At 37.2% G+C, this 72089-nt stretch overlaps 1 protein-coding gene across 1 annotated transcript; it reads right to left on the reverse strand.

Annotated features, from left to right (window-relative positions):
* Positions 1-12005: 12005 nt before the first annotated feature.
* Positions 12006-25270, reverse strand: LOC105033598 (adenylosuccinate synthetase, chloroplastic). The gene is made up of 4 exons (XM_010908463.4): positions 24700-25270; positions 13576-14268; positions 13173-13484; positions 12006-12392 (listed from the first exon to the last, which is right to left on the reverse strand). Exons 1-4 carry the CDS (start codon positions 25075-25077, stop codon positions 12222-12224), a joined length of 1554 nt encoding a protein of 517 aa, XP_010906765.1. The 5' UTR covers positions 25078-25270; the 3' UTR covers positions 12006-12221.
* Positions 25271-72089: the final 46819 nt, after the last annotated feature.

The following is a 72089-nucleotide window of genomic DNA, read 5'->3' on the forward strand; positions in this document are numbered from 1 at the left end:
CCATGGATCAGATAGACAGAGAAAGAGAGAGAGTAGCGAGAGAGAAATTCTAGAGAGAGTGACATATAAGAAAGAGAGGAGAGATAATTTCTCTCTCTTCTTTTCTTTTTTTTTTTCTTCCCTTCTTTGGCTGAACGAGGGAGTAAGGAACGTGCTGTCTAGAGGTCGAAGGATCGATCGCGAGCAGCAGGGTGTAGGTAGCTGAAGGTAGAGGAGCAAGGGATGGCCGATAGTGAGGACCGACCGGCAAAAATTATCAAAAATAGGGCCAAACTATGGCCCTTTTCTTGGTCATTTTTGGGTCCTAACCCACTCGTCGGTGGTTGAGGCCCTAGCGTTGGCCATGGGTCGATGCAAGAGGAAGGCCGAAGCTCTCGGTGATGGTCGCCAATGTTGGAGGCAGTTGGAGAAGGGAGAAAAAAAATAAATAATAGTGACAATAGGAAAAAGCATTCGTGATGGAAATCCGATGGGATTTTAACAAATCCAATGGCTGATAAGGCTGCCTAATGTCATGGGGAGGAGGGTAAGAGAGAGGAGAGGTGAGGTCGAGCCCATACCTTGGCTTCGGTGAGCCCTCGACTTCAATTTTCAACAAGCATGGGTCTTAGAAGATCAATAAAAATAGAGAAAAAGAGAGAGGGGAGGCATACTCATGATGGAGGTCAAGGTGGAGGGGAGCTTCCAATATATAGCGGAGACCTAGGGTTTTGGTGGTCCCAGGTCTTTGATTCCTACATGGATTCCCTAAAGAAGAGGACTCTCAAATTAAAGATTTTCTGGAGAAGAAGACTCCCAAGACTCCCAACTCTTTCTTTTCTTTTTTTTTTTTTGGGCCATTTGAGTAGGATTTTGTGCTAACCTAGTGATGGGCTGGTCTGAGGGATAAGGCCTTCACATTCTATGCTCTTTAAAAGAATTTCATCCTCGAAACTTAACTTATATTTTTTTATTATCTAAATAAATAGGATTACTTAATGTTCATCTAATACTCCACCACATATCCACTGTACAATTCTAATCTACATCAATTCTTTTATACTCTTCGTTTGCCTAACCCTACGATTCATATTCCTAAGTTTAAGTTCTATCTATAATAAACATATTGCTCTGACACCATAAAATATCATGTCCCAAAATCTAGAACATAATACAGCCATGCTACTAAGGGATGCTACCCTTGATAACACAAAGCAAATCAATCATAGTTTGCCAAAATCCTTCACAAATAAAATATAATAAAAAATTTAATTCCATCATTCATCAAGTATTTAAATTAAGATTGGTTCAAAGCATCTAAATCCAAAATTAAATACCAAACTCATATCTCAAAATTCATAAAAATTGACCACGAGTCCATAATTATCTAATAAACTACGTTCAGCTATAAAATTCTCATTCTTGCCGTGTAGATTCTTAAGTTTGGATCCTTTATCATTTTTAACCTTATTCCTTTGTAAAAAAAATAAAAAGAAATAATCTATACTAGCTCAGTAAGTAAAATTTGTACTCTTTTATTGGATCAAAAATAATTTTTTTTCATAATAATATAATATTTATAAAATAATAAATATTAAAAAATTAAGTATTTCATAGAGCATATAATAAAATAAGTTATAAAGATAATCATACATGCATAAATAATGAATATTTTATAAACATAATTCATAAATCATTCTTATTAGATATTCATGTCATATTTCAAAATATTGCTCATAGATATTCATGCTAATATCATTTTATACCCATGACTGGGCCATATTTCTTAATTGATCAAATTTTTATTTTATATACCAAGTTTATGCTTGTTGGTGGGGCCATATTTCTTAGAATGCTGGTTCTAGATGTTGACTTTTCTAATTTTAAAAATTCATTCATAGCTATCTGAGAGCCTTTGAAATCTTTATATCTTTTTCTTAAAACATATATATATATAGATAAAAAAATAATAAAATTTATGCTTTATAAATATACTATTTTTATAAAGTATATTCATGAAATCAATGATCATAATAAAATATATCTTTTTATATTATATATGCTGATCTTTATTTTACGAAAATATGATTTCATCAATAACATATTATTTGCATGCAAAATATAGAAAACATACTTTGTTCGTTGTAGATCTTTAGACTTCATTAGATGAATCAGATAATTTTATTTAAAATATTAAATTATAATTAATTTTTTTAATTAATTAAATAATAATAAAAAAAGATTGTTGACTAGATGATCAGTCCAATAGACCATTAGAGCATCAAAGTGATTCGGGATCATCTTGTCGGAGTCAACTTTGGTCCCTAGAGCAGGAAGATGAGACTCTATCTTAAGATGCTGATCTTTCTAGAGAGAGTAAGTAGAGAGAGAAAGTGGATAGAGAGTCTTCGTATGCCTCAAAAGAAAAATCTATGATCAAGATATTAGAGGTTATGTCAAGATGATTCAATAGGAATTAACGATGACCAGATTCTTTGAATATCTAATAAAGGTCGGATTGAGATCAACATACTGCATGGATATCAAAGAAATTCTGGGCCTGCTTTCTAAAATAATTTCTTGATCCATAGCAGGGGAGCACAACAATAGACATTGGGGTCCATGGATTAGATAGAGAGAGAAAGGGAGAGTAGAGACACAAATCCTAAAGAAAGTGACATACAAGAGAGAGAGGAGAGAGATAATTTCTCTCTCTTCTTTTCTTTTTTCTTGCTTTCCTTCTTTGGCCAAATAGGGGAGGAAGAGATGTGGTGTCTAGAGGTCAAAGGATCGATGGTGGGCAGTAGGGTGCAGGCACTGATGGCAGAGGAGTAAGAGATGGTCGGCGGTAAGGATCGATCGACAAAAATTATCAAAAATAGGGCCAAACTATGGCCCTTTTCTTGGTCATCCTCGGGTCCTAACCTACTCACCGACAGTTGGGGCCCTGGTGTTGGTCATGGATTGGTGCAAGGGAGAGGTCGAAGCCCTCGATGATGGTCATCGGTGGTCGAGGAAGTAGAAGAAAGGAGAAAAGAAATAAAAAATAGTAGAAATAGAGAAAGGCATTCGTGATGGAATCCAATAGGATTTTAATGAATCCAATAACTAACGGGACTGCCTAAGGTCGTGGAGAGGAGGGTAAGAGAGAGGGAAGGTGAGGCCGAGCCCATACATGGGTCTTAGAAGATCGATAAAAATAGAGAAAAATAGAGAGAAAGGGGAGGCATACTGATGATGGAGGTCAAGGTAGAGTGGAGGTTCCAATATATAAAGGAAACCTAGGATTTTGGTGGCCCTGCGTCTTTGATTTCTATATGGATTCATCGGAGAAGAAGACTCCCATAGGAGTCTTCTTCCAATTCTTTCTTTTTTTTTCTTTTTTTTTTTAATGGGCTGTTTGGGTGGGGTTTTGCGCTAACCTAGTGATGGACTGGTCCAATGGACTAGGCCATCACATAGTAGATTTTAATCTATCCTGTCTAACCCATATTTAGTCCAACTCAGCTCAATTGCCACCCATAAGAGAGAATTAGAAGACTGATGGGTGGCGGACTCTTTTAAGCAGTAAAAGCCTCCTTTGCAGCGAGAAGTATCAAAAGTACAAATTAAATCCAATATTAAGTATCTTAAGTTGCCTTATGATAAGAAATGGTGGATGCAACAAGATCCTCAAGGGAATGTCTAGACTCAATGATTTCTTGCACAAGAGCAAGGTATACCAATAATTTCAGGCCTTCCAACAAATACTTGTGAGCATATATGTAATCTTATGGATAACACACAAGTTTTATGTGGTCATGGGTAGGCAATATAACAAGAGCCATTATGGAAAAAAAAAATAGAGACCAGCCAACCATAAATGAGATAATCTAACTATGAATAAATATCAAGATTTGCATGGTTTGGCCATATTAAAAACCTAAGACCAAGGATAGAATAGAAAAATATAGTTTCTTTCACTATAAGAAAAGATTTACAAGGATTCAACAACTGATTTTACCTCAAATTTGAATATGAAGATAAATACACGCTCCTTAGCTCTCCATATAAGTTTAGCGAAAACAAGGTAAGACAATACTTCCTTCTTGAACTAGCTATTTGCTATATGCTTCAAGAGAATTGTGGAAGATGTTTGGCCTCTTTATTCAACTCTCTCTCTCTCTCTCTCTCACACACACACACACTCTATCTCATACAATTGGGATGCATGCATTCCATTTTGACTCTCTTTAGGACTTGTTTGGATGATTGAGCTAAAAATTCTATAGAATTTGTGAGCTAGACTAGTACAACTAGCAAAATTATAGGATTATGAGCTGATCCAGCCCACTATAAAGTTATTCATAAATATTTATGAATATGAATCTAGCCCGACTCATAAATTTATCATAGTCATATTTTATTCAGTTCAGTAAGAGTCACATGATCTTTATCTATTTTGACTCCATCAAACCTAATCCAAATGGTGCGTATTCTTGGTTGCCATCTGGATTGCTAATATTGGTGTAAACATTATTACATTTTGATTCATGGCTTAACAAATATTTACATTTACATTGAGTTGTTATATGTTGACCATATCTTTGTACAGAAATTTTGTTCACCAATTAACCAATCAAAATTAACTAGTTCTTGAACATTGTTCAATCTAACAAATTCGTTAACTTGTATTCTCGTACCATATCAAGACAGTCCAAATAAAATATGTGCTCACCTGGAGGTTGACAGGTGACATCACACAAAAGGATATTTGGAAGTATTGACCACCTATTTATGCAGGAATTTTGTTAACTAATTGACCAATTAAAGTTAAGCAGTTCTTTTGTCTCATAGAGTCTGATATACTTGTAACTCATATTATGATCATATGGCTTATTGAAGGCAAACAAGTGGCACCTTGCTAATTAAAAAAAAAATAGAAGCATTATCTCTTAGAGATAACCCACTATTGCAAGAAACACCTACGAATAAATAGTTTTCTCTAGAAATAACTACACAAAGGTAGTCTTTCACACAAGAAACCACCTAAATTTCTCTCCATAAATGTTGGACATGATCAGACTGAAGGGATCTCTACACATGACATCAAACTCCAGAAATTATTTAGTTTTCTATTTCAGATAGGCTTTTATGCTTTCTTTTTCTTGTAATTTTTATATTTTTTTGATAGCTTGTATGTTGTTGAAATTTTTTTGATTTTACATTTAGATTCTTTTATACTCATCTTGCAATTATTTGAAGTATGTTTAAATTATGATGCAACATTTATGAGAACATGACAGTGGATCATAAGTCAATTCATGACAAGCTTCAAGAATCAAATCACCACTATGCTAAGATTGTAATTGTTGATCACATGATCAATTTTAAGTCTTCACAAATGAGGCAAATAGAAAGACTCATCAACACTAATATTAATGAGTGGCAAATAGCACACCAATGATCAAGAATAAGTCAAATTCATCAATAAGAAGCAATTTCTTTTAGAAAGAATCTACAATTGCTTGACATAACTATCCAAAAGATAGTCTTTGCTAGAAGTAACTACTCAGAATGAGTTATTTATGAAGAAAATCACCATGACTTCTCTCTATAAGCACCAGAGTAGGCTATTAGATGAAGGAATGTTTATGAAATTTTAGTATTTTATGTTTTCTTTATCAATTTGTAAGTTTTATTATTATCCTGTAGTCTTCTTTTATCTATTGTATCTCCAGATTCTTCTATATCATTTTAGGTGTAATCTCTTGATCCTTTAACAGGTATATTTATTGATTTTCAAACAAGTTATAATTATTTGGGACCATCATGAGAAAGAATTATTTTCTAGAGGCAGCAACAACCCACGAGGAGGGTGAATTGTGTTTCTTAAAATTTAAAATCCAACTTTAAAATTATTTGTGCCCAAAATAATTCAGATTGTGTAGATAAAGTGATAACCAAAAAATTAAAGCTGCAACAATAATAATAAAGAAGATAAAGTAGTTACAATCACAAACACAATAATTTTATAATGGTTTGGTGCTAAACTCAGTATTTACATCTACTTCTCAAGCAAATCTATTTGAAAATTTCAACTATAATTTTTTTTAAGATTACAGTCTGATTATTTTTCTAAGTTTATAATCCAATACATTTAGTTTTCACTGGCTCACTAACTAAAATCTTACACATGATTTTATTCTTTCGAGCTCAAAATCTGGCTCACTAACTAAAATCTTATACATGATTTTATTCTTTCAAGCTCAAAATCAACCCCAATTAATTTTTTTAGAGATACCAATCAAAATAAAAAACATTCAATTTTTAGGCTTGGACCAACTCCAATTTTTTACACCTCAGAAACTTGTTACAAACAAATAATAAAAAGAATATAGAAAATAGAGTTAAGAACAATAAAAATTCTTTTTGGATTTGAAGAAGTCAAGCTAGTTGAGCTTTCAATGCTTGGACTTTTTTCTTGAATGCTTGAAAGGTTGAGGTAGCTGTTAATATTTTTTCTCAATGATAGCTAGTTAAAATTTAACTACTCTTTATCTCTTTTAATCTAATTGAATATAGAAAGAACTAAATTTATGACACTCCTAAATTTTTTTCTGTTTCTCTTTTTGGTTCGTCATTTATTCTCTCAATATTTACTCAATGAACTCCTCCTTTCAAAAGTTTTCAACAAACTTAAAAACTTGATTTCCTTCATAAACCCTTCACATTTATTGGCTCAAAAATATCTTTATTTAATGCTCCAGCCATTGAAAATAAGAAAATAGCTATTGGGATGAGATTTGTCATATTTTAAAAATTCAAAAAAATTAGCTATTATTCTATCTAAATTCATTGAGTCAGCTCACCAAAACTCTAAGTTGCCTAACCTTTAGCTTTGGGTTGGCTAAGTGAAACTCTAAATTGGCTCAATAGTAGATGCCAAAAATGTAATATTTTGTTCTACTCTATCTATTTGAGATTAGGTTAGCTCAGATCCTATCTTAATCGGTTCAGTTGAATGCTGGGTCAGCTCATAGATTTTTTAGATCAGCTCAAAAGATTTGCTGATTTATAAGACTTTCTGTGTTCATCTTCTTCTAAGATTGAGTTAGCTCTCCTCTTTACTAAGTTGGCTAAGCTCCAGACTTGATCAACTATGTTGATTATCGAATCAGCTCAGAAAATTATTCTAAGTTATCAAGGCTTCCGTCTTTCCTGTCTATTGATATTGGATTGGTTCAGCTATGTGCCAAGCATACTACAAGGAGTTTCAGATAGCTTTCCTTGAATTAATTTATTTTTAGACTAGACTTATCTTCTCAAACATAATTTATGCTTATTGAGAGGTGTATTTAGACTAGATTTTTCTTTCAAATCTTTTAATTTTTTACTTAAGTCTGAAAATTTATTTTTTTTTTAAAATATAATCCTTTGAGTAAAATGATTAAGTACATTGAGAAAACCTATAATCACTCTCAAGCACTTCATTAGTAAATATAATTTGTAATCAAACACCTTTAATATCATCAAAATCAATTCTAGAGCTAATAATCTCCCCCTTTTGATGATACCAAAATCTTTGAGTACCACCTTTCAAGTATTGAAAGAATTTAAAATTTCAGTATATATGAACTTTAAATATTCAATAAAGTTTCCCTTTCTAATGTAGAAAGGACATGATAGAATGATCAAAACTCCCCTTTCTTAAATTATTGACTAAATCTTTAAAATAAGTATATCTTAACTTTTTACTAATAAAATTTTAAGTTACTCACAAAACTTCAACATAAGCATATCTCATTATTTCTCCTCCTTTGTTATTCAATTCATCTTAACTTCAATTTTTTAATTTTTGCTTAATTCTAACGTTATTTCTTCCCCTTTGTTATTCAATTCATCTTACCTTCAAGTTTTCAACTTTTGCTTCATTTTGACATTATATGAATTTTCTTTGACTTAATTACTTTTATCTTTATCTCAATCTCTATCTCCTTCTTTTTATCATTATGAAAAAGTAGGGGCACTCTGTCAACATATCCAAGGTATTATTCAATCACATTTAATTTAACATTCAATCATATTCAATGTACCATATGTAATATATCATACAATCACATATCACATTCAAACATGATAATTCACAACATAAGGATAGATATTCATTAGAAGACAAACAGAGTATAACTTAAAAGTTTTACATCATTAAAAGTGCCTGTTCTTTACAAAAAGAGACAAAGTAGGATCAGATAGAGTAAACAAAAGATCATCCCAAAAACATGATGATGTGATGATAGTCTAAAAGAAACCAGCACTATGGGACTTGGAGGATCTGTCTACAAATTCGATGGATGGGCTTCTTCTAGACCTAAAGCTTTGGAGATAAGGATGGCGAGTGGAATATTGTCTCTTAATAGCTCTGGCATGAGTGGGTCTAAAGGAGGAGGGTGCTCTTGGTTGGATCTTTTATCTCTTGGATAGTAGTCATCGTGACCTCCTAGTTCTTTATGAATGATTTGAGAATTATACGCACCAATTCACTGTTAGTATAGTCTTTACCAAGACTCTTTAAACTATTAATAATATCAGTGACTCTAGTAAACATATCAGTGATATTTTCACTATGTTCTATCTTAAAAAATTTATATTTATTTATAAATATATTTATCTTAGATTCTTTGACTTGATTGGTGCCCTTATGGGCAACTTCAAGTTGATCCCATATTTTCTTAACAGAAGAACAAGCAGATATATGATTAAATTCATGTGCATCTAAAGTACAGTACAAAAAATATTCATAGCTTTAAGATTCAATTGAGCTAATCTTTTATCTTATTTATCCCAATCTTTTTTTGGTTTGGGAGCACATTTACCATCAATTAAAATAATAGGTATGTGAGGACCTTTGACTATGATATTTCATATATCATAATTTTGTGCTTGAATAAAGATTTTCATACGTGCTTTCCAGCAAGTGTTATTTGTGCCATTAAAAAGTGGAGGTCTGTTGGTTAATAGTCCTTCAATCAAGGGATGTATTAATTGGGACTATCGTTAATCTTTAACTCTTGATTGTTAGATCAATTGGACTGAATACTTACACTGATACCACTTATCTCCCAGAGATAGCAACCCAAGAAGGAGGGATGAATTGTATTTTTTAAAATTTAAAATCTAACTTTGAAATAATTTGTGTCCAAAATAATTTAGATTATGTAAGCGAAGTGATAAGCAAAAAATTAAAATTATAGTGAAAATAATAAGGAAGATAAAACAATTATAATTATAAAGATCATAATTTTATATTAGTTCGATGTTAAACTCAATACCTACAGCCATTCTCTAAACAAATCCGCTTGAGAATTCCAACTATAATTTTTTCAAGATTACAGTCAGATTATTTTTTCAGATTTACAATCCAATCCAGTTGGTTTTCACTAGTTCACCAACCAAAACTTTATACATGATTATTTTCTTTTAGGCTCACAATCAACCCCGATTGATTTTTTCAGAAATACCAATTGAAACCAAACAACATCCAATTTTTAGGCTTGGACCAACCTCAAATTTCTATACCCGAGAAACTTGTTGCAAATAAATAGCAAAAAAAATATTAGAAATAGAGTTAAAAATAATAAAAACTATTTTTGGATATAAAGAAGTCGAGATAGTTGAGCTTTCAATGCTTAAACTTCTTATTTGAATGCTTGAGAGATTGAAGCAGCCTTTAATACTTTTCTTAATGGTAGCTGGCTGGAATTTAACTATTTTTCCTCTCTTTTAATCTAATTGTATATAGGAAGGAATTAAATGTATGATACTCTCAAATTCCTTTCTATTTCTCTTTTTGGTTCCTCACACTATCCTTTTCAATATTCACTCAATAAACTCTTCTCCTTTCAAAAGTTTTCAATGAACTCAAAAATTTAGTTTCCTTTATAAATCCTTCACATTTATTGGCTAAAAAATATCTTCATTTAATGCTCTAGCCATTGAAAAAAAAAAATAGCTGTTGGGATGAGATTTGCCACATTTTAAAAATTTTGAAGAACTAGTCATTATTCTATCAGAATTCATTGAGTCGGCTCATCGAAATTTTGAATCGGCTAACCTTCAACTTTGGATCAACTAAGTGAAACTCTGAGTCGGTTCAGTAGTGGATGCCAAAAATCTAACATTTTGTCTTACTTTGTTTGCTTGAGATTGGGTAAGCTTAGATTCTGTCTTAATTGGTTTACTTGAATGCTGAATCGGCTCACTAATTTTCTATATCGGCTCAGAAGATTTATTGATTTACAAAATTTTTTGTGTTCATCTTCCTTTTCACTGAGTTAGCTCTCTTTTTCACTGAGTCAGCTAAGCTCTAGACTTGGTTGGTTATGTTGATTACTGAATCGACTGAGAAAATTATTCTGAGTTATCAAGACTTCTATTTTTTCTATCTACTGATACTCGGTTGGCTCAGCTTTAGATTGAATCGGCTCATCTGCATGCCAAACGTGCCACAAGGAGTTTCAGATAGCTTTCTATGGTCCAATTTGTTTCTAGATTAGACTTGTGTTTTCAAACATAATTTGTACTTGCTAAATAGTGCACCTAGACTGGATTTTACTGTGAAATCTTTAACTTCTTTGCTTCAAATCTTGAAGGTCTTTAAGTCTTAGAATTTAATTTTTTTTAAAAATACAATCAGAGTAAAATAATTAAGCATATTGAGAAAGCCTACAATCACTATCAAACACATCATTAGTAAGCATAATTTGCTATCAAATACCTTTGACATCATCCAAATTAATTTTAGAACTAATAAGAATTTATGGAAAGATAACAATCGATGATGGATCAATTGTAGAAAGCCTCAAGAATCAACTTAAAGCTAGTATCATAGGTGCAATCTGACCATATGACAAATTTTAAATCCTCTTCAATTAGGCAAATTGAAGAACCAATTGATAAAACTTTAACCAGTAACTCTCTGTCACTAGTAAACAGAAAGTCTTGCTATCTGAATCAGTAGTCCAAAAGTATTTAGAAAAGTATTTTCTATTATTTTTAATGTTATTTTATTACTTTTTAGGTAAATTATATCTTGCAATTTTAGGAAACCATTCATAAAAAATATCCTCCTCAATGTACTATGCTTTCATTAGTGAACTGTAGAAATCAACAACGCTTTTCCTCTGCGATTCTTCTCAAGTTTTGTATGGTCAGTGGCTGCTCAGGTATCTGTCAACATGGTGGCTTGAGAGGATATACTTGTGAGAGGCTGGAAGTTTTCTACCAAGACCAAAACTAAATACGCAAGGCTAAAGATCCAGCAAGAAAGGAAGGTGCAAAGTCTTATAATTATTCCATAGTTTTAGATTAATTGGTTCTTTTGCTTCTCACTCTATATTACTTTTCTTGACCTTCATACTGTCAAGGAAGGCATTGCACAACAAGAGCTGGGGCAGCTAGCTAGATCGATGTTGATAAGAAACCTCGCCGAAGAGCTCAACGTCCAAGAGAGGCATGGGGAGGAAGGAGATGGAGGGGCAGCACAACCAAGAGTAGCGAGCATATCAAAGAGAAAAGGAGAGAGGAGAAAGTGGATCCAACGTCAGATTCTGTCTCAAGTTTGATTTCTCTGAGAAAAATAAAAAAAGAAAAAAGAAAAGAAAAACTCTAATGTGCCCAGAATAACCTAAACTATTAATTTTGGACGGCCGCGTTAAAAAAATCAAATGAAATCCCATAACCATGAAGGCTCGCGTGATGAAACTGTGATTCTATTGAAAAAAAGTGAATCCTAATAGTCCTTTACCGAGAACAAAGACACAGATTGACTTGAAAACTGTGATCAGTCTCTTGTCTCAAGTCTAATGCAATTATGTAAGCTGCAATTTGCCTTCAAATCTAGTCCAACTTGCCAACAACCAAATTCACAGCAGTGCGTCTGGTTTTCAGGTCTTAGATAAAGATGCAGAAAATACCAACATCAACCAACTACAGATTAATTACAGGTTCTGCACACCCGACAGAACCCGTGGCAGCACAAAATAATATTTAGTAGATTTCAAAAGAAAGAAGCATTTTACCACCAAAATTTTATTCTACAGATTTAGGATATTAAAATGACAAAACAATTTCAAAGACGTTCTACATTAACTGTAAAGCTCTTCCAACCTTGTAAAATTTTTTTGTAAAAGTTCTTACACAGATTAAGATATTAAAATTTTTTTGGAATTCAGATGGTAACCGTTCTTATGAAGAAGCTTGAATTATTTGTATATGAGGGCATCGCGACCTGGTCCAACACCAATGTAATGAATGGGTACACCAACAATCTCTTCTATCCTCTCCACATATTGACGAGCAGCTTGGGGGAGATCTTTGTACTTTCTGATGGAAGAAATGTCACTCTGCCAACCAGGCAGCACTTCATAGTCAACCTTGAACACAAAACAACAGGCACGTCAGAATCTAGAAGTGCAGAGAGGAGTTTGAAAGGAAAAAAAAATCAGCCTCCAATCTCAATCAGGAACCAATTTGTGAGACTTCCATGCAGTCCTAATCCATCCTAGCTGCATTTAGGATAAGAAAATGTGCAAGATCCTTTTTATCTCCAGGTTCAACAATTGAGAAAATCTCAGAAGCATATGGTTATTTACTAGTTCATCAACTTGCATGCTTTTATCAAATGTTGGTATCCAAAATCTACAGGTATAAAATATGCTAAAAATTGTTTAAGAAAGTGATATAATAAGGAAAAAATCTAAATCAAATACAAAAGCACACATCAATGAAAGATATAAATAGGGCTAAAAGAAAAGGAAAAAGAAGCAGGACCACAATATTAAACTTGAAAAAGAAAAGCATCAGACAATTAAAAGCTTTACAGAAACCTAAAGATATAAAATTTATCCTTATATATATATATATTTTAAAAAAACTCAGGTAGAAACTGTTTAGATGGAAATCTTGCATGCAGGATGACCAAGGAGTTTCAGCCAAATATTTTTTTCATGCAGTGATCCAACCATAGCTCTGCAAATTAACCATGTATTTTGAGATAAATATAAGCCATAATACCATGAGAAACAAAAAATAGGACAGGAATTTGTTTTCATGAAAGCCAATCCACCACCCGAATACAAGAACGAAATGTTTAACATACATTCCAAATAACACAATAGTTTAACAGACAACCCCAATATTTATCACAAACCTACCTGTATTTGCTCCAGAACTTGAAGATCTGCAGGGAATGATTCCACTCTTTTACCACCAAGTTGCTTGTAAGAAACACCCAGTTTAACTTCTGGAAGCTCGGACAAGACATCAAGCTTGGTCAGATTGAGAGCTGAAAACCCATTAATCTGGCAGCAATATTTAAGCGCAACTATATCAAGCCAACCACAACGTCGAGGACGACCTGTAGTTGTTCCAAACTCCATTCCAGCAGCCCTAAGGAGATCACCACCTTTACCTAAGATTTCAGTTGGGAAAGGACCGGAGCCAACTCTAGTTGTGTAAGCTTTTACCTGCACAAAAGGGAGGAAGAGGAGATTTAATATGAAAACGTCATAAAACTCAAGAGAAAGGATTTGGGAAGAAAAGGCTGATTTTTCTTACCACTCCTACAAGATCACCAACACATCTTGGAGCAATCCCAAGGCCTGTGCAAATCCCACCAGCTGAAGGACTTGAAGAAGTTACGAATGGGTAAGTTCCAAAATCAATGTCTAACATAGTTGCCTGACCACCTTCAACCAATATTTTCTTGTTCTGCAAGATAGATTCATTGATGAAGTGCACGGTATCAGCAATAAAGGGTTCCAACCGTTCAGCAAACCTCTTGTACCTCTCAACCTCTTCTTTGAGCATGTCAGCATTATACTTAAATCCCTTGAACCGTGAAGCTGCATCTCTTAATAAAATATCAAGTTTCTGACGAAAAGTGTCCATATGCCTGAGATCACCAACTCTTAATCCATTCCTTATTGCCTTGCTAGAATAGCATGGTCCAATTCCTCTCTTAGTTGTCCCAATAAAGGAATTGGCAAGCTCTGCTTCTCTGAGCCCGTCTACAACTTGATGGAAATCAAACAACAAATGTGCACGATCAGATACTAATAATCTTCCCTTGCAAGAAACTCCATTGGACTCCAAACCATCCATTTCTTCAAATAATCCAGGAAGATGCACTACAGCTCCATTACCAATAACACACAGAGTTTCCTCATTAAGGATTCCTGATGGAACAAGATGGAGAGCAAACTTTTTGCCCTCAGCATTATAGATGGTATGTCCAGCATTTGCTCCACCCTAATACCAACAGAAATAAAGCTTTAGGATAAGCAGCCAAAAAAGGAAAAAAAAAAAAGAACGGCCATAATTGAGGATCAATCACTGAGAAACTTTATTACCACATTTCACAATTTTTTTGAGTTAAATGAATTATGTAGACAACAAGGTTAGTTTTCTCAGTACAATAAATGTCTCTTATAGTGAAGCAATTAACCTTATTCAGCAGGATTAACAAACATCTTGACTTCCCTTAAAATATTCTCACTGAAGAAAGCAGCCAACATTCTCAACCTATTACTTCCAAGTTCCATCGATTAAGTCAATTATCTTATACTTGATTTTGGTCAATATTTAGAGCCAATTACTGTACATTCTTTGGCATGTAAATTTTTTATATTAAAACAGCAGTTTGATCCATGAATGCTCAGATGAATATAAGTTAGGAACATAGTGAAAATTTTGCAGGACAAGGGTCCAAGAGAATTTGCAAAACTAAAACAAAGTACCTCAGTTGCAAAGGAAAATTGAGGTTCCATTAATACTTGATGGCTAAGAAATAAACCAATGTGATCATTTAGCTAATTAGATTTCTTTATATAAAGGAATAGAGATAGGTGAAGACATTTAACAGAATTTGGGGGCAATGACGATGCCACAGGAAAGTTAGGCAAGAATCAGATGCACATGGAACTAACATAAAAATTTTATGAGACAATTATAATGCACACAGATATTTACAGATTAAAACATGGCATGGCAGAGGAGTTTCAGGCATAAGCATTGGAGAGATTAGAATTTTGGGTGTGATATGTATGTGGCAAAAATCAGCTACTAAATTTAGAAAAAGTGAAAGTTGAATCAATCAGCCTTAAAACCATAGCGAGATGATGCAAGCATGAGTAGCAAGAATCTGAGATTTCACTAATATAGGAGGTGACCAAATTTGCCTTCAAGGATCAAGGAGAAGGAACAATCCTGTGGTAGCATGGACATAAGTTGTATGGTGAGATTTGGAGAAGCTGGCAATGTTGAAATGCATAGCTGTTAAAAGAGTTGAATCTTGAAGGATTCAGGAAGCCTTTGTTCTATTGTAACAGATTTGATGGATGAACGTCAGCTCATGAGTTTGTATCGCAAGTAGTATGTATATATCAATGTGTTGATTAAAAATTTGACAGCTATACTAGAATTGATGGTTTTGCACTTAGTTTAAAAGTTCAATAAAAGTAAACATAACAAAATCCATAACTGAACAAACATTTCTCTAATTAACCAAACAGGGAGGTGGATGTATCTTAGCAGGAAAGCAAGAGATATCAAGAAAGTAGAGTCAGAAAAATGAAGTTGGACCAAGATGTCCAAACTCTAAAGCATCTACAGCAGCCAAAAAACTTAGAAACAGCACAAATGCAAAAGCATGATCCATCTCCAGCACCATCATATGAAGAATGCATCACCCACAAGTAGGGGTGCAAGTGGTTTTCCCACTTCCAATACTGAAATGATCCAAATTAATCCAGTCCAACTTGAACTGAAGTTCTTTTGATGCTGCTTAGGTTCAGAAAAGAGACCCATTTTAGAAATATGGATTGGATTTGGACTACTAGATTTCTAAACCGCAATGAACCAACCCTAACGAATCCAAAACAAGTATAATATATACTTCAAATCCCCCATTGCACGAAAGAAATTTGTTCTCTTTCTGTCATGTAGTTAGTCAGTAATATATGCTGTTACCTATAACCATAGTTCAAAAACCCAAAAACTCCATGAGAAAGTCAGCCAAGTTGAGCTGACTCAAAGACTCCATCATGTACCTAATGAGCCTAAAACATCAGGACTTGATAATAAATTAATAACCAAAAAAGATATTATACTGTTATAAAATACTTTAATAGCATATATAATGACGTGCATATATAGATACGTGTAAATTAAAGAACCATAGAAGTAACCATATGCTGCATTTAATCACCATATTTTAAAGCATAAAATGATTAAAAACTCTCAATAATACACAAAAAGAAAAAACAATACATCATTTTAAGTTGGTCTTTTGCATAAAGTTATACTCTAATTTGGCATGAAGTTATACTCTAATAGTAGATGCAATATAGCATAGAGGATTTTCAGAAATAACATGGTGGATGGTTTATTCAGGTCCTAATGAAGCCAACGTCTAAACCCTAGCCAAATTGGCGAAAGAACCCAAATTGTGAAGAGGAAACTATAGCATGAGAGAAGGGAAAGAAACATGTAAACAAATTTAAACTTGTTGTAGATGGTAGATTGGTAGATGTGCTTAGGGCTTCAGATAATGCAACAGCTAGTCAAGGAGGAGCCACTTGGTGGTTGCCAGCGGATGACACTTGTGAAGAGCAGGAGAGCGGCTTCATGGTGGCTGTTGGGTGGCACCTGCGAGGAGCAAGAGGGGAAGGGGAAGCATTGTAGTGATGCTAGTCACTATTCACATCCAGCAAAACCCCCCAACGGCCACCTCAACCTGAAGAGGGCATGTGGGATAGGGAGGAACTGGGATCATTGAAACAGCCATCCACTCTCTGTTATGGTGATACCCTAATTATACTCAGTTACACCTGCATATCACTTGAAAGGAGTAGGACTTTTGAAAAATCAATAAGAAAGTGGGTATATGCATCATCTAAGACTAGGTCTAATCCAGGTTTGAATAACTCGACAAGTTTACCAAGTGAAATTCAATCCAAAGACTGTGTTTTACACAAGTCGCTACAGCTGAGTCAACAGAAAATCTACTGAATTGAGTTGACTTGGTTTCAAATTGACACGGTGAGTTTTAAAAGTATGTTATAACTATAGGTGGTTATCAATCAAATCTTGCATAGAGTATGTTTTCGCTAATATCTACATTTATTTTATTATCTCATGTTTACAATGTAATTAGATACTCAATTTAGTATGCTTATTTATGGTTTGTGTTAGGATTATTGTTGACCCAATTTAACCTGAAACTCTGATGGATTGACAGAATTAACATTATATCTGATTCAATCCAACTTGAATAGAACTGGATTAGGTTTGGCATCAATTTTTTGACCTAATTCAAACATGGATTGGATCAAATTGTGCCCTACCTGATCCAACCTGACAGACTTGCAGCCTTACCAACAAATAGCTTTATTAGTTAATCAATCAACCATTATTTGGGTGCAAGCTTCTTTCACCCCGAGACACAAATAATGCATATGTTCCAACTTTATTTGGGCCAACTATATCAAAAACTCTAGAAGATACAAATCACATATTCTGTTTATGCATCCAGTTCATCTGGTGATCATGTGATGCATGTGTAATGACACTCCAGAACACCTTATATTTTGCTCTTAGGCATTATGATGTTGTATACCATGATGAACAGCGTAAATCATCTATTTGTCTCATCATTAATTTCAAGTACAAGGAATAACTAAGGTAGCTTTTGGCATCACTACCAATTTTCAATTTTTGTGAAAAATAAATCCGATTTCTTTGTGTTTGAAAACCAAAAACCCAAACTTGTGTGGTAGTCACTTGATTGTGTTTGGTGGCGGTGGTGACGTTGGCAGCTGGCAATTGGTAGTGGTGGCTGGTTGCTGCTGGCTGGTGGTCAACAGCAAATGGTGATAGTTTTGGTTTTCAAAAAAAAAAAAATTGAAGACCAGACTTTTTTAGTTTCCACAATTTTTAGAAGCTGGGAGAAGGTTTTAAAAAAGTTAAAAATGGAAACTGGATTACAAAATGCCTTTTCTGCCTCTATTTATGTGTTTTTGAAAACAAAACCTAGAATCTAGAAAATGGAGGTGATACCAAACAGGGCCTAAGTTGGTCATGCACTCATGCGCTGTGAATGTTGAAGTCCTTACCTTCCTCAATATAAGCCAATCACAAGGTTGTTTCCTCCATTTCTCATTTTGTTTCTGGTTTTTATTTGATGTGTCATACAGTTAAGTGCTATAGTGCATAAACCTTGGTTAAGGCTCTTAAAGTCTTTGAACTATCCTATGGTGGTATTTGGGGAAATGTTTCCAAGTTGTAACTTGTATTTAAGTCTTACCTGGCTGTGGCTTCATAAACAAATAGACCTATAATTACCTTGCCCCTGCTTGGCTTTTTATGTTATTCTTGACATATATAGTTGGCGTCTTTGAACTAGAGGAATGGTTCTCTAAGGATGTAGATTTCATTAAGGGTCCGTTCTTTTGTGGATAAATATCATAGAAAACTTGGTCAACCTTCTAATTGACTAACTTACGCAATGTTCTCATGCTTTTTAAGATAGATAAGTTACTTTTTATTAGTAACATTTACCCATAAAATGGAGAAAAAATCTTATCTACATAGGGGATGGTTAAATCATTTTTCCATCAATCAGTAAAGTAAAGTGGGTATTTAATTTTATTCCTAAAATACCCCATCCTCATTTCCAATGCCTCCATCATTCAATGCCAAATAACTCAATCATCCACTTTCTCCAAACCTAAAAAGCATAAAGGATATTATAGAAAACATGAATAAATTTTAGCAACTTACTCAGAAAAGTAATAATATAAAAGAACATGGGTAATAGATTTCGAAGCCACTTTTCCATGTTTAAAAAAATATGGATAAATTATTTTTCTATCTAAATGTTGTCTAAAAAATATGTACCTAGAAAAATATATATTCCCAGATAAATTTTTTATCCACAAAAAAAAAAAGACCCTAAGGGCCCGTTCTTTTAAGGATAAAAAATTTATCCAGAAATCTGTATTTTTCTGGATAAGTATTTCTTGAGCAACATTTAGATAGAAAAATAATTTATCCATATTCTTTTATGCATTAAAAAATAGCTCGAGAATTTGTTATCCATGTTCTTTTGCATCACTAGTTTCATAGATAAGTTGCTAAGATCTATCCATATTTTTCATAATATTCTTTATTATATAAATATTATTATATATAATAGTATAATATAATATATCATATAATATAATATATTATTATATTATAGTATTATATTATTATACTATATTATAATAAAATAGTATAGTATATTATATTATAATAATTTATTATAATATTATAATATAATAATATTCTATATTATATTATTATTATAAGGTTAGGGGTTTATTAAGAAAGAATTAAAAATATTATTTTCTCAATTGACGGAAAAATGATTTAGCCACCCCCTAGATGAGTAAGATTTTCTTCCATTTTATGGATAAATGCTATCCATGGAAAAGTAACTTATCCATCTTGAAAAGCATGAGAACATAAGTAAGTTGGTCAATGAAAAAGTTGACCAACTTTCCCATGATATTTACCCACAAAAGAATATGCTCTAAATGTTTTTTAATTCCTTGCTTTCAGATATCCTGGGGAGCATAAAAACTTAAATGAGTTAGTTCATATTTCCAAATGAAAGTCTAATATATAGTTCCTTTCATTATCTTAGTGATAGAAGTTTATTCTGATAGTCCCTTCCATCCTGATTGTGTCTTTCTTTGATATTTAAGCTTAATTGTTATATAGATATGCTTGAGCCAGCCAATGTCTTGTTGACATCCCTATTGTTAGTGCCTTGATCTGATTTCATATGTAGACCCACCAATCATCAACAAAAAATAAATAAATAAACAAATAAAGGCAATGTAATAGCTCCAAAAAGGAACATATTGTCTTTTCTACTTGACCAATTGCTTGGCACATGCTAGTATGCTGCTAATCATTCATGTCTGTGCTGCAGTTTATATTTCTGGATCCTGTTTGCCTCATCTTGATCCATACGGTTGGCAATTTCTCGTGGTTATTTTTTTCTGTAAGATTTTCTAATCTATTTTTGTATGACTTGATCTATATTGTTTCAATTTAAACTCTACAGTTTTTAAGAAATTAAATTATTTGGACAAATATATACTTTTACATCTCAGACTACATTTTACTATACCCAAAAGGATCACATGCACCTTGATCGCTCCATGTATTTGTTCTATACATTCTCAAGCAACCACTCTCCTAGCAGAAATGCCAACACAAATTCCTCCACATACTGACATGACTTCCAACTCTCAAATCTTTTGGTAATCATTGATGTCAACATAACCCACTTCATTGTTGATGTACACCATGAATTTTAGGGTTTCTTTTTCACTCTAACACCTTAATCTACTTCTTCAAACAAGGGTGATTTTCCTATTATTCTGATCAACACGGCCATGCTCCAATTTTCCACTCTATATATAAGGGCATTGTTATTCTTGAGTTTTTATTACAATACTAGGAACCTAGCTACTTATGTCTGGAGCCTTAGCAAGAGGAAATAACTAGACCTTCCTAGCATCTACTAGCTTAACATGTTCATTACTTTTTATTCTAGTGTGATTGGAAGTAGGATGAAGTTACATACATATGGATATCATGTTTTTGCTTCTTTATTATTTTCTTTTCTTATAGGGTTAACATACGTTACATGCAGAGTTGTACTCAAAGAAGTTGAAAATTAAAATATGGACAACTTCCAACAATATTGTGTGTTTCTTTGTTATTGTTGATGAAAAAATTAGCTACACTGAACCTTATTATGAAGTTGCATATAAATTTTATGTCTATAAGCTGTTTGTCATATTTGTAAGACATTAGCACCGACATATAGAATATAGTTGGAGACACCACCAATTGTTCAAATTAATTCATGTTTAACTAGTTAACAAGCATGACATATGTAGAAGAGGCTGGTGGAAATGGAGCTGAATGTATCTGAGCAATACATGACTATTATTATATGAAGATTAATCTTCTTATTTTTCTTAACATATGCATGGTGCTCCTCTAGTTTTATGAGAAACCCAGGTAAAGAGAAGAATATAACCCTGAGATCAACAATCTAGAACCATCTGACAATCTTAAGGGACCAACCAAGGAGATTGTGTATTACTTATTCATGCTATGCAATAGAAACATATAGATCAGTCTAAATATTTTCCTGCTATAGACAAAATTTTGATCTAGTTTAATTGTTAGTGCAGTCCTTTTACAGAGCTGAGTGAGTTCACCTACCCATGTAGATGCCACACAATGTAATAGTATAACTAATGATGAAAAATATAAACGACTGATGGCCATATAGCTTATTGACATCATATTATTGCTGAGACATCTAATCATGCCCACATTGTGTGAGAAATCATTTGGTCTTATCCACCTAAGTCCTTCAATAAAAACATCAGCAGCATCTTGCTCTGACAAAAGTTAGATTATTTCCTCCTGTTCTACCTTAACCTGAATAATGACATCACTTCATTACATGTCTTCTAGAAGTCAACCATATATCCCTACAAGTCTATGGAATATCCAATTCAATTGATAATTCACAATCCACTTCACTGTGCTCTACATACTGTTGGAATAGAGAATTTAACATGGATAATATCTTGCTACTTATATAATCACTCTATCATTAAATTCCCCATATGTTTATGTTCATATATGGCTGATAGCTAGCATACTTATGCCTTAGACCAAGATTCAACATCTCAGTACTGGATCCTATATCGGTACCAACTTATTACAGTGTTGTATGTGGTATAGTACAAGACGGCAAGACGTACTGAGTGTCAATACAATACGAGACTGCATACCATTTCGGTGCCAGTATGGTATGGTATGGTACTAACCGATACGGTAAACCTTGCCTTAGACCGTGCAGCACATTTGACTTTTTTTACAGTTCCATGTAATAAAGATTTGTCCAACAAATGTTTGATTACTGGACAGAAGTCTTCTATTAATCTTAGAGCTAGTCAGATTTGGTTCTCTATAACATGTCACTTGAAGATGTTTATGCTTTGTGTTGCACAAAATATTATTTGCTAAAATGACAACACTAAAGCATCTTTTTTACCATATGTAATAACATATCCTACAAGAATACATGAATTTACTTGCTTTTCCACAATAATATAATGAATCTAGATGTATGACAGTTCAAACAATACATTCTCCAAATAGATTATACTATTTGTGGTTTTCAGAAATTTCAAATTGGTTTCATTGCATTTTGAGATTAAGTGGAAAGACACAAAGCTTTGCACCAAATGCCCATCATATTGAGAAAGATCTGGAGCATATTTTCATTTGCCAACAAAATAGCTCTTTTAAAGCTTGCATATTGGTACAAATGGAAAATGGTAGTGCCTGCAATCTCCAGTATCAAATACTTAAACTTTGCTTGAAACTATGAATAACATAACTAGCATTTTCCAATAAATACAATGACTTCTACAAAGACTCTCAATATTGTAATTTTTCTCCCATTCTTTGTCAAGGTCATACGACCACTATGAGATTTTTTTGTAGCTATATTCCATGATTATCCAATTCCAGCATGAAAGTGTCACACTGTTCCTGGATATCATCTTAAACCTATAAATTATTTTGTTTAGCTTCAAATTTGTGAACTGATCTATAAGTCAATGGTTACTCACTTGCTCCTATCCTCCAGGTGGCAGAGGTTCTAGGTTCGAACATTGGAATGGGTGTTTCCCCAACTTTGAGAGCCAGGAAAATTTATGACATGAGTTTTGCTTCATATAAAACAATAAAAAAAGGAACTTTCACATCTATTGTCCTCGGAGTTTTGGTAGCTAGGTGATCTCCAGTATGCTTAGTGTTCCAAGGAAAGTATTGCTCAGGTGAAGCTTGTAAAAAAACCCTAATCTTTATTTGCAACTGCAATAGACTTTTTGTTGCTTTTAGTTCAATCTCAACATATCAACTGCATAATGTGTATCCATTAGCTACTTGTTTAGCTTTATATCTTTCTACGGAGTGTTTTGTTTAAATAACTAGAGTAGAAAACCATATTCCCAAAATGGAAGAGGGGAGGGGGGGATCGATAGTAAAAACTCATTTAGACTCCTTACTTTCTATGGACAAATGTACAATTTCTGAAGCATCATATAGCTTAAAGCTTATGCTTACTCTTCTATAAGTTTCTTCCATTTAAGATGAGCAATCACTCTCACTTCATGCAGGTTTTTTTTTTTTGGAGACAAATATATGAGAGAGAGAGAGAGAGAGAGAGAGAGAGAGAGAGAGAATAAACAAATTTACTAACGAGATGAGAGGCACAATTTTCTTGCTAATCAAACATGCTTAGTTTCATCTGCGTTGAGGGAATTTGCTTGATTGGGTGATAATAGTGATGCACAAGGTTTTACCCTGAAATCTTACATATACACATTTTCTTATCCATGCATATGTTTGTATTGCCCTGAATAGGAATATTTGGTGAATAAAGCTGACCCCAAATAGTTGGAACAATGCTTTTGTATTTATGCTACGTTATTCATTTTCCCTGGTCTGCTATACCAATATGAAGACATGTTTTAAATAGATAGACATGCGTTTTTTAAATATACATAATATTAAGCCAATATGTAGAACTTTAAGATTAAAATTCTTTCTAGATATATGCAATTGTTACTGATCATTACATGCATTGCATCATTTTAAGTGATTTGTCACAGAAACTAACATTACACAATTATCCATACATGTTGACAACACAAATAAGGCCAAAATTCATAATGAAAGCTAAAGGACATGTAGCTGTTTATGAACTAACAACAAATTAGTGTGGTTTACATTCTGCTGATACTGAGCTAAGGTCACACACTATTAGTTACATTGATTTATTAACTTCTTGTCCAGAACAGAGCAATGAATTTTAGTTATTACTGCGCCTGATATGTAGATTTGGCCTTCAAATAATTTAACAAAGAGAAAAGAAAATCATCATGAAAGAATTCTAGATTGTATGGAATAAGGTTGCTCAGGACAGATGAGCACAGTCTCGGAACCAGAAAGCAGAGCCCAAACTCATATTAGCATGAATTGCTATGTGCCAATCTGTATTAACTCCACATAAGTTTAACCAGGCAAATTTGCAACGATGCAGACCATCATCTTAAATGTTGTATAGAGATACATAGGTATGTAGGGTATGTTTGGTTGCAAGGAAATACATGGAAAAGGAAAAGTTTTTGAAAAACTAGTTATAAAACATTGAAATTTGTTAATTTTCTAACGCAACAAACAAACAGAAAATTAGATTTTCTGATAAAATTAAATTTTCTAAGCAAGTTCGTTGCAACAAAACATGCCCTTAGCGACTTTGGCTTTCCATGGAAATCCCAAAATATGGCTTGTATATGACATGTTGATGCAAGCATTAAAGGCTGACAGCCTCCCGGATCCATCCTTGTTTAATCCCTCTTTGAACTACACTAACTAATAAAAACCATACCGACCCTAAACACCATAACCCTATCAAACGAAATCCATCTAAAATACCAAAATAGAGTTTTTCTTTTTTCCTTTTATAAATTACACAGAGAGTACAAGAAAGAAATAGACATAGAGGGAGAAATGGACGAGAAAAGATATTACCTGACATCGAGCGACGATATCAAATTGCTTGGCGAGAACATCGACGAGCTTCCCTTTACCCTCATCCCCCCACTGGGAGCCCAGCACGCCGGCGACCTGGCTCAGCGACCCGACCCGATCGATCTCTCCGCCCTTCTCCACTTCCGCCACCGCTGGCACCGCCGAGGCAGTCACCCTGAGGGAGGACGAGGGAGGGGAGGCGGCGGCCGCCACCCCCGCCCTCCCCGACCGCTGCGGATCCTTCCACGGGCCGACAAAACTAGGGACCCGTAATCTGCTCGGCAACCCTGCGGAACTCCAGTTCCCTCCGCCATCGGAAGTCCACCGTCGGCGGGGAGAGATGGACACGGGCTCGAGGGTGAGAGAAGAGACGCCCATGGGTTTCTAAGCGAGAGCGAGCGAGCGGGCGAGAGACCTACAGACCTTTCCGGCCTTTGTACAAAGATGAATTCGGAAAACCGGAGGCGATTCAATGAATCCGACCTGCCGGAAAGGCCGGGTCCAAATCCAGATGTAAACGCTTTCCGAATTAGGTCGGATGATTCCTGGGGGCTTTAACGCCCATCTGCAACGTAACTTTAGCTGGATGCCAATATGATCGCACTCAAAAGGTTTACCATAAGAAGGGGTAGAACAGGTTCTTCCATTGAATCATTTTTTCTTCTTTTTCCTTTTTGGTAAGGCATTGAATCAATTTCAATCTACTAGGAACCTTTGAGTGGCTTGTGGGAGCTCAATCAAAATTAGAGTTGGACACATCCCATCATATGAAAGGAGTTTCGGATGGTCATTATAGGGCAGTTTTCATGTTTGAAAAGAGATGATTTTGAAGTTAATAATAAAATGATTCCAAATCACTTAGAATTACGGCAAGGATGACCATTATTCAGGTCAACAACAGTTTTGGAAATGTCCATATAATCAAAAACATTGTTAATAAAATTTTGGGGGACTAGGAAGAGTAAAGTAATAGAAATAATGCTTAGAAAAGAAAGGAAAAGAGTAAAATAAATAGTAACGAAAAGAGAAATTGTTGATGCAGGAGACCAGCAAACTCACCGTAAATTATTTGGGATATTTTGGGTTGGTCCTAAAAAGATGTAGATATGCAGTATAGAAAGACAAATATGATTGAACTTCTAAAAGCTATAAAAGCTATAATTTTTTTGTATGGCATCTGATCAAAATAATTTTATTTTTGAAATTGGGTAGCTTGTGATGTCTATAGCATTGCTTTCACCCTTGCAAGGGATTGACACAAGTGGCAATCAAAGCCATACAACAATATGTAGAATCTAAAATAGTTAACTAAAGTAAAAGTTTTCTTTTCAAGAAACACTTTGACCAAACATATCTTTCAATTCAAGCAGAATAAGAAGTAGTTAGAGAAAAAGCTTTTACAAAAAATAAAATAATATAAAATCTAGATTAGCTCTAAAAGGATTTTAGTTCTGTTACTGCTGAAATCGATCAAGATCAGAAGACGGACATCTGGTAACTTCGAGTGGAGATGCCAGTGCTGAGCAACCTATAAAATAAGTTCTCAAATCGAAGGTTGTGACTCCAGCGAGGACCCTCCAATGCTCAAGTCAGAAAAGCAGAGAACAAAGAAGCAGCAACGGATTCTCTGAGAGAAATTTGATTTGATTTACTTAGGTCCTTTGGGTTCTGATTGTTGATATAGAAGAATGTCGAACAGCTGAGTTGTTAGCGTGAGATTGCATGATCTCGAGATTGTCGGATCATTGGACAAGCTAAACTGGGTGAGATAACTTAGCCTTTAAATGCTTCCGCGAGATCAGGAGAGATGGTTACGCCAAATTTTATCTTATTTGGGATAGACAGCTGTCGCGCATGTCGAAGAAAAAGTCAGCTGAACAGCTCAAATACAGATCAGATCTTGGGGATGCCTCAGCTCAGCACGGAGATGGACTCCTCAGCTCATACGACGGTCAGTGATCGTATTAATGATCTGAGAGCTTGACATGTGTTATGATATAGCACTGATCTGAGATGCTTAGGGTAATCACCGTAACACTATCCCTTACTCCTAAGTATGAGAATCAGAAGAAAGGAGTATTCCAAAAGTACCTCAGATCCAACGTCAAGCACTTCTGCTTTCATGCCTACTTTTGTTGCATTTAAGATGGATGACGTCAGCCTAATATGATTAATACGGACGGATGTAACTGATGGGACCACTCAGACAACGGTCTCTTCGAGATTTTAATCACTTTGTGGTGGCCTTTCATTTTTTTTCCTCCTTTAAATTTGCTCTTTCAAGGCACGGATAGGCACAGATCTTTTTGTGTTGATTGTCCATCATGATTTTTTGGAGCAAGATAGATTCATAGCACGTGAAGAGACTTGAGCAAATTCTGGCTCGTAGGAGGCAGGTTATGATTTCGATTGTTGAAACAGGACCCACGGTCAGGGAAGAAGAACATGCTGTCCCTACCATTGAACCCACAGTCCAACCATTGGAAGCTGCGATGCAGGGTTCTCCAAAGGAAGTCCCAATCGGTGGGGTGCCGACGAAGATGGCACCGAAGATGAGCATCGAGGAATATTCTGAAAAAGATCCGACTGAGGAAGTATAGATGGAAGAGGTGGTTAACAACTCGGAGAAAGATCTGAGATATCTCTGGAGATGACGACTCCTGTTGGGTATTTTCTTGCATCCACTGCTCATGTAGGACCTTCAGATCTGATGCCTGGCACTCCATCCATAGGAGAGATCCTCCAATCTGCGGTGGAATACTTGAGGAACCTCCTACCGCCAGTCGAAAAGTTGTTTCTCAATGAACAAAGGGGGGAGAAACAATCTGTCGATGCCTTGAGATCCCTTACACATATGGGTTAATGTCTGGTGAGCCTCGTTAGTTCTCACCTTGATGCTCCGACGATGGAGAAAGAGGAGATCGACTTACTGAAGTATCGATTGAATTATCTGGAGAGGGATAACACTGAGCTAGCTAAGGAACTCAAACTTACAGAGGAGGCTCTTTAGGAGGCCCAGGAGTCGATTCTTTGTCGGGATGAAGAATTGTGACAGGCTAAAAGATGGATCGAGGCCCTCAAACAATAGAAGTTTAAGGCTGATAGGAAGGTTGAAGACCTCGAGGGGAGGATTAAAATCCTTGAAAAACAAAGGTCTGAGGTTGAGAGAAACTGTCACCGGAGCCGTGATGACCTGGAGCACTTGAGGAGGACACTTGAAGCGAGAAGAGGTTCTCCAAGTTTTGAAATTCACTCTCAAAGGAGCCTCAGCAGTGGTCCATCCAAGAGGATCAGAATCTCCAAAGAGACGAGCCGAGAAGAGAGACTTCTTCGAGGGGATGGGCGTTCCACTTTCAGGGGAGTTCAGATTTCTTCGGAGCTGTTCTCGGGAGTCCAGGAGATTGGATCAGAGGTGGAGCACCTGAAGAAGAGATGGAAAGAGAGAGATAAATCATAAGCTTCTCTGGGAAAAATTTATAGATTAGGGGATTTTACTCAAATATCCTGAAAGCAGGAAAAAGTGGCTAGAGAAATAAGGGGCTAAGATCATAGCCCAAGCTTGCAAAGCGGCGTTCTTTGTAGACTTTAAGAAGTGCAAGTCCATTGTCCAAATACATCTTTCTCCTGACTTCGTCAAGCATCTTTAAATTGATTGTCTAGACAAAAATTTACAGGCAGTGTCGTCGGATAGCTGGTCGCGGTTTATAATGACGTCCTATTTTTCTGACAAGGTGGACAAGATTGATGCATCTATCTAGACCAAAGGCATTGTCTGCACCAAGGAGTACCATCTTGCAGACGACTGCCCGATGATCTCCCTGAGGAGTGATTCATGTCTTTTTCTTTTTTTATATTTTGTGATCTGAGGCTCCTGATCTTGTACTAGAGTCTCCACAGGAACTGATGTATTCCTCTTCTTTTGATGAATAAAAATTATGCTTTTTAGTCTTTAATGTATGCTCAGCCCTTGACTGTATCTATGAAACTTGATTAGGGTAAATAGCTCGGGTGGATACTTAGTCTGTGCTATGCTTCAAATAGGACATGAGCCATGCTGAAGTTAGGGTAAAAATTCGGGATGGCTCCTATTGTCGTATAGATTTCAAAAAGATCAGGATTCGAATTGCATCCGCATGGGAGAAATTGGAGTATGTCTACACCTATTCCTCCGAAAGTGGTGCAAAGTGTGATTTGCTTGCCATTGATATTAACTATTATATCGACGGCAGCAATCATGTCCCTTCGCAGTCTTTATATATCACGCATACGCTAGTCTTCTGTCGATGCACGTCTTCTGTAATTAATGCATTGATGGAAGGTGGCTTTTGGATGTCCCATTAAGGTTTGAGATTATTTAAAATCTCCAGACAAAACTAAACGTAGACCTCGCTAAGTTCTAGTTTTCTCCTTTCATTACGGGTTCCTCTCTTGTTCATCTTTTTATGGCTTTCCTGTATGAGAGAGAGATATGGCCACCATGGAGCCTGACTTTGCGCCAATGGGTTTCAGATCAGAGTTGATGGAGTGAGACATAATCGTATTGCACGAGCAATATCAAATACCTCCCGCGTTCCAACTTGAAGTTTCGAGACCGAATGATCGAGTCTCTTGTCTGCCTTCAGAATGCATGGGGTTCTATGAGGAGTGTTTTTGAGCTAGACTGGGACTTCCTCTCCATCCCTTTTTTGTGGCGCTCTTCCATTATTTTAAGATATCACTGTGTATGATGGTACGAAATGCATGACGGCATATCTGCGGCTTCACCGTATTATGCGTGTTGGCTGGAATTGTGTCAAATATTACATTCTTTTATTTTCTCTTCAGTCTCAAGTGGCACCCAGACTCATGCGGGTGGTGGTACGTGACTCCGTAGAAGAAAAAGGATGGCTTCTATCTGATATTTTTGGGGATGTCCTGTTGGGAATAGTGTCCCAAAGCCAATCGTCAGTCTGTTGACGGTTGTGCTCCTTTTGTATTAGTACATGAATTATAAATAAATAAAAGTTATTTTGATATTTTTTCATCACAAATGTTTCATCTTCTAATGAACTCCTGTGTTGTGGTGAAGTCCTTAGGACTATTTAGACTCGACAAAGGAGGATTTATCGCTTAGTCCTTAAACCTGTTCGCGACCAAATGATACGTTGTTACCAAGGACGACAATGTTTATCGAGCATAGGTCATTGTGTGCCATATGGGTTGGTTGTCCTCATAACCAAGGAGTGTGGAGATACTGGTATGGCATATATGTGAGATATAATGGTACATCTGCACTGAACGTGACCGACTCCGGAGCTATTTCTGCTGTCAAGATTTACTCCGATGGGATATGGATATAAATGTCCCTCCAACCTGAGACCGCCACGGTGACTTGCAAGCAACTCACTACACTTAGATACTGGACTACCTGAATTTTTAATTCAGTGACGGAAGGCTGCTGGGTGTAGTCAAGTACTTGACTTGTCGGTGCGTGTGTCAAGATGGGATTGACCACTCCAGTTTAGGAGCTGTGTACAGTCGTGTTTCAATTTAGCAAAATCTTGGCCAGGGTAGTCCTAGTGAGGAGTCACAGGACTAATTGAGTTGAGCATGATTCGGATGATCTCATCAGGGTTGACAGTTTAACCCTGAGTTATCCTAAACACAGGGGTCAAAATGGATGAATTATATGGTAACCATATTCACGTAGGTTCTGAATGTTACGATTGTGACTATTCGACCTATCCAGTCATCGGATATCATTGCTAGATGGTCACTTCGATTAGTACAGGAATTGGTTCCTGTGCTACCGGCTTAGGTTCGAACCTGCGGGGTCACACACATTAGAGGTTTCTTTCTAATCTGATGGCTGATTATGAGTCTTATGTGTCTGGGACTCTATGATTGAGAATTAGGATTCTCTGATCATGAGTTCCACATATTTTGGGTACCGGGGTTAAAATTTTGAATTTCAAATTTTGAATTTGAAATTTGAACTCTTCGATCAAGGTTTCATATTGATGGACTTTGATACCCGATTGCCTATCGGATTTGGACTCAATAATTATGAGAGATTTTATTAGTGATTTGATCACTAATTAACTCAATTTGATTGAGTAATTATTTTTGAATCAAGTCCAATTGAATTGGATTCAGTTGGGTTTGACCCAATTAGGTTAAGAGTTGACCTAATCGTCAAGATGGTTTGGTCCCTGATTTGATCAGGGGTTGGACTTAGTCAATTTCTGATTTGATTAAAATTTTATTGAGCCTAATTAAGCCTAATTAAGTTGGATTTAATTTAGTCTAATTATGCTTAACCTATTTTGATTAGGTTGGTTCAATTAAGATCAAATCACCATTTGAATTTGAATCCCTGCACCACCTTAAATCTCTGCGCCCATTTGAATTCATGAGAAGAAACTTCTCATGAATTTTCTCCCACGTAAAGCTCTCTCACGCCCACTTTCGTGCACCATATGGATGGATAAAGCTGATTAGTTAACCATTCAAATTCAAAGCATGTTTGAATTTGAATGGATAACTTATGTTTTTTGCCTTCAAGCTTATCCATTTTATGCGCCACATAATTCACACGAGAAAGAGTTTCTCGTGAAAACTTTCCACGCACAAAGAGTCCACGCCCTTCTCTTCTCACGCTACAAGTGGATAGGGATGAGTTGGTTTTCATTTGAATTCAAATTTGATTTGAATTCAAATGTGTAACCACTTATCTTTATCCTCTCATGCGGATAAGATACGTTTTGAACTATTTTAAAAGAGATAGGAAGCTGGGGCATGCGTAGAAAAATTCTGAGAAAAAAAGTGGGGCGTGAGGAAGCCTTGTGCATGAGGTGAAGGTCTAAAACCTTCCGAGAGAAAAAGAAAGAAAAAAAAATTCTGAGAAAGAAAGTGGGGTGTGAGGAAGCCTTGTGCGTGAGGTGAAGGTCCAAAACCTTTCGAGAGAAAAAGAAAGAAAAGAAAGAAAATTGGGCACAGGATTTTTGGTGTGTACCCTAGGGATTCTACCTAGGGTTCGGGAAGTGAGATTGGTGTGCCACGAGTGTCGTGAGTCCACCAAACTTCAGGGAGAGATCCATCAGCCTCTCAACCAATCGTGCAGATGATCCAGAGCATCCGAGGAGTCGACACACATCGATCGAAGGAGTTCGATCAACATCAGCCATCAAAAGGGTGAAATCATGAACTAACATTCGTGAGGAGCCGATCAGACGGAAGCTTCATGTGGACGACCCGTAGAGGTCAGACACTAGTGTGGCTGCGATGTGATGATCAGAGCTCCCTGACGGTGATCAGATTACGGTGATCGACTAGCCACAAAAGGTGATGTATTCTGAACACAGTACAGTAAAAAGTTTACTGTTTCAAATTTGAATTTCAAATTTAAATGCATGCTGTTGTATCATATTTAGATCCTAGTGTAGGATTAATTAGTATTAATTAATGAGATTAATTAATAATTCTGCTGTAAAATAGTAATTTAAAAAAAAAATTTTAAAATTACTATTTTGCCCCTGCACTAAATTTTCGCTTCAAATGGTATCAGAGCATGGTTCTAGAATATGATATACATATGCATGCATAGATTAAGGTGTAATCTATAAGTTTAAATTTAAAATTTAAAATTTAAAATTTAAAATTTGTTAGAAATTTCAAATTTGAAATTTAAAATTTAAAATTTAAAATTTAAAATTTGAAATTTGAAATTTGAAATTTGTTTGAAATTTTAAATTTTAAATTTGAAATTTAAAATTTAAAATTTGAAATTTAAAATTCAAAATTTAAAATTCAAAGATTGAAAATTCGAAATTTAAAATTTGGTTGAAATCTCAAATTTGAAATTTAAAATTTGAAATTCAAAATTTAAATTTTGAAATTGATATATTTAGATATACTTGATCCAAGTAGCTAGTAATCTAATTGGGTTGGTTGCCATAGCCATCCGGTCATAAGAGAAAAGTAGGATTTAAAGGTCCTCTCTTCCTATTCGATGGGATCTCCTATGGCGGTAGGGGTGTCGATGTAATTATATCCCATGCCGATGAAGCAACAAAAGGACTTAATTATAAAATTTATCATGAATATATTAGATTAGATCTAAAAAAAAATTTATAATTTATTTTGAGTTATTTTCTGTTATGAAATGAGCAATAGGATTGTTGTTTATGAATTGTGCTGACCCGTTTGTGAAATGAGTCAACACATTTGGTGAACAAAAAATAAAATCTTTCAAAATTTGAAAATTATTTTCAAAATACCAAACCCTGACCCATCAGCCTAAGTACTTAATCAAAAGAATTAAGTGTTGTCTAGTAGGTCTAGAATTGTGAATTAAGACCTAAGACAATTGCATAAACCTGTGGGTCAATGGGTTAGATGAATTAGGTCCATAATTGGGTTAGACCTAAGGTTAGCTTAAAAAATGGACTAAATAGAGTAATTGGTCAAATCTAATCAAAAGTTGAATTAGATTAGGTCAAGGATACTCTAGACTCAACTTCAATAGTTGTAGTTGAATGGATCTATGTCTTTAACTAGACCAAGATGGACTTAATTCATGGCTACGCGGTGAACCCCTATTTACTAAGTTGATCAAAATTAAAACTAATGAACCGGTGGAGCCCAATTTTGACCAGTGGTTCTTAAGCGGGAGCTACTCGCATTGATTCGATCATTGACGAGTTAATGACAAATCCCCACCACTGATCTCACTTATCTGGCCAATCTGGTAAGTTAGATTTTGATTAGATCACTTGGTGATTAGAGCTCACCCATGTCATTAGGTAAATCAGTGTGACTGATTTAGGTGCTCCTAATGCCAGCTTTAATTAAATCTTTTTTTAATCTGACTTGGTGAAGTCAGTGGGAGGATTGAAATTGGCTGGATGATTTCTTCTCTACTATCCTTTAATAAAATCCTTAAAAATTATTAGGTCCCTAAAATGATTAAGTTATAATGATAACTAAGTCAATGCCTCCCATTAAGTGAGTGATAATGAGTCCATTAGTTCAATGATCATTGGAGGCCCAAAGGCCTGGTGCTCATTGGCTAATGGAATTATCATTCATAATATGATAATTTGGTTGAGTCTTTCTGATGGTGGTTAGGTTGGCTGGCCAAAGTCGGGCCTGATCATTTATTGGTCTGATTCACCAAATTAAGTCATGTTAATGGTTGGACCTAACCAGATCTTTTCAGTGGAGGCCAAAGCCTACTGATTAGATTCTGGGGCAAAATCAATTACTAGAAGTTGTTTAGAGAAATAACTAGTTAAGAACCTACCCATAGATGCACATGGGTTGACCAACCAAAGTTGGGCTCGTGTGTAGTCTGTGTGGATTCTAGTACCCATTAAGGAATTAAAGTAATTTCTCGAATTGAAGGTTGAGGCTACCAGTTCGTAAAAATATTGAAAAAAAATTTAGACTAAAGTTCAAGTCTTTAGTATTAATTTATGTACTAATAGAGGTCTGGTTTTTCTTTATACAGCTATGGCCACTACCATGTCGCTCCGATCATTATTAGATAATGACAAGCTCATGGGATATAATTTCGATAGCTGGTATCGAAAATTGAAAATCGTCCTTGAGCATGAGCGGATCCTTTATGTAGTAACGGATCCAGCACCTGAGAAGCCAGCTCCGAACGCTAGTAAGGCGATCCGAGACACTTACCAGAAGTGGCTCAATGACCGCACTACCGTCCGATGTATCATGCTGGCAGCAATGAATGACGAGTTCAGCCGCATGTTTGAGAACGCTCAGCCACAGGAGATGCTTCAAATGTTGAACGACTCTTTTGGCACGCCTGACGACGTTGAAAGGCACAAAATTAGTTGTGCCATTTTTAATGCTCGGATGAGGGATGGGGCCTCAGTCACTGATCATGTACTGTACATGATCGAGATGATTGAGCGCCTAAGCAAATTAGGTTTTCCTCTGCACGAGCAGCTCGGTAAGGATGCGATCCTTAATTCCTTGCCCAAGTCCTTCCTCTCATTCTTTACTCATTTTCGAATGACAAAGCCTGCAGTAAACTACCACGGGTTGTTGGGGTTGCTGCAGAACTTTGAGAAGGATCATCAGCTCCATAAGGAGTCGGTGAATATAGTGGGAGGGTCTTCTTCTCGTCGTTGACCCTTTGGAAAGGGGAAGAAGAACAAGAAGAAGAAGAATAAGAAGGTGCAGCCTCATGCTGGGATGGTTGCACAGGGTCAGACCAAGAAGCGCAAGCTCGACCAGAGCCAGGCGGAGTGCTTCTTTTGCAAGAAGCAGGAGCATTGGAAGAGGAACTGTCCTCAATACATTGCCTCCCTGGACCCGAACAGGTCGAAGAAGAAGCAAGGTAATTATATGATAACTCCTTGCAACTTTTTCATTTGTGATACTACTGCCTGGGTATTGGATACTGGAAGCCCATATCATATTGGTAATTCGATGCAGGGTCTGCAGGTCAGTAGGAGATTTGATGAAGGCGAGAGGTTCCTGAACGTTGGAGATGGAAGCAAAGTTCCAGTTCTAGCTTTAGGAATTATGAGTCTTGTAATCAATTCTCGTAATGTAATTCTAAGTGAATGTCACTATTGTCTAAGCTTTTTATTAAATATTATTTCTGTAGGCCTTTTGGCCATGTACGGTTATGATTTTTTAATAAAAAAAAATTTGCAATATCATTTTGAATGGTGTTACAATGTTTGTTGGACAATTAAATAATAGAATTTACTTACTATCACAACCTGTTAATGTGGTTCAAAACTTCGATAAATGCCATAGAATAGATAATGTGTCAGAAGTCTACCTTTGGCACTGTAGGCTAGGTCATATCAATAAGAACAGGATAAACAGGTTGGCTCAAGAAGGAATTCTTGAACTTGATGATTGTGAATCACTTCCAACATGTGAGTCTTGTCTTCTTGGAAAGATGACCAAGTCACCTTTTACTGAAAAAGGTGAGCGAGCCAGTGAACTCTTGGGTCTGATACATTTTGATGTATGTGGACCTATGAGCTCAAGTGCAAGAGGTGGATATTTCTACTTCATAACCTTTACAAATGACCTATCGAGGTATGGGTATGTCTACTTAATGAAGCATAAGTCGGAGTCGTTTGAAATGTTCAAACTATTCCGAAATGAGGAAGAAAAATAAACTGAAAAGTGTATTAAAATTTTTCGATCTGATCGAGGAGATGAATACCTTTCCAATGAGTTTCTGACGTATCTAGGGAAGAATGAGATTCTCTCTCAGTGGACTCCTCTTGGAACACCACAGCATAATGGTGTGTCTGAAAGGAGGAATCGGACCTTATTGGATATGGTTCGATCCATGATGGGGTTTGCTGGTCTGTCGATCTCCCTCTGGGGATATGCGTTCGAATCAGCTTGTTACCTTCTAAATAGAGTTCCGAGTAAGTCTGTAGCCAAAACGCCATATGAGATATGGATAGGACGTAAGCCAGTACTCTCGCACCTTAGGGTTTGGGGGTGTCCGACTTATGTTAAACATTTAATTACAGACAAGCTTGGACCTAGGTCTGATAAGTGTAATTTTATAGGGTACCCAAAAGAGATCAAAGGGTATTATTTCTACCTTGCTGATGAGCAAAAGGTGTTTGTCAGCCTTAAGGCAATCTTTTTAGAAAAGGAGTTCCTTAGTGAAGGAACTGTTGCCTCTAAGGTCGAACTTGATAAAGTTCGACAGGTGGAAAAACTGACACATGTTACTGAACCTGAACTGGATTTGATTAGATCAGATCCGGAGCCCATTGATTATGCACCCTTAAGGCGGTCTGGTAGAGTACCACATCAACCGGACAGATACTATGGTTTCATGGTCCGAGATGACGATCCTGTCGAACTTGATGAAAATGATGAGGATCCGATCACCTACATGGATGCAATGCAGAGACCTGACTCTGAGAAATGGCTAGAGGCCATGAAATCCGAAATGGAGTCCATGAAGGTCAACGATGTGTGGATATTGGTTGACTCACCCGAAGGAGTGAAACCCATAGGGTGTAAGTGGGTCTTCAAGAGGAAGAGGGGCGCAGACGGAAAGGTGGAGACCTATAAAGCCCATCTGGTTGCCAAGGGATATCATTAACGTTATGGTATAGACTATGACGAGATATTTTCTCCTATGGCAATGCTCAAATCCATTCGGATTATGCTTGCGATAGCTGCCCATCTAGACTATAAAATCTGGCAGATGGATGTGAAGACAGCTTTCCTAAATGGAGAGCTGGACGAAGAGGTGTATATGATACAACCTGAAGGGTTCGCATCCACATATGAGTCTAAGGTATGCAAGCTACAAAGGTCCATTTATGGACTTAAGCAGGCATCTCGGAGTTGGAACATACGTTTTGATAGGACGATCAAAACGTATGGCTTCGTTAAGAATAGAGAAGAGCCCTGCATTTATAAGTGGGCTAATGGTCCAGTAGTAGTATTTCTTGTATTGTATGTGGATGACATTCTCTTAATCGAGAATGATGTCCCTGCATTATAGGAAATAAAGATTTGGCTGTCGTCACAGTTCTCCATGAAGGATCAAGGAGAAGCATCCTACATCTTAGGGATGAGGATCTATAGGGATAGATCCAAAAGGTTGCTTGGCTTATCCCAGTCCACGTACATTGATACTATGCTGAAAAGGTTTAGCATGGAGAATTTCAAGAAAGGCTATCTACCGATAGGCCATGGAATTTCTCTCTCAAAAAGGGATTGTCCGACAACACCTCAAGAGAGAGAGCGTATGGGTAGGATTCCATATGCTTCGACAGTGGGATCTATCATGTACGTCATGACATGTACATGACCAGATATGGCATACTCACTAGGAGTAGTGAGTAGATACCAATCTGATCCAGAGAAGAATCACTTGAAGATTGTTAAAACCATCCTGAAGTATTTAAGAAATACTAAGGACCAGTGGCTTGTATATGGTGAATCGGACTTGAGACTTATAGGGTTTACAGACTCTAGTTTCCAGTCTGATCGCGATGACAGCAAGAGTGTGTCAGGATTTATTTTTACCCTTAATGGTGGGGCTGTCTGCTGGAAGAGTTCCAAGCAGCACACTGTGGCTGATTCAGTATGCGAGGCAGAGTATATTGCTGCATCAGATGCTGCCAAAGAAGCGGTGTGGCTGAGAAAATTCATCACCGAGCTCGGAGTAGCACCCTCCCTTGTTGGTCCAGTTTTGCTCTACTGTGACAGCTCTGGAGCCATTGCTCAGGCGAAGGAACCGAAGGCACACCAGCGGATGAAGAATATTCTGCACCGCTATCATCTCATCCGGGAGATCGTGGATCGAGGTGACGTCGACCTTCAGAAGATCGATGGAAAGGAGAACCTGACCGACCCATTCACTAAAGCCATTGCGGTGAAGGAGTTCAACGACTACAAGTCGAAGATGGGTATTAGATACTGCACCGATTGGCTTTAGGCCAAGTGAGAGATTGTTGAGAATAGTGTCCCAAAGCCAATCGTCAGTCTGTTGACGGTTGTGCTCCTTTTGTATTAGTACATGAATTATAAATAAATAAAAGTTATTTTGATATTTTTTCATCACAAATGTTTCATCTTCTAATGAACTCCTGTGTTGTGGTGAAGTCCTTAGGTCTATTTAGACTTGACAAAGGAGGATTTGTCGCTTAGTCCTTAAACCTGTTCGCAATCAAATAATACGTTGTTACCAAGGACGACAATGTTTATCGAGCATGGGTCATTGTGTACCATATGGGTTGGTTGTCCTCATAACCAAGGAGTGTGGAGACACTGGTATGGCATACAGGTGAGATGTAATGGTACATCTGCACTGAATGTGATCGACTCCGGAGCTATTTCTGCTGTCAAGATTTGCTCCGATGGGATATGGGTATAAATATCCCTCCGACCTGAGACCGTCACGGTGACTTGCATGCAACTCACTGCACTTAGGCACTGGACTACCTGAATTTCTAATTCAGTGACGGAAGGCTGCTGGGTGTAGTCAAGTACTTGACTTGTTGGTGCATGTGTCAAGATGGGATTGACCACTTCAGTTTAGGAGCTGTGTACAGTCGTATTTCAATTTAGCAAAATCTTGGCCAGGGTAGTCCTAGTGAGGAGTCACAGGACTAATTGAGTTGAGCACGATTCGGATGATCTCATCAGGGTTGACAGTTTAACTTTGAGTCGTCCTAAATACAGGGGTCAAAAGGGATGAATTATACGGTAACCATATTCACGTAGGTTCTGAATATTGCGATTGCGACTATTCGACCTATTCAGTCGTCGGGTACCATTGCTAGATGGTCATTCGATTAGTACAGGAATTGGTTCCTGTGCTACCAGCTTAGGTTCGAACCTGCTGGGTCACACACATTAGAGGTTCCTTTCTGATTTGATGGCTGATTATGAGTCTTATGTGTCTGAGACTCTATGATTGAGAATTAGGATTCTCTGATCATGAGTTCCACACATTTTGGGTACCGGGGTCAAAATTTTGAATTTCAAATTTTGAATTTGAAATTTGAACTCTTCGATCAAGGTTTTATATTGATGGACTTTGATACCCGATTGCCCATCGAATTTGGACTCAATAATTATGAGAGGTTTTATTAGTGATTTGATCGCTAATTAACTCGATTTGATTGAGTAATTATTTTTGGATCAAGTCCAATTGAATTGGATTCAGTTGGGTTTGACCCGATTAGGTTAAGAGTTGACCTAATCGTCGAGATGGTTTGATCCCTGATTTGATCAGGGGTTGGGCTTAGTCAATTTTTGATTTGATTAGGATTTTATTGAGCCTAATTAAGCCTAATTAAGTTGGGTTTAATTTAGTCTAATTGTGCTTAACCTATTTTGATTAGGTTGGTTCAATTAAGATCAAACCACCATTTGAATATGAATCCCTGCACCACCTTAAATCTCTGCGCCCATTTGAATTCACGAGAAGAAACTTCTCGTGAATTTTCTCCCACGCTAAGCTCTCTCACGCCCACTATTATGCACCATATGGATGGATAAAGCTGATTAGTTAACCATTCAAATTCAAAGCATGTTTGAATTTGAATGGATAACTTATCTTTTTTGCCTTCAAGCTTATCCATCTTGTGCGCCACATAATTCACACAAGAAAGAGTTTTTCGTGAAAACTTTCCACGCACAAAGAGTCCACGCCCTTCTCTTCTCACGCCACAAGTGGATAGGGATGAGTTGGTTTTCATTTGAATTCAAATTTGATTTGAATTCAAATGTGTAACCACTTGTCTTTATCCTCTCTCGTGGATAAGACTTGTTTTGAACTATTTTAAAAGAGATAGGGAGCTGGGGCGTGCCCGTAGAAAAATTTTGAGAAAGAAAGTGGGGCGTGAGGAAGCCTTGTGCATGAGGTGAAGGTCCAAAACCTTCCGAGAGAAAAAGAAAGAAAAGAAAAATTCTGAGAAAGAAAGTGGGGTGTGAGGTGAAGGTCCAAAACCTTCCGAGAGAAAAAGAAAAAAAAAAGAAAATCGGATATAGGGTTTTTGGTGTGTACCCTAGGGTTTCTACCTAGGGTTCGAGAAGTGAGATTGCTGTGCCACGAGTGTTGTGAGTCTACCAAACTTCAGGGAGAGATCCATCAGCCTCTCAACCAACTGTGTAGACGATCTGGAGCATCCGAGGAGTCAGCACACATCGATCGAAGGAGTTCGATCAACATCAGCCATCAAAAGGGTGAAATCACGAACTAGCATTCGTGAGGAGCCGATCAGACGGGAGCTTCGTGTGGATGATCCATAGAGGCCAGATACTAGTGTGGCTGCAACGTGACGATCAGAGCCTCCTGACGGTGATCAGATTACGGTGATCGACTACCCGCAAAAGGTGATGTGTTCTGAACACAGTACAGTAAAAAGTTTACTGTTTCAAATTTGAATTTCAAATTTAAATGCATGCTGTTGTATTATATTTAGATCCTAGTGTAGGGTTAATTAGTATTAATTAATGAGATTAATTAATAATTTTACTGTAAAATAGTAATTTAAAAAAAAGTTTTAAAATTACCATTTTGCCCCTGCACTGAATTTTTGCTTCATGCCCTCCATCATGTATGGTTGGAAGCTGAGATTTCTCTTCATCTCATAGACATCAGGCGAAGACTATTGTTTTTCTTCCTAAGGTGAATCTCGAGAGGCTACATTGAAGGAACCTTCGATGAATGAGTGCCTGGAGCAGGAGATGGCAGCTCTGTGGAGCCTCAAGATTTTAAAGTTGAAAGAGCTACTATCGGCTCAGACACTGTTCAACATTAGTATCAGCTAAATCGCTCCTCAAGATATGCAAGTCAGCTATTTTGGCCTTAAATCTTTTGGTTTTGTTCGTCTTACAATTTGATCGCCATGATTGTAGAGCTGGATGTTGGGAAGGGCTCAAGCCTGCCAAAGAAAAAGAGAAAAACTCTGTGGAAGAGAAATGCCAAGCCTGTCACTGAACAGAGCTTCCAGGCTAGAGTCTGAGATTCCATACAACCAACTTTGAAGGTCAGAGAATCTGAGTCTTTCTATCCAAAAAATCATGAGATTACATGGGTGAGAAGCGGCTCGCCCATCACCTCAGCTACTACAGGTGATTGGGTGAGCCGCGCAGACCAAGATTTGGAGGAGGTGATTTTGAGCCTACCTGCTCTTCCCAGCTCTCCGATCTGACCTGCTCCACATACTATCGGATCCTCCTCGAAAGAGGCACCCACTGAGGTTACCGACGTGTCTGAAACTATGCTAGCTGGGCTAAATCTGGAGGCCTCGCTGCTGAGGGATCCCATATTGGCGAGCGAGTTACTCTCCGGACTGCTCCTCCCCGTCGATGCGAATAAGCTGCTGAGCATTTCTTGAAGGGAGATGAGGAGAGGAGCAGTGGATTGCCTCATCCGAATATGTTGGGGCTTTCTCATTTAGCACTTGTTGCATATTCATTTATTACTTATGTGTTTTTCTTCACTTGCCAGTTTACCCATTACTTGAATGGGTATATTGAGAGCTCCCATGAATTGGCCAAAGAGGTAAAAAAATCTAGACTCGAAGCTGAGATGCTCAGAAGAGCGAAAGAGAGGGCCGCAAGGAAAGTCGGAGAAGCCTCCATGAAAGCTGACGCCGCCGAGAGAAGAGCCAAGATGCTGAGGCGGTGTTGGGAAAGCTATTGAGGAGAATTCTCGGCTACTGGACAAGGTAGCGAAGCTTGAAGTTCAGGTGAAGAGGAACACAGCCGCTTGCGGGGAGAACTCTCGCCTGCAAAAAGAAATAAAAGAGCTAAAGGTCTAATTGGGTGGAGGACAAGCGGACAGTCGAAGCAGTTTCTAAGGCTGTGGAGCACTTTTAAGCCTCAGAAGAATATGAAGAAGAAAGAGCTGAGTACTCCACCGACGTTTATGATGCCAGAAGGCAATCTATCCAAGCTCGAGTTGCTGCCAAATATCTGAATTTAAATTTAAATTTTTTAAACAAAATCTGAGATCCTACTATGGCGGATGTCTCAGTGACGTTACCTTAGCTCTAGGTGCTGCACTGTAATTTCTGTAATTCTCTTTTTTCATGTTTTAGAGTCATTTTAAGAGAATCTCGAAAGAAATAAAATGAGTAGTCTTTTGTCATACTTCTGTTTTACTCTTGCCAATCTAAGATAATTTAAGTGGATGATAACCTTAATCTGCTACCTTAAATGTGAGAGATTATGGAGAATAGTGATCGATGACTCACCCGATAAGGCCATGCCTGGGAGGCGACACAAAGTCTATGAAGATGTGCCACGTGGGCATGTTTTGTTTTGCGAAGCATCATAAAAATTTACTCCTTTTTTAGAGAAGGCGCATCATTAACCACTGGGGCATTAACTTCTGAGAAGCATCGATTGGTGATTGGTCTAGCTGCTCACTTATAAATAGGGTGCCAGAGAGCAAAAAGATCTCAACTCCTTCTATGGCAAGAAGTCCTCTTGTCCATCTGCTGCCATGTCATCACCTTTGAATCTACCACCTTAAGAATTAATTAAGAGATGGGTGAGAGAGCGGAATGCCATTGCGAGGGATGCCCGTCGGAGGTACTTAGTGTTGGGAATAGTGTCCCAAAGCCAATCGTCAGCCTGTTGACGGTTGTGCTCCTTTTGTATTAGTACATAAATTATAAATAAATAAAAGTTATTTTGGTACTTTTTCATCACAAATGTTTCATCTTCTAATGAACTCTTGTGTTGTGGTGAAGTCCTTAGGACTATTTAGACTCGACAAAGGAGGATTTGTCGCTAAGTCCTTAAACCTGTTCGCGACCAAATGATACGTTGTTACCAAAGACGACAATGTTTATCGAGCATAGGTCATTGTGTGCCATATGGGTTGGTTGTCCTCATAACCAAGGAGTGTGGAGACACTGGTATGGCATACAGGTGAGATGTAATGATACATCTGCACTGAACGTGACTGACTCCGAAGCTATTTCTGCTGTCAAGATTTGCTCCAATGGGATATGGGTAAATATCTCTCCGACCTGAGACCGCCACGGTGACTTGCAAGCAACTCACTGCACTTAGGCACTGGACTACCTGAATTTCTAATTCAGTGACGGAAGGCTGCTGGGTGTAGTCAAGTACTTGACTTGTCGGTGCGTGTGTCAAGATGGGATTGACCACTCCAGTTTAGGAGCTGTGTATAGTCGTATTTTAATTTAGTAAAACCTTGGCCAGGGTAGTCCTAGTGAGGAGTCACAGGACTAATTGAGTTGAGCATGATTCGGATGATCTCATCAAGTTGACAGTTTAACCCTGAGTCGTCCTAAACACAGGGGTCAAAAGGGATGAATTATACAGTAACCATATTCACGTAGGTTCTGAGTGTTGCGATTGTAACTATTCGACTTATCTGGACGTCAGGTACTATTGCTAGATGGTCACTTCGATTAGCACAGGAATTGGTTCCTGTGCTACCGGCTTAGGTTCGAACCTGCGGGGTCACACACATTAGAGGTTCCTTTCTGATCTGATGGCTGATTATGAGTCTTATGTGTTTGGGACTCTATGATTGAGAATTAGGATTCTCTGATCATGAGTTCCACATATTTTGGATACCGGGGTCAAAATTTTGAATTTCAAATTTTGAATTTGAAATTTGAACTCTTCGATCAAGGTTTCATATTGATGGACTTTGATACCCGATTGCCCATCAGATTTGGACTCAATAATTATGAGAGGTTTTATTAGTGATTTGATCACTAATTAACTCAATTTGATTGAGTAATTATTTTTGGATCAAGTCTAATTGAATTGGATTCAGTTGGGTTTGACCCGATTAGGTTAAGAGTTGACCTAATCGTCGAGATGGTTTGGTCCCTGATTTGATCAGGAGTTGGGCTTAGTCAATTTTTGATTTGATTAAAATTTTATTGAGCCTAATTAAGCCTAATTAAGTTGAATTTAATTTAGTCTAATTGTGCTTAACCTATTTTGATTAGGTTGGTTTAATTAAGATCAAACCACCATTTGAATTTGAATCCCTGCACCACCTTAAATCTCTGCGCCCATTTGAATTCACGAGAAGAAACTTCTCGTGAATTTTTTCTCACGCAAAGTTCTTCTCATGCCCACTCTTGTGCACCAATATTTGGATAAAGATGATTAGTTAGCCATTCAAATTCAAAGCGTGTTTGAATTTGGATGGATAACTTATCTCTTGCGCATACATGACATTATCCACTTTAGCGCCCCACATCTCACACGAGAAAGAGTTTCTCGTAAAACCTTTCCATGCACAAAGTAGACTCGCACCTTCTCTTCTCACACCCAAGTGGATAGGGATGAGTTGGTTTTAGTTTGAATTCAAATTTGATTTGAATTCAAATGTGTAACCACTTGTCTTTATCCTCTCATGCGGATAAGATATGTTTTGAACTGTTTTAAAAGAGATAGGGAGCTGGGGCGTGCGTAGAAAAATTCTGAGAAAGAAAGTGGGGCGTGAGGAAGCCTTGTGCTTGAGGTGAAGGTTCAAAACCTTTCGAGAGAAAAAGAAAGAAAAGAAAGAAAATTGGGTGCAGGGTTTTTGGTGTGTACCCTAGGGTTTCTACCTAGGGTTCGGGAAGTGAAATTGGTGTGCCACGAGTGTCGTGAGTCTACCAAATTTTAGGGAGAGATCTATCAGTCTCTCAACCAATCATGCAGATGATCCAGAGCATCCGAGGAGTCGGCGCACATCGATCGAAGGAGTTTGATCAACATCAGCCATCAAAAGGGTAAAATCACAAACTAGCATTCGTGAGGAGCCGATCAGACGGAAGCTTTGTGTGGATGATCCGCAGAGGCCAAATATTAGTGTGGCTATGACGTGATGATTAGAGCCCCCCGATGGCGATCAGATTGCGGTGATCGACTACCCGCAAAAGATGATGTGTTCTGAACACAATACAGTAAAAAGTTTACTGTTTCAAATTTGAATTTCAAATTTAAATGCATGCTGTTGTATCATATTTAGATCCTAGTATAGGGTTAATTAACATTAATTAATGAGATTAATTAATAATTTCGCTATAAAGTAGTAATTTTGAAAAATGTTTTAAATTACCATTTTGCCCCTGCACTGAATTTTTACTCTAAATGGTATCAGAGCATGGTTCTAGAATATGATATACATATGCATGCATAGATTAAGGTGTAATCTATAAGTTTAAATTTAATATTCAAAATTTAAAATTTGAAATTTAAAATTTGTTAGAAGTTTTAAATTTGAAATTTGAAATTTATTTGAAATTTCAAATTTGAAATTTGAAATTTATTTGAAATTTCAAATTTGAAATTTGAAATTCAAAATTTAAAATTTAAAATTCAAAATTCAAAATTTAAAATTCAAAGATTAGAAATTCAAAATTTGAAATTTGGTTGAAATCTTAAATTTGAAATTTAAAATTCAAAATTTAAAATTTGAAATTCAAAATTCAAAATTTAAAATTCAAAGATTGAAAATTCGAAATTTCAAATTTGGTTGAAATCTCAAATTTAAAATTTGAAATTCAAAATTTAAATTTTAAAATTGGTATATTTAGATATACTTAATCCAAGTAGCAAGTAATCTAATTGGGTTGGTTACCATGGCCGTCCGGTCATAGGAGAAAAGTAGGGTTTAAAGGCCTTCTCTTTCCATTCGATGGGGTCTCCTATGGTGGTAGAGGTGCCGATGCAATTATATCCCATGTCGATGAAGCAGCAAAAGGATTTAATTATAAAATTTATCATGAATGTGTTAGATTAGATCTAAAAAAAAATTCATGATTTATTTTGAGTTATTTTCTGTTATGAAATGAGCAATAGGATTGCTGTTTATGAATTGTGCTGACCCGTTTGTGAAATGAGTCAACACATTTGATGAACAGAAAATAAAATCTTTCAAAATTTAAAAATTATTTTCGAAATGCCAAACCCTGACCCATCAGCCCAAGTACTTAATTAAAAGAATTAAGTGTTGTCTAGTAGATCTAGAATTATGAATTAAGATCTAAGATAATTACATAAACTTGTGGGTCAATGGGTTAGATGAATTAGGTCCATAATTGGGTTAGACCTAAGGTTAGCTTAAAAAATAGACTAAATGGAGTAATTGGTCAAATCTAATCAAAAGTTGAATTAGATTAGGTCAAGGATACTCTAGACTCAACTTCAATAGTTGTAGTTGAATGGGTCCATGTCTTTAACTAGACCAAGATGGACTTAATTCATGGTTATGCGGTGGAGCCCTATTTACTAAGTTAATCAAAATTAAAACTAATGAACCGGTTGGTGTCTAAGGTAAGTTCGGCAGTTTTGACCAGTGGTTCTTAAGCAGGAGCTACTCACATTGATTCGATCATTGACGAGTTAATGACAAATCTCCACCACTGATCTCACTTACCTGGCCAATCTGGTAAGTTAGATTTTGATTAGATCACTTGATGATTAGAGCTCACCCATGTCATTAGGTAAATCAGTGTGACTGATTTAGGTGCTCCTAATGCCAGCTTTAATTAAATCTTTTTTAATCTGACTTGGTGAAGTCAGTGGAAGGATTGAAATTGGCTGGATGATTTCTTCTCTACTATCCTTTAATAAAATTCTCAAAAATTATTAGGTCTCTTAAAATGATTAAGTTATAATGATAACTAAGTCAATGCCTCCCATTAAGTGAGTGATAATGAGTCCATTAGTTCAATGATCATTGGAGGCCCAAAGGCCTGGTGCTCATTGGCTAATGGAATTATCATTCATAATATGATAATTTGGTTGAGTCTTTCTGATGGTGGTTAGGTTGGCCGGCCAAAGTCGAGCCTGATCATTTATTGGTCTAATTGACCAAATTAAGTCATGTTAATGGTTGGACCTAACCAGATCTTTTCAGTGGAGGCCAAAGCCTACTGATTAGGTTCTGGGGCAAAATCAATTACTAGAAGTTGTTTAGAGAAATAACTGGTTAAGAACCTACCCATAGATGCACATGGGTTGACCAACCAAAGTTGGGCTCGTGTGTAGTCTGTGTGGATTCTAGTACCCATTAAGAAATTAAAGTAATTCCTCGAATTGGAGGTTGAAGCTACCAGTTCGTAAAAATATTGAGAAAAACTTTAGAGTAAAGTCCAAGTCTTTAGTATTAATTTATGTACTAATAGAGGTCTGATTTTTTTTTATACAGCTATGGCCACTACCCTGTCGCTCCGGTCATTATTAGATAATGACAAGCTCATGGGACCTAATTTCGATAGCTGGTATTGAAAATTAAAAATCATCCTTGAGCATGAGCGGATCCTTTATGTAGTAACGGATCCAGCACCTGAGGAGCCAGCTCCGAATGCTAGTAAGGCGATCAGAGATACTTACCAGAAGTGGCTCAATGACTGCACTACCGTCCGATGTATTATGCTGGCAGCAATGAATGATGAGTTCAGCCGTAGGTTTGAGAATGTCCAGCCACAAGAGATGCTTCAAATGTTGAACGATTTCTTTGGCACGCCTGACGACGTTGAAAGGTACAAAACTAGTTGTGCCATTTTCAATGCTCGGATGAGGGATGGGGCCTCAGTCACTGATCATGTACTGTACATGATCGAGATGATTGAGCGCCTGAGCAAATTGGGTTTTCCTCTGCACGAGCAGCTCGATAAAGATGCGATCCTTAATTCCTTGCCCAAGTCCTTCCTCCCATTCCTTACTCATTTTTGAATGACAAAGCCTGCAGTAAACTACCACGGGTTGTTGGGGTTGCTGCAGAACTTTGAGAAGGATCTCCAGCTCCATAAGGAGTCAGTGAATGTAGTGGGAGGGTCTTCTTCTCGTCGTCGACCCTTTGGGAAGGGGAAGAAGAACAAAAAGAAGAAGAACAAGAAGGTGCAGCCTCATGCTGGGACGGTTGCCCAGGGTCAGACCAAGAAGCGCAAGCCCGACCAGAGCCAGGCGGAGTGCTTCTTTTGCAAGAAGCAGGGGCATTGGAAGAGGAACTGTCCTCAATACATTGCCTCCCTAGACCCGAACAGGCCGAAAAAGAAGCAAGATAATTATATGATAACTCCTTGCAACTTTTCTATTTGTGATACTACTGCTTGGGTATTGGATACCGAAAGTCCTAATCATATTTGTAATTCGATGCAGGGTTTGCAGGTCAGTAGGAGATTTGATGAAGGCGATAGGTTCCTAAACGTTGGAGATGGAAGTAAAGTTTCAGTTCTAACTTTAGGAATCATGAGTCTTGTAATCAATTCTCGTAATGTAATTCTGAGTGAATGTCACTATTGTCCAAGCTTTTTATTAAATATTATTTCTGTAGGCCTTTTGGCCATGTACGGTTATGATTTTTTAATAAAAAAAAATATTTGTAATATCATTTTGAATGGTGTTACAATATTTGTTGGATAATTAAATAATAAAATTTACTTACTATCACAGCCTGTTAATGTGGTTCAAAACTTCAATAAACGCCCTAGAATAGGTAATGTGTCGGAAGTCTACCTTTGACACTGTAGGCTAGGTCATATCAATAAGAACAGGATAAACAGGTTGGCTCAAGAAGGAATTCTTGAACTTGGTGATTGTGAATCACTTCCAACCTGTGAGTCTTGTCTTTTTGAAAAGATGACCAAGTCACCTTTTACTGAAAAAGATGAGCGAGCCAGTGAACTCTTTGGTCTGGTACATTCTGATGTATGTGGACCTATGAGCTCAAGTGCAAGAGGTGGATATTTCTACTTCATAACCTTCATAGACGACCTATCGAGGTATGGGTATGTCTACTTAATGAAGCATAAGTCGGAGTCATTTGAAATGTTCAAACTATTCCGAAATGAGGTAGAAAAATAAACTGGGAAGTGTATTAAAATTCTTCGATCTGATCGAGGAGGTGAATACCTTTTCAATGAGTTTCTGACGTATCTAGGGGAGAATGGGATTCTCTCTCAGTGGACTCCTCTTGGAACACCACAGCATAATGGTGTGTCTGAAAGGAGGAATCGGACCTTATTGGATATGGTTCGATCCATGATGGGGTTTGCTGGTCTACCAATTTTTCTCTGGAGATATGCACTCGAATCGGCTTATTACCTTCTAAATAGAGTTTTGAGTAAGTCTGTAGCCAAAATGCCATATGAGATATGGATAGGACGTAAGCCAGTACTCTCGCACCTTAGGGTTTGGAGGTGTCCGATTTATTTTAAACATTTAATTACAGACAAGCTTGGACCTAGGTCTGACAAGTGTAATTTTATAGGATACCTAAAAGAGACCAAAGGGCATTATTTCTACCTTGCTGATAAGCAAAAGGTGTTTGTCAGCCTTAAGGCAATCTTTTTAGAAAAAGAGTTTCTTAGTGAAGGAACTGTTGCCTCTAAGGTCAAACTTGACAAAGCTCGACAGGTGGAAAAATCAACACATGTTACTGAACCTGAACCAGATTTGATTAGATCAGATCCGGAGCCCATTGATTATGCACCCTTAAGGCGGTCTGGTAGAGTACCACATCAACCGGACAGATACTATGGTTTCTTGGTTCGGGATGGCGATCCTGTCGAACTTGATGAAAATGATGAGGATCCGATCACCTACATGGATACAATGCAGAGATCTGACTCTGAGAAATGGCTAGAGGCTATGAAATCCGAAATAGAGTCCATGAAGGTCAACGATGTGTGGACATTAGTTGACTCACCCGAAGGAGTGAAACCCATAGGGTGTAAGTAGATCTTCAAGAGGAAGAAGGGCACAGACGGTAAGGTGGAGACCTATAAAGTCCATCTGGTTGCCAAGGGATATCGTCAACGTTATAGCATAGACTATGACGAGATGTTTTCTCCTGTGGCAATGCTCAAACCCGTTCGGATTATGCTTGCGATAGCTGCCTATCTAGACTATAAAATCTGATAGATGGATGTGAAGACAGCTTTCCTAAACAGAGAGCCGGACGAAGAGGTGTATATGATACAACCTGAAGGGTTCACATCCACAGATGAGTCTAAGGTTTGCAAGCTACAAAGGTCCATTTATGGACTTAAGCAGGCATCTCGGAGTTGGAACATACGTTTTGATAGGACAATCAAAACGTATGGCTTCGTTAAGAACGGAGAAGAGCCCTGTATTTATAAGTAGGCTAATGGTCCAGTAGTAGTATTTCTTGTATTGTATGTGGATGATATTCTCTTAATCGAGAATTATGTCCCTACATTACAGGGAATAAAGATTTGGCTGTCGTCACAGTTCTCCATGATGGATCTGGGAGAAGCTTCCTACATCCTAGGGTTGAGGATCTATAGGGATAGATCCAAAAGGTTGCTTGGTTTATCCCATTCCACGTACATTGATACTATGCTGAAAAGGTTCAGCATGGAGAATTTCAAGAAAGGCTATCTACCGATAGGCCATGGAATTTCTCTCTCGAAAAGGGATTGTTCGACAACACCTCAAGAGAGAGAGCGTATGGGTAGGATTCCATATGCTTCGGTAGTGGGATCAATCATGTACGCCATGATATGTACACGACCAGATGTGGCATACTCACTAGGGGTAGTGAGTAGATACCAATCTGATCCAGGGAAGAATCACTGGAAGGTTGTTAAAACCATCCTGAAATACTTAAGAAATACTAAGGACCAGTGGCTTGTATATGGTGAATCAGACTTGAGACTTATAGGGTTTATAGACTCTAGTTTTCAGTCTGATCGCGATGACAGCAAGAGTGTGTCAGGATTTATTTTTATCCTTAATGGTGGGGCTGTCTGCTGGAAGAGTTCCAAGCAGCACACTGTGGCTGATTCAGTATGCGAGGTGGAGTATATTGCTGCATCAGATGCTGCCAAAGAAGCGGTGTGGCTGAGAAAATTCATCACCGAACTCGGAGTAGCACCCTCCCTTGTTGGTCCAGTTTTGCTCTACTGTGACAGCTCTGGAGCCATTGCTCAGGCGAAGGAACCAAAGGCACACCAGCGGACGAAGCATATTCTGCGCCGCTACCATCTCATCCGGGAGATCGTGGATCGAGGTGATGTCGACCTTCAGAAGATCGACGGAAAGGAGAACCTGGCCGACCCATTCACTAAAGCCATTACGGTGTAGGAGTTCAACGACTACAAGTCGAAGATGGATATTAGATACTGCACCGATTGGCTTTAGGCCAAGTGGGAGATTGTTGGGAATAGTATCCCAAAGCCAATCGTCAGCCTGTTGATGGTTGTGCTCCTTTTGTATTAGTACATGAATTATAAATAAATAAAAGTTATTTTGATATTTTTTCATCACAAATGTTTCATCTTCTAATGAACTCCTGTGTTGTGGTGAAGTCCTTAGGACTATTTAGACTCGACAAAGGAGGATTTGTCGCTTAGTCTTTAAACCTGTTCGCGACCAAATGATACGTTGTTACCAAGGACGATAACATTTATCGAGCATAGGTCATTGTGTGTCATATGGGTTGGTTGTCCTCATAACCAAGGAGTGTGGAGATACTGGTATGGCATACAGGTGAGATGTAATGGTATATCTGCACTGAACGTGACTGACTCCGGAGCTATTTCTGCTGTCAAGATTTGCTCCGATGGGATATAGGTATAAATATCCCTCCGATCTGAGACCGCCACGGTGACTTGCAAGTAACTCACTGCACTTAGGCACTGGACTACCTGAATTTCTAATTCAGTGACGGAAGGCTGCAGAGTGTAGTCAAGTACTTGACTTATCGGTGCGTGTGTCAAGATGGGATTGATCACTCCAGTTTAGGAGCTGTGTACAGTCATGTTTCAATTTAGCAAAACCTTGGCCAGGGTAGTCTTAGTGAGGTGTCACAGGACTAATTGAGTTGAGCACGATTCGGATGATCTCATCAGGATTGACAGTTTAACCCTGAGTCGTCCTAAACACAGGGGTCAAAAGGGATGAATTATACAGTAACCATATTCACGTAGGTTCTGAGTATTGCGATTGCAACTATTTGACTTATCCGAACATCGGGTACCATTGCTAGATAGTCACTTCGATTAGTACAGGAATTGGTTCCTGTGCTACCGGCTTAGGTTCGAACCTGCAGGGTCACACACATTAGAGGTTCCTTTCTGATCTTATGGCTGATTATGAGTCTTATGTGTCTGAGACTCTATGATTGAGAATTAGGATTCTCTGATCATGAGTTCCACACATTTTGGGTACCGGGGTCAAAATTTTGAATTTCAAATTTTGAATTTGAAATTTGAACTCTTCGATCAAGGTTTCATAATGATGGACTTTGATACCCGATTGCCCATCGGATTTAGACTCAATAATTATGAGAGATTTTATTAGTGATTTGATTGCTAATTAACTCAATTTGATTGAGTAATTATTTTTGGATCAAGTCCAATTGAATTGGATCCAGTTGTGTTTGACCCGATTAGGTTAAGAGTTGACCTAATCGTCGAGATGGTTTGGTCCCTGATTTGATCAGGGGTTGGGCTTAGTCAATTTCTGATTTGATTAAGATTTTATTGAGCCTAATTAAGCTTAATTAAGTTAGATTTAATTTAGTCTAATTGTGCTTAACCTATTTTGATTAGGTTGGTTCAATTAAGATCAAACCATCATTTGAATTTGAATCCCTGCAACACCTTAAATCTCTGCGCCCATTTGAATTCACGAGAAGAAACTTCTCGTGAATTTTTTCCCATGCAAAGCCCTTCTCACGCCTACTCTTGTGCGCCAATATTTGGATAAAGATGATTAGTTAGCCATTCAAATTCAAAGAGTGTTTGAATTTGAATGGATAACTTATCTCTTGCGCATACATGACATTATCAGCTTTAGTGCCCCACATCTCACACGAGAAAAAGTTTCTCATGAAACCTTTCCATGCACAAAGTAGACTCGCACCTTCTCTTTTCACATCCAAGTGGATAGGGATGAGTTGGTTTTAGTTTGAATTCAAGTTTGATTTGAATTCAAATGTGTAACCACTTGTCTTTATCCTCTCACGCGGATAAGACACGTTTTGAACTATTTTAAAAGAGATAGGGAGCTGGGGCGTGCGTGGAAAAATTCTGAGAAAGAAAGTGGGGTATGAGGAAGCCTTGTGCATGAGGTGAAGGTCCAAAACCTTTTGAGAAAAAAAGAAAGAAAAGAAAGAAAATTGGGTGCAGGGTTTTTGGTGTGTACCCTAGGGTTTCTACCTAGGGTTCGGGAAGTGAAATTGGTGTGCCACGAGTGTCGTGAGTCCACCAAATTTCAAGAAGAGATCCATCAGCCTCTCAACCAATCGTGCAGATGATCTGGAGCATCCAAGGAGTCGGCACACATCGATCGAAGGAGTTCGATCAACATCAGCCATCAAAAGGATGAAATCACGAACTAGCATTCGTGAGAAACCGATCTGACGGGAGCTTCATGTGGATGATCCGCAGAGGCCAGACATTAGTGTGGCTGTGACATGATGATTAGAGCTCTCTGATGGTGATCAAATTGCGGTGATCGACTACCCGCAAAAGGTGATATGTTCTGAACACAGTACAGTAAAAAGTTTACTGTTTCAAATTTGAATTTCAAATTTAAATGCATGCTGTTGTATCATATTTTGATCCTAGTGTAGGGTTAATTAATATTAATTAATGAGATTAATTAATAATTCTACTGTAAAAGAGTAATTTTGAAAAAGTTTTAAAATTATCATTTTGCCCCTACACTGAATTTTTGCTTCACTTAGCCCATGAAAGGGATAGAGCTAGATGGGCCGATGGATCCACTTCTCATGGGGCTCCGCCTCCTTTGCCTCCTGCCACCAGTCTTCCTCATCAGCTCGAGCATATCTCGCCTACAGTCTGGGAGCATTGCATCATGAAATTTTGAGATTCCACGATATTTCAGAGGGAGTTACTCGACGTTGCTGCCACTACCTTCATCTAGAGCTTTGATGATTGTAAGATCCATCTATTGAAGATAATATCGTATCTAGAACTTCACAGTATATAGACTGGCAATACCGACGAAGAGGTGGAGACTTCGATGGATGAAGATTGAATCAGCTCATCCGGATGTTCAGAAAGCGAAGTCCTCGATGGATGAAGATCGAACCAGCTCCCCTAGTTGATCTGATGTTCCATTTATTAGCGGGATGTCCCTCTTCATCTCCTCTTCTTCCTCTTCATCTTTTGCTGTCCTCCTGTTCTTCCTCTTACCTTCCTCATTTTCTTCTTTTATTCGTAAGATGCTATCTAGAGCAATCGTCCTCCAAAGTGTTTGAAACATCAGCTTTTTCTTTGTAAAGATTTTAATGAATCAAAAGAAATATTTTATTTTGAAAGTTGTTGTTTCATTTTAAATTTATATCCGTGGATTGTGAATTTTACTTGACTCATAGAGAGCAACACAAATAGACGCTCAGATCATTGTGAGAAAATGCTCAGTGCTCAGCTCAGCATGAGTAAGGTTCTTGGTTGCTCAGCTTTAGCATAGATATACTTAGGACAACTTCCATTGAAGTGAACATGTGTAGAGCAGTTTAGAACAACTTGAATGTAATCCGACCGTTTATAAATCTGAGGCATCATAATAATTATCTCAACACTACCCCCCTACTCCTGAGTCTGAGAGAGTGCTTCAGGCGGAAGGAATACTTGTTGAGATAATGCCTCTAGCCGTATGTTGTTCGTCTTTTTATTCTTCTTCTGAAGAGGTTGTGCGTGCCAACAACTAGTTTGTGCCTATAGCATGTAAGGCTGAGGGTCTAATTAGTTGTGTGCTTGCCGTGATTTTGTGCCTACGACATCTAACACTTCTCATCTTCGTGTGAGAGGTGTGTGCCAATGATGAGCTTGTACCTACGATATTTTGTACTCTCGACGGTATTTTGAGGGTCTGATTAGTTGTGTGCCTGTGGCGATCTTGTGCCAACAGCATCTAGCACTTCTCATCTTCGTGCAAGAGGTTTGTGCCAACGATGAGTTTGTGCCTACGTCATCTTACACTCTCGACGATATTCTGAGAGTCTGATTAGTTATCTCTCATGAGTGGCATTATGTGCTTGCGGCGATCTTGTGCCTATGACATCTAGCACTTCTTGTCTTTGTATGAGAGGTGTGTGTCAGCGGTGAGCTTGTGCCTACAGCATCTTGCACTCTCGATGGCATTCTAAGAGTCCGATTAGTTATCCCTTCGAAGGTTCTCTAAGGATCTTCCTCTACTTCTCGTGTGACTCGGACTCTGCAGGGGTCTGGTAAATTAACCTCACCTCAAAGTCATTGAGATCTTCTTAAAGGTCTGGTAAGTTAGTCCTCTGGAGATTTTCGAAGGATCTCCCTCTGCTTCTCGTGTGACTTGGGCTCTATAGGGGTTTGGTAAGTTAGTCCCACCTCGAAGTCGTCAAGGTCTTCTCGAGGGTTTGGTAAGTTAGCCCTCCAGAGATTTTCTAAGGGTCTCCCTCCACTTCTCATGCGACTCGGACTCTGCAGGGGTCTGGTAAGTTAGCCTTGCCTCGAAGTCGCTGAGGTCTTCTTAAGGGTTTGGTAAGTTAGCCCTTCAGAGATTTTCTAAGGGTCTCCCTCCACTTCTCGTGTGACTCAGGCTCTACAGGGGTCTGATAAGTTAGCTCCACCTCAAAATCTCTGAGGTCTTCTCGAGGGTCTGGTAAGTTAGCCCTTATATTAGTTGACCGTGGTTATAATTTAGGGTCTTGAGTAGGAGGAAGCGACTCTTGGAGAACTTGGGTGTCAATTACAAATTGATGATCCTGCAAATTTTATTTCCATAGAAAATAGTTACATCGTTGATGATATATATGGAGATCCGCTGAGCACCATGACCTTGATATTGGAGTCACGTCGACTGCTTTAGCCTATAAGCTTCTAGACATGCCACTTCATCCACTCGATTGGGCAATAGCCTTCCTTCTATCGCCTACTCGGTAGGCCATGAGACTTTGGCTTGCCACATCATCTGGTCACCATATCAGAGTTGATCATCAGGCAACTTGATCCGTAATTTTTTACAAAAGATTAATTAGTCAGCATTTGGTTATCTCATCTTGATGTGGGCCAATTTTCACCATGCGGCTCAGATTTCAGATGACCCCCAATAATCATGTGGATTTCTTCTCAGATAGGTCACTCTTCTTCCATCATTTGCCCTCCGTCTTACTTCATTCCTGTCGTGCTGGTGCTTGCTATAGCTGTGGTTGGGGAGATGCTGCTGAGGCAGAGGGGGCGGCTGCTGAACTCTCAGAGCTCAATATTGAGGGGCCACTCTTCAGACAAAATGATTCAGCTGTTTCTGCCTAACAAGCCTCTCGATCTCATCGTAAAGCTGGTGACAGTCTTCAGTATCGTGACCATGGTCACGATGATAAAAGCAGTATCTATTTGGATTTTGATGGTGTTCCAATCTCGTTCTCATCAGTCGAGGCTCAAGTAACTTAGGCCATATTTGTAACAACACCTCTCTCTGAGGAACATTCAGAGGCATGTAACTATCGTACAGTCGAGGAGGTGATGGTTGTCGAATCCTTCTTGGAGGACTACGGGATCAATGATTTTGACCCTCATTATTCTGCCTCGAAGGCGGGGATCAGAAGCACTGGCATTTTTTCTCTTCTCATCTTGAATGGCTCTCCTTGCTGGATCCCACCACGGTTGAATCGACAGGAGTATCATCGACAAAGGTCTTTTCCATGTAGATGTACTTTTCTGCATGGACAAGCATATCCAAAAAATCTCGAGGATAAATCTTAACTAACGATTTTTTCAAATCGTTCTTTAAGAGATCGCTCATCATTACAGCCATCACGATCGATTGGTTTAGATTTTGGACCTCCAGGATTGCCGCATTGAATCTATTTATATAAGAGTAGATTGACTCATCCTCCTTTTACTTGATAGTATGGAGGTAGTCAGACCGCTTCTGTTGTCACCAACTATTGATGAAATGATCGATGAAAGACCGACACAAGTCTTCAAAGGAATGGATAGACGTCGACCTCAAACTCGAGTACCATTATCGAGCGACCCCTTTAAGAGTTGGAGAGAATGTTCGATAGAGGATTGCATCTGACGCTCTCTGAAGGAGCATGACTACCTTGAAGATCTTCACATGATCGATGGGATCGGTGGTCCCATTGTAGACCTCCAGCTGAGGTAGTTTGAAGTATAGGCGGAGTGGTTCCTGCATAATTCTCGGGATGAAGGGTGGCTGGCTATTATACCCTTCGTAGGGTAGTGTCGAAGAGCTATTATTGTTAAGGGTCTTTTCAATTTTCTGGCCCAACTGCTGGTCGAGCTCCTAGACCATCTTTTAAAATCAACTTCATGGACAGTAGTAGCCTCAGAGCGTAGAGGAGATTGACGTTTGGAGGTCGAGTCATGGCCCAACTGTGGGCTTGGAGATCGCTGTTTGGCTGGCTATTGGGCCCTAAGATGACTTTGATGAGTTAATCTCCTCTCTAGACTTTGAGGAAGCACTTGCAGCTCTAGTTGAGGTGGTGGCTGTGGAGCCATAGACAAAATAGGATTTTGTGGGGGCATCACTGCGGAAAGCACATGCAGCACCACCGAGGGATCAGCATGATGCACCGCTGTAGGGGGTGCAGGGATAGCTTGAGGAGGCTGTGGCACCACTTGAAGAGTGCGAGAAAGATTTAGACTGTTTAAACTATAGTTGTCAGATGTTGAACTTGTTGGAAGAGCTGATCGAATTGATCGGCCGTGATTGGCACCGGCAGGGCTGGTTGAACTAGTGGTGGAATGATCGGTTACATCGATAGAGGGATTTTCAGCATCAGTGGTTGAGCTTGATTGTCAGCTTGGCTGGCCGTCTGTTGAAAGGCGGTGGCATTGGAAAGCTGAGAAGATGTCCATCTTGAAGCCATGAATGCGAATGTAGGCTCTTTTTTTATTTGTTGCTACTAAAATTGATCGAGATCGAAAGATGGATACTTGATAACTTCGAGTGAGGATGTCGGTGCTAGAGCAACCTACAAAATAAGTCTCCAAATCAGAGGTTGTAGTTTCAACGAGGACCCTCCGATGCTCAAGTTAGAAAAGTAGAGAACAAAGGAGCAGCAATGGGTTCTTTGAGAGAGATTTGATTTGACTTACATAAATTTTCAGGGCTCTGATTGTTTATATAGAAGAATATCGAACGATTGGGTTGTTAGCTGTGAGATTGCATGATCCTGAGATTGTCGGATCGTTGGACATGCCAAATTGGATAAGATAACTCAACCTTTAAATGCTTTCACGAGATCAGGAGAGATGGTTACATCAAATCTTATCTTATTCGGGATAGACAGCTGTCGCACATGTTAAAGAGATAAGTCGGTTGAACAGCTCAAATACAGGTTAGACCTTGGAGATGCCTCAGCTCAGCATGAAGATGGACTTCTCTGCTCATACGATGGTCAGCAATCGTATTAATGATCTGAGAGCTTGACATGTATTATGATATAGCGCTGATCCGAGGTGCTCACGATAATTACTGTAACAAGTTTCTTAATGATTTTTCTGCTAATCATGCCTATTTTAAGAAAAGCAATATAATTCTTCAAACTAAAAGATGAATTTAATTTAAAATTCCTAACAATCAAGAATTCTATTTTAAAAGTTTTACTCTCCATTAGTGCTTTTGAGAGGTCTGAGCTGCACAAGGAAAATCCTTTCTTCTCTATCAACTTCATTGTATTTTTGCAAAACCTTAATATTATGGTATAGAAGGGAAGGCATCATTAGTCCCACACTGATTATAAGAGGAACTTTGGCTTATATAAAAAGAAACCATCCTTCCCACATCATGCATCTTTTGAAGGACAAAATCATAAGGCCCATGAGCCAGAACGGATAATACATCATATGTCGAGTCATGAGCCCTTAGCCGCAACAGTGGCACGCCAGATAGGGGCCACCCCTACAACTGTGGGGCTCTTTCTGTCCGTACACCAGTCTATGGTAAAAATAAAGAGGAAGACACCTCCTGTCCGTACACAGATTCTCCATCGACTAGAAGGCTATGTTGTGGTATAGAAGGGATGGCATTATTAGTCCCACATTGGTTCGAGTCAAGAGAGACTTTGGCTTATATAAGAAGGAACTATTTTTCTCACGTGAGATACCTTTTGAAGGATAAAATTGTAAGGCTCATGGGCTAGAGCAGATAATATCTCATGTGCTGAGCTATGAGCCCTCAAATCCAATTTGGGGAGGAGGTAGTTGAGAGCTTCATCCACCCCAATGGTTCTCGCTCCTAACCTCATTATTGGAAGACATCAGGAAGAAAAAATAAGAAATTGAAGAGATTGAATAGAGAAGAAAAACAACTTAAACCATGAAAAAGCAATTGGCTAAATGATAGAAATTATAGAGGGGCATGCCTATTTATACTGTGGCCTAGCGGTCTAGATCGAAGCCTTGGGCCGCCAAATTCGACCATGTGGCATAGATCAGCGCTACCCGATCAAGTGACTCTTCATCGCACTGTGCTTGTGATTCAACCATGTAGACCGATCTGTGAAAAATGTCGTCAGGCCAATTAGCGCTTAACATATGGCGACTCATGATTTGCTAGTCCGTAACCGTCGAATCTAGCCTTCCAAGCTAAAATAATGCTGTATCTCAAGCCACCCCTCTCTCATGAATATAGTGAGATCCGCAAAGTGCATATTTTCTTAATAATTAAGGTACGATTCACGAAACGACAGATCAAATCGATACCAATATTTGTGAAGCAATGCATCAATTTAGTTCTAAAAAGTATAAAGCAGTGTGACGGTTCACCTGAAATCCATACAACTCGGACAATTCGCTAGCATGGATAAAAAATTGAGGACTTCTACTTTCTTTACCTGAGGCAGGTATCATGAGCTTGGAAGTGGGGGGCAAGTATTATGGGGTTATACCACCTCGACCTTTATCCCAAAAATTATTCTTCGGCTGCACTCTTTGATCAGTAGTCGAGATGCCAAGGTAGACCTCGGTGGCGAGCATCATCTGAATGTCCTACTTCTGCTGCACCGACATAGACCTTGGCGATAAGCATCATCTGAATGTCTTGCTCCTTCTGTGAGAGAACCATTATCTCTGAACATTATCCTCAACCAATTGTCGATGACTTTATCATACTACCACTGAACTCATGGTCAGACTTAAGCCGATAAGTGCAGCTATTATAAGGAGAACGTAGTCCAACCCTACATCTTTTAAATGTAGACAATTACGATGAAACTCCTGACAGTTACAACAAAATGTGGTATATGAGTTAATGCCATTAATCATCCATTATCTATGACGACGTCGTGGACCATGATTCTCCATGACGGTTTTTGATTATTGAGGTAATATACTTCTCCTCCCTCTATAAAAGGGAAACATAGAGAATCCTTCAAAAAGCTTTGCTGGACTAGAAAAAGCACTCTCTTATAAAATTCTTCGTTATTGTTCCCAAAACTTCAGCTAATTTAAGCATTGGAGAGTCCTTCATCGAAGAATCTTTGGTGATCGGACTTTTCTTATAGATCTCAGGAGCATGTAGTCGTCCTCGGATCATTGCCGACCACCGAGCTCCACCTTGGGTCACTGCCGACCTAGCTACTCCTCCTTAACTTGGAGCCTGATGGCAACACTTAGTAAAAAGTGGATTATATAAATTAGCCAAAAAAAAAACTAAAAAAGCCACATTATGAACTTCTTCTACACTTTTTATGGTGATTGCTGACTTAGATATTGCAAGAATGGGTAAAACCAAACTTAGGTTCCAATAGAGGGGAAAAAGTTAAAATTCCTAAAACACCCTTTTCAAATTCTACCATTGTCATCCTTCTCTGATCCTTTTTCTACTTTATCTCACGGCCTTGTATTCCTTTTTCATTTATCTTACCCACAATCGCAAGACATCCTTCACCATCTTCCATCAAGCTATTAGACCACTAGTTAATTGGTGATGAAGTTTGTTTAAGGACTTTGTCTTAAAATTTTAGGATCCAATCATTAGATTTAGAAGAGAAATAGAATAACATAATTTTCTATCTCCATGTGTCCAAAAAGATCCAACTACAACTGCGACATTCTTATAAGTGTTATGACTAGACTAAATTGTGATATGATTATATGATTAGATATAAGATTTCTTTTAGATATATATGATCTTTTAAGATCATTATTGTAGGGTTGCGATGTCATAACGAAAGGTTGGTATTCAAAATTTTTTTTAATGAATACCATAATAACCAAACCCTAGAACCAAGAAACCCCTTGATAATCACAATCAAAGCAGAATTTAAATAATTTATTCAGAAGCATATCTATGTTGATCAATCGAATTCCATAAGGCACTCAAGTGTTTGCCCTCCAATAGTGGTCCACATATGATTTGATCAAGGATACTCCTTCAAGGAATCTTTGTTGTTGAATTCTTCCTCCAAAAATCTCTTTAGCCTCTCTAGGATCAAACCCTCCTTAAGGATCTCCTAGAACACTCTTCCTCCTCACTTAATTTTTCCTTACCTTTCTGTAATCCTCTTCCTATTCTCTTTCCTATACTTGTCTTAAAACTCTTGACTTATCTTAATGAGAAAAAGTTTGTCTTAACTAGAGAAGACTTGTCTTAAAAAGAGAAGAGAATTAGAATTGACTTAGATAAATGGGACTCTCGGATGAATCGTATTTATAATTAGAAAGAGAGTGCCACTTAAACAATGCATCCTAAGTCCTCACACTTTATCTGACCTTCAAAGAGGAGATGTGTGTTGTGGATGTACCTCATCAATGGATACTTTTGATTAAAAAACACCTTATGGATTATCCACAGGTGATAGTGAGATAGTCTGTAAGTTTTGAACTTCTCCAAGTTTAACATTTCTCCCACTGCCCCTTTCTTGGATAAATATTTTTTCCCATAAAAGTAGCTTGCCTACTGACAAACATCTTTTGTTAAGTATGATGGTAGAAATAATATCCCATACTCTTTGAGATAACTTATAAACTTACACATATCTGATCTAGCACTAAGCTTATATCCAAAATTTCTTTTGACATAAGCAGGACAGCCCCATATATTAAGATGTTTAAGATTGGATCTCTTTCCTTTCTCTATCTCATATGGAGTGCTAATAACAAATTTGGAAGGCATCCTGTTCAAAATGTATGCAGTAATTTCGAGGGCATATTTCTAAAAAAAGATAGGAATATTAGTGAAGCATATCATGGACCGCACCATATCTAATAAAATATAATTCTTTCTTTCTGCTACATCATTTAATTATGGTGTATAAGAAGAAATTCATTCAGAGAGAATATCTTTTTTTTAAGATAATTGAAAATTCGTTGTCAAGTATTCTCCTCTTTGATTAGATTGAAAAATTTTAATAGTTTTTTCAGTTTATTTCTTGACCATGCTTTGATACTTCTTAAATTTATCAAAGACTTCAGATTTATATTTCATTAAATACACATATCCAAATCTTGATAGATCATCTATAAAAGTGATAAAATAGGAGTATCCTTCTCTGACTTGAGTTGTGATTGACCCATTTATATTTGAATATATAAGACCTAACAACTCACTTGCTTTTTCTTCATATTCAGCAAATAAAGATTTGATCATTTTTTTTATGAGATAATATTCACAAGTTCCAAATGATTCAAAATCATAAGGATCAAAGAACTCTTCTATGTACAACTTGTTTATCCCTGATGCACTAATATGATCAAATCGACAGTATAAGAGATATATGATATTTACATCTTTTCTTTTTGTCTTCTTATTTTTATCAATATAAAAAATATAATCATTAAGTGATAGAATATAAAGATCATTCACCACATATGCATTGCCAAAGAATTTATAAATAGTGCAACTATTATCTTTTCTATTTATTTCAAATTGTTGTTGTAATAACATAGGTATAGAAATAATATTTCTAATGAGTCTTGACATGTAGAAACAATCTTCTAACTAATATCTTATCTGAAGGCAATTTCAACAAATAAGTTCCAATAGCTTCAGCATGAATGGACTCTCCACTAGCACCAAAAAACTCAAAGTTATTTTTATTCAGACTTTAAATTCTCTATAGTCTCTGCAATAATTTACATAAATAAAAATCACAGGCGGTATCCAATACCCAAGAATCAAAAGCTGAAACACTCAATGAAAAATTGGTATGTATCATATACAAACCTTTGGATGCAACATTTGCATTATGCTTCAGACTTGCAAGGTAGCTCTTATAATTTCTTTTCCAATATCTCTACTTGCCGCAATAGTGACAAGTACTTTCATTCTTCCTTTCGAAGATGCTACGTTTAGGGTTCAACCTCTTTTTGTTCGAACCCTTCTTGCCTATCTTCTTCTTGAAAATCTTATCCAAAAGAAGAATAGGAGCCTTATCACTCTTGAAGTGGCTCTCAGCTATCTTTAATATGTCAAGTAGCTTTGACAAACTAATGTTCAGTTTATTCATATGGTAATTTATAATAAATTGTGAGGACTCCGGGAGTAACTGCAGGATCAAATCCTAACTAAACTCTTCATCCATGACAAATCCTAACTAATCCAATCGAGTGATTAAGTTAATTATCTTTAGCATATGGGTTTTCACGGATGTGCCCTCACCCATTCTCAAATGGAACAGCTACTTGATATCTTATATCTCACAGTCCTACTCTACTCTCCATACAATTCCTTAAGGTTGAGTAGTATGGATTGAGGATCCATGCTTTCATATTATCTCTATAATTCATTGCTCATCGAGCCCAACATGATGCATTTGACAGTTATACTATCATTCTGCCACAACTTATGTGTGGCCTTTTCCTCCACCATAGTTTCCTCCTCCGTAGCATCTTCCTCGATCAGATCTGAATCAACGATATCAAGAATGTAGGAGACTTTCTCCTAGGTGAGAACAATTCTCAAATTTCTCAACTAATGCATATAATTAGAACCGATCAACTTGTTGGCATTTATATATCACGTAGTCATAATAAAGATGCCATAATGCAGAATTAATCTATATAAACAAAGAACTATGTATAAGCAAACTTCTCATGATGACATATACAACTAGATGAGGACTTATATCTAATTATATCTTCCACTATTTTGTCGAATACTGTAACCCTCTCTTATGGTGAACGAGGAACCCTACTTAGTTTTTTTAGTGAGGTTGAGATCCCGATTTCCTATGAAAATCTTGTAGATAGCACAATAAACTTTCATAAGTTTAAAGATAGAAAATTCTTTTTCAATTGCATCCCATGCAATTTTTAACAATACTTATGCCCCTAAAATATTTATAGCATTGTGGATAGTACAACAAGCTATAATATTTTAGTTAAGTTGGACCCTCTATTTTCATATGGTCATACTTAAATAATGCTGCCCTTGTGGATAGCACAATAAAGCAACACCATCAAATATGCCATAGGCATCAATATATATTAAGATAACATTACACTAACCTAATAGCAAGTTTTATGGATGGCACAACAAACTTACTCTAGGTGTTGATATATGCTATTAACTTAGCATGAAGGAAGGCATAGGTAGTGTTCATCACACTTTGCCATTATAACTTAATATCATTTTTATGGGGGACAATTGGTCTCATGCAAATCCTATCAAGAACTTTATACATTTCAGTGTTCATAACAAAAAACATATATCATTCATAAAGAATCATAAAAAAAATAGGATCATATCCTAATCATACCAACATCAAAATCTTTGATTGAATCAATCAAGGGAGGCTCTGATTCCACTGTAGGATTGTGGTGTCGTGGTAGAAGGTTGGTGTCCAAAATTTTTTTCTTAATGAACACCATGATAACCGAACCCTAGAACCCAAAATTTCTTTGACAATCACAATCAAAGTAGAATTTAAACAATTTGTTCAGAAGCATACTTGTGTTGGTCGATTGAATTCCATGAGGCATCCAAGTATTTGCCCTCCAATAGTGATTTACATAGGACTTGATCAAGGACACTCCTTCAAGAAACCTTTATTAATTGCTGAATTCTTCCTCCAAGAATTTCTTTAGCCTCTTTAGGATCAAACCCTCCTCAAGGATCTCCTAGAACACACTTCCTCCTCACTTAATTTTTCCTTACCTCTCTCAAATCCTCTTCCTATTCTCTTTCCTATACTTGTCTTAAAAACTCTTGACTTGTCTTAACTAAAAAGACTTATCTTAACTAAAAAAGACTTATCTTAATAAGAGAAGGAAGAGAATTGGAGTTGACTTGGATAAATGGGACTCTCGGATGAATCTTATTTATAATTAGAGAGAAGGTGCCACTTAAACAACACATCCCAAGTCCTCATGCCTCAAAATTTAAATCCATAGTGTTTAGATGAGTTCTTTTAAGTAGAAAGACTTCACCAAGGGTCAAGGGGTGCATCTATTTCTTCCGAAAAAGTAATAATACATTGTTTCAAAAGATTGCTTGCAGCAGAAAGGCATGTATACGTCTTTATTTTGCTGATAAGCATTCCAAGCCTTGTCATGTGGCATTTGACCAAGTCAAAAGCCCATCTAATGGGCGTGAGAAGTTAAGAAGGGGCGTCAAACTATTCCATCCAAAGCAGAAGGACTCTTAGTGCCAACCATGAGCAGAAAGAGATTTTTGGCTCGCACCTCTTCATATCAAATCCTACTCCATGCCACCCAAGGGATGTGGACTTGGTCAAAACAAATCTTTAGGCATGGAAGGGAGAGAGTGAGAGTTTAGGATGAGCCATATAGGTCTGAGACCAAAGTAGAAGAACTCCAGTCCTTCTCTACGCCAAAATAAAAAACTTACGCCCATAAAATCTTGCACCAACTTTGGATAAGACCCAGGCACTTGAGACACTAGCTTATTGGCATGTGGATGAACATGAGGAGGTGCCACATGGGTCTTAAACCCATGTCAGAAGGACTATATTCCTTCTCCATGCTAAACAGAAATTGGCGCCCCAAAAAAATATGGTGCCTAATACTAGATAGAGTCCCAACCCTTTGGGATTCAATCATTTGAGCATGGATGAGGCTTGGAGGTGCCAACATTTGGCTGCCCTCCATGGCATGACCTAATCCAAGTCTTACTTAATTAGGTTAACCATATAAACAAAATTTTAAACCAAATCCAATTTGATTTAGGAGTTAGGGTTAGCCATATGAGCTAGCATGCCAATTAGTAACCCAATTAGGATCCAACGATCGATGACCTATTTCAAATAGATCCTTGATCAAATCTATTTCGTGTGTGATCCATTGTGTTTCACATCTAGTAACAGTAAGTTTGGATGCATATTAACCTATTTTAATTGGAACCCTTCCAATCAATTAGGTCCAATTCATGTCAACCCAAGTTAATCAATTAGAACTCTTTCTAATTGATTCATAAATTAAATTCTTTAATTCATAAGCACCTACAAGTCAAGATTGACATCTAGCAATATGTCATGACTACCTAGAAGATGAAAATTTTGATAGAAATATTAAATATTACCTTCAATGGTAAGTTACTGTGTAATTCAATCTTTCAATCATACCTCATCCTGAATATGCAATGAGCATTGAAACATGTCAAACCCAAACACATATTTATATATTTCTCAATCTTCTAGTGAAGACTCGATGGATGAAATATTAGAAATACTTTTTACTTTTTATCCTACTTTGATCAAAAACTTTCTAAGTCATCACTAGATGAGATCACATAGGATGTTATCTCCTCTTATTAAAAGTGATCAATTTTTTGTTGACCTATTTGTAACCTCCATGCACACTTCACTATATCACACATGTTTTAAAAAATCATGCTAGGATATAAACCAAAATATAGATCAATATGCCAAGGTACCATGGTGGTCTTAGGTCTAAAGATTATTTGCACTACTCCCACTAGAAAATCATCTTTTGACATATAAGTAAGACTCCATAAGATATTCTTTTTGTGGATCAATTCAGTAGACTCATTCTCTAATGAGCACCCCCATCTTTTATTAGTGTCTTGATGCGCTCTTATCGTGAGAGCGATCAAAGATAAAAATTAACCAACTACTGCTCCGTAGAACAGGATGAATCGAATCGAATTCTCAGGAACCTAAAGTAGTTGTTTAGAAAATTAAAAGAAGGCTAGATTGTTTTTAAGAGTTAGAGAACTAATCTAGATTGATAAAGTAATAACTAAAAAGAAACTTAATGAATCTGATAGAACAAAAAAATCTCAAGAGATCGAATTTCCTTGTAAAACAGATGTCGTATCTATTTCTTACTACAGCACTACTACATATGATTTCGATTGGTATAGGTTATCTCCTTTCTAAGCACGGATCGTATCATCAGATCACGGCCCGCACCTTAGAGCATAAGCTATCTAACTAAATCTCACAAGTATAAAGAGAAGATTTATTCCTCTTGAGACAATCTATCTCTTGTCTGAGTATGCACCGTATCTTCAGATCATGATGCGTCTCTTGAAATATATATTGTTCAAATCTAGATCTTATAAATAAAATAAAAAAATAATATATTTTTAATTTCTAAATAAATTAAAAATTTTATTAATAAAAAAAAAGATACATAAGATAGATCAACATCAAACCATCTGTTTATAAGGTTTATTTTTTTTTTTGAGATGATGGAGCCTAGCCATGCATAAAAATCTTCAGCATTCCTCCTATATTATCTCTCTCACTCAAAATCTAAACAAAAATTAAAGAATAAAAATAAAATTTTTTTTTCTACTAACACCTCTTTAGATGCTCATGGGCTCTACTTTTTATAGACCAAAATCTCTGCGTTGGAGTTTCGTCTTCACCGCATTTTATGTGCTTGCACCCGTGCCCGATGCATGCTCGAAGGCTGGCATCCACCCGCTGCTGGCTGCCATTTTTTCTTTCCTGTCCCATGCGCAAACAACATCTGGCATAGCCTTGCATTCCGCACGTATTTTCCCATTTAAAAACCAACCTAAAACTCCTTAATGTGTAAGAAACCAAGGGTCCCATGCTACTTGCACACACATCCACATGCTCCACCAAATCAAACGCATGTCACATGCCCAACCACATGAGCCTCTGTGTTTTTCCGTATGACTCTATGCGCTGCCTTCACCAAAAATGACAGAACCCTTGTAGCCTTTTTAAACTATCTTCTTACTCAAAAAGTTCTTTCTTCCACGTGGCTTCTCACATGCAAAACATGCACAGCACCCATGCATTCAAGGCCTCCACACTCCCACCCGACACCTTTTCTTTTAGCTATTTCCCATGCTACCCACTCTCTTTTCTTTCTTGGCTTGGATCCCATGCATTTAACGCCCAGTGCACCATAAGGCTCCAAAACGCATGGCCTCCATTGCAAACCACGTTCCTGTCACATCATCAGCACAACTCATTAGCCTCCCATGTATTGCCTCTTGCTATTTATTTTCTTTTGAACTTCACATCCCATGTTCGCTTTAAATTTTATATAGTCCATTTCTAATCTTAGTGCACACTGGCTTGAATTTGAAGAATGGTTGATTTGAAAATAAATTACAGTACTTATCAAATTTTTTTTAAAAAAATATAAAAAATATCAATACTCCATAATTAAAATTAAATAATCAAGATATTAATGCTGTTTATGTTAAATTGTTGTACTTATTATACCTTCCAATTTGAATCTTACTCATCCTCGAGTAAAGATAAAAGATAGTTCGTGAATTGCATTTTAGAGAATGGTTGAGGGGACTATCGAAAACTATCAATGTCGTACACAAGTTTGCTCGAACTTCAAAATTTTTCTCACACTTTTTTATAAAAAAAGATATCTCATTATATAATTGATGAAACATGTTATTGGGATATTAATAGCATCTAGTAAATTAGTTAAGGGCAAACTTATCATTTTTCTAAGATGATTTTTAACCAACTCCTATTGTTATCTTTAAATGTTCTACTCCAAAGGAGTGGTGAAGTATTGTTTTGGTGCAAGTATATTCTTTTTTTTTTAAATTAAAAGGTTTCTTTACATTGCCCACTTTTTGATGCAAACGTCAATGCTTCCTGAAGCAAAGAGGTCCGGTTACTTGGTGGAAGATCAATATTTAAAACTTGTTTCTTTTTTTTTTTTGATAACTGATATAGGAAACTTTGCATTGATCAATATCCATACACACTCAAGAAGTAGATTCTTCTTCGATGCGAATAGGCGGGTTAGAATTATCTAGAAATTAATTTCATTCTAACTTAACCTTTTTTCTTGAGTCTATTAATATTTTCTCCTCTTAATGTTTCAAAATTATCACGACTGTTCAATCAACTACTTATCAAAGTATGTGATTTACCTTAAGTCTGAGACATGATAATGTAATTAAGAATATGAAGGTAGAAGGTAGCTCCAGATATATATTTATTTTGCTTATTATTATACCCCCAAAAATAAAAAAAAATGATTGAATTTATGCATAAAATAGGATAAAAGGAAGCGAAGGCACTTGAAAAGGAATTTTTATTGAGCTCTCTCTCCAACTTAGCCAACATTGTCCCCAATGGAGCTCATCTTGAGATCGGACCTGATTAACTTAACCAAATTGAAAGAAAACTAAAATTAGAAAGCAAAGAGCTAGACTGCCTTTCAAGAGTGTTAAGTTTAAAGTCTTCAGGCAGACTAAATACTGAAAGTAGATTAATCGAGATGTGTTGGTTCATAGAGAACCATGGCTTCTTCAATAACTTTAGTGATAGTTTCAAGAATGATTTTAATCGTTAACCATTTACTTTAAACACAGTACCATTGCTTGGATTTTTGATTTCTACAATCATATGCGGAAAGACTTCTTTAACTAAGAATGGTCCTATCCATCTAGATCTAAGCTTTTCAGAGAATAGATGTAATCTAGAATTATACAAAAGAACTTTTTATCCAAGAGTAAAAGATTTTCTAAGAATTGCTTGATCATGAAATACTTTTGTTTATTCTTTGTACACCCTGATATTCTTGTAAGCTTCATTTTTAAGTTCTTCTAATTCATTAATTTGAAGCTTCTTATGATTTTTGGCTACATCCAAATTCATGTTTAATTTCTTGATGACCCACATAGCTTTGTGTTCTAGCTCAATAGGCAAGTGGCAAGATTTTTCAAATACAATCTTATAAGGAGACATTTCTACGTTGGTCTTAAAGATAGTGCGGTATGTGCAGAGTGCATCTACTAATTTCAAAGACCAATCTTTTCTCTTGATATTAATGATTTTCTCTAGGATTTGTTTGATTTGTCTGTTAGACACTTCTATTTGCCCACTGATTTGAGGGTGATACGGTGTGGCCAACTTGTGAGTGATATTATATCTCTTCATTAATGTTGTAAAGGGTTGGTTGTAAAAGTGTGTCCCCCGATCACTAATGATTGCTCTAGGAGTATCAAAATAGAAGAGAATATTTTTTTAAAAAAATTAATGATCACTTTACTATCTATAGATTTAAATAGAATAACTTCTACCCACTTAAAGACATAATCAATAGCTACTAAAATATATTCATTCCCAAAGGAGTTTGAAAATGGTCCCATAAAATTGATCTCCCAAACATTAAAAATTTTAACCATCAAGATTGGATTGAGTGGCATCATATCTCTCTTGGTGATTCGACCTATTTGTTGGCACTGAGCACAACTTCTACAGTATTCGTGTGCATCTCTAAATAAATTGGGTCAATAGAATCCATATTGAAAAACTTTTACAGCTAATTTTTTGGATGCAAAGTGACCACCACATGCTTGATCATGATCGAAAGATAAAATACTTCTGACCTCATTATTCGGGACACACCTTCTAATCATCTAGTCAGAACATTGTTTAAAAAGATAAAGATCATCCCAAATGAAGTATTTCACTTGAGCGAAGAATTTATACTTGTCCTGAGTGGTCCAGTGAAAAGGAATTTTATCAATAGCTAAATAATTGACAATATCAGCATACCAAGATTTAGTAGACACAGACATGAGTTGTTCATCAGGAAAAAACTCATTGACGGGTGGTTCACTAGATGGGGTGACTATGATTCGGGATAAGTGATCAACTACGTACTGCATTCTCTGTTTCTTTCTTGTCCTTGATTTCTAGATCAAATTTCTAAAAGAGCAAGATCCATCATATCAAGCACACCTTGGCATCTTTCTTTGCTAGGAGATGTCTAATGAATGAGTGGTCAGTATACACAATGGTAGGGGATCCAACCAAATAGGATCTGAATTTTTTTAGGACAAAAACAACGGCTAATTTTTTTTTTCTATAGTAGTGTAATTAAGCTGCGCATCATTTAAGATTTTACTGGCATAGTGAATAACTCTAGGTAGCTTATCAATTCTTTGACCTAAGACAGCACCCACAGCATGATCGGACGCATCGTACATGAGTTTAAAAGGTTTAGTCCAAATAGGTGGGTGAATGATGGAAGCTGAAATGAGTACCTTTTTAAGAAACTCAAAAGACTCTAGACACTCAGGAGTGAACTCAAATTTTATTTTTTTACTAATAAATTTATCAATGGGTGAGCCATTTTGCTAAAATTGGCTATGAACCTTCTATAAAATCTAGTATGTCTTAAAAATGAATAGATTTTCTTGACAGATTTGGATGGTGGAAGACTCGCAATCAGATCTATCTTGGCCTTATCTACTTCAATTTTTTTTTTTGAAACTACATGGCCAAAAACTATACCCTCTCTAATCATGAATTAGCACTTCTCTCAATTTAAAACTAAGTACTTCTCCTTACATCTTTCAAGGATAAGTCTCAGATGATCTAAATATTTAGAGAAGATAGGGCCAAAGATAGAAAAGTCATCCATAAAAATTTTTAGAAATCGCTCAACATATCAGAAAAAATATTGACATACATCTTTGGAAGGTTGCCAGTGCATTGCATAATCCAAAGGGCATGCGTGGTTAAGCAAATATTCCAAATAGACTGG

The sequence above is a fragment of the Elaeis guineensis genome, chromosome 13, assembly GCF_000442705.2.
Source record: "Elaeis guineensis isolate ETL-2024a chromosome 13, EG11, whole genome shotgun sequence".
Lineage (NCBI taxonomy): Eukaryota > Viridiplantae > Streptophyta > Magnoliopsida > Arecales > Arecaceae > Elaeis > Elaeis guineensis.

What these genes read in the sequence shown, in the direction of transcription:
- LOC105033598 (XM_010908463.4), bottom strand. Translation starts at nt 25,077, where the DNA reads ATGGGCGTCTCTTCTCTCACCCTCGAGCCCGTGTCCATCTCTCCCCGC. An exon ending in ATATCGTCGCTCGATGTCAG is followed by an intron (nt 14,269 to 24,699) that starts GTAATATCTTTT and finishes TGTTGGTATTAG; the next exon opens with GGTGGAGCAAATGCTGGACA. An exon ending in AAGTTCTGGAGCAAATACAG is followed by an intron (nt 12,393 to 13,172) that starts GTAGGTTTGTGA and finishes TTTGTGTTCAAG; the next exon opens with GTTGACTATGAAGTGCTGCC.